Source organism: Schistocerca gregaria, unplaced genomic scaffold (assembly GCF_023897955.1).
Source record: "Schistocerca gregaria isolate iqSchGreg1 unplaced genomic scaffold, iqSchGreg1.2 ptg000131l, whole genome shotgun sequence".
Classification (NCBI taxonomy): Eukaryota; Metazoa; Arthropoda; class Insecta; order Orthoptera; family Acrididae; genus Schistocerca; species Schistocerca gregaria.
Genome location: NW_026061717.1, coordinates 8,665,452 through 8,737,540, shown reverse-complemented (window position 1 = coordinate 8,737,540; position 72,089 = coordinate 8,665,452). Strand labels below are relative to the sequence as shown.

The following is a 72,089-nucleotide window of genomic DNA, read 5'->3' as shown; positions in this document are numbered from 1 at the left end:
AGGCGAATGGCGCAGATACAGCATTTGCCAAAGCGGAACAGCATAAGGTGGGACGAGGCAGTCTGAATTACATTTTATAGATGTATTTCTCACTTATCTCAGAGCCTCTCGCGATCTTCGTCGTCGTCGTCGTCGTCGTCGCCGCCGCCGCTTCTGCAGAAGTAGCAAATGGCCATCGTAGCAAATGCGGCGAGGGACGCCCTGCCTTCGATTCCGAATGCACAAAGTGTGTGGTCTTGTTTCTCAGTCTATATTTGGTCGGTCTCGTCAGAGGTTGAATGTAACGAATGGGTGGGAAAGAGCAAGGGGCAGCGGCTGTGTAGAACGAAAACACAAATCCTCAGGGGTGTGAGCGTTTCGAGATGAGTCGTATACATGTAAATGTAGGTCGTCAGTGACCGTGTGGCCTAATGGATAAGGCGCCGGCTTCGGATCTGAAGATTACAGGTTCGAATGCTGTCACGCTTGAGTTTTTCCAGTTCTGAAAAAGAAACATACCGTTTTAATGTAGCAATTGAGCAGTACGAAACCGTCTGAATGTTGCTGTTGACCATTTTTTGCTTGGAGATGCTCTTGAGCTTGAAACACACACAACAAGACCGGTGTTAACTAGCGAAATGGTCGGCAGAGTGCTGACACAGCGAGTTTTCACTATCACTTGCACATCTAAAACAACGTCGGAAAGTAACTCGTTCGGCTTTTGAGTCACATAAAGTATGTGTGTTAATTTTGACGCCACTAGCTCTGCTTGTTGTCATGCAATTTCTTTGCCTCTCAGAAATGATTATGACATAAAAGTGAAGTACGTGACGAGTGTGACGTTAGGAAAACATTAGGCAGCATGGAGATATTCTGTATGTGACCACCCAACCCAAACGAGTACTGTGTGACGTGCTACCCGGCAAGTATTCACTGAGGTACCCGGCTAGCTCAGTCGGTAGAGCGTCAGACTCTTAATCCCAGGGTCGTGGGTTCGAGCCAGACGCTGGGCGGAACGGAATTTTGTTCCGCTGCAGGTGTAAATTACCGTTTTTCTGATTAACGAGATTTAATGGAAATAGCAACATTAAACTTTGCCTATGTCTCTGTCAGTCACAAGAAAACTGTATTTGAAGGTGAAGGTGATTTTGTAGACATGTGTGAAAGACATGTTCTGAAATGCAAGTGTTGTTCTTTGGAGAGCACATTGGTTACGTGTCAGATGTGTAGCTAAGCAGTAATGGGTCGTCATAGCTGCAAATATTAGCCGGTAATATGAAGTGTTGTCAGCTGAAGTCGGATGATGCAGACGACCGTAAGAACGAAGCACCCAAAAGCACCGCTAGGCCGCGCCTCTTTAGCTCAGCGGTAGAGCAGTGTACTAATAAACCAGGAGTCGTAAGTTCCATCCTAACAGGAGAAAGATGAATTTTGGAAATCAGTTGCGCGTCGTGGCCGTATAGCAAACAGTACCTGTGATGACGAACAATTAGCGACAGGCGTTTTTTTAAGAATTACTCTCAGATGTGATTAAGGCGAATGGCGCAGATAAAGCATTTACCAAAGCGGTACAGCATAAGGTGGGACGAGGCAGTCTGAATTACATTTTATAGATGTATTTCTCACATATCTCAGAGCCTCTCGCGGTCGTCGTCGGCGGCGGCGGCGGCGGCGGCGGCGCCGCCGCCGCCGCTTCTGCAGAAGTAGCAAATGGCCAGCGTAGCAAATCCGGCGAGGGACGCCCTGCCTTCGATTCCGAATGCACAAAGTGTGTGGTCTTGTTTTTCAGTCTATATTTGGTCGGTCTCGTAAGAGGTTGAATGTACCGAGTGGGTGGGTAAGAGCAAGCGGCAGCGGCTGTGTAGAACGAAAACACAAATCCTCAGGGGTGTGTGCGTTTCGAGATGAGTCGTATACATGTTTTAGTTGGTCGTCAGTGACCGTGTGGCCTAATGGATAAGGCGTCGGACTTCGGATCTGAGGATTACAGGTTCGAATGCTGTCACGCTCGTGTTTTTCCACTTCTGAAAAAGAAACATACCGTTTTAATGTAGGAATTGAGCACTACGAAACCGTCTGAATGTTGCTGTTGACCATTTTTTGCTTGGAGATGCTCTTGAGCTTGAAACACACACAACAAGACCGGTGTTAACTAGTGAAATGGTCGGCAGAGTGCCGACACCGCGAGTTTTGACTGGCACTTACACATCTGAAACAACGTCGGAAAGTAACTCGTTCGGCTTTTGAGTCACATAAAGTATGTGTGTTAATTTTGACGCAACTAGCTCTGCATGTTGTCATGCAATTTCCTTACCTCTCAGAAATGATTATGACATAAAAGTGAAGTACGTGACGAGTGTGACGTTAGGAAAACATTAGGCAGCATGGAGAGATTCTGTATGGGACCACCCAACCCAAACGAGTACTGTGTGACGTGCTACCCGGCAGATATTCGCCAAGGTAGCCGGCTAGCGCAGTCGGTAGAGCGTCAGACTCTTAATCCCAGGGTCGTGGGTGCGAGCCACACACTGGGAGGAACGGAATTTTGTTCCGCTGCAGATGTAAATTACCGTTTTTCTGATTAACGAGATGTAATGGAAAAAGCAACTTTAAACTTTGCCTATGTCTCTGTCAGTCACAAGAAAACTGTATTTGAAGGTGAAGGTGATTTTGTAGACATGTGTGAAAGACATGTTCTGAAATGCAAGTGTTGTTGTTTGGAGAGAACATTGGTTACGTGTCAGATGTGTAGCTAAGCAGTAATGGGTCGTCATAGCTGCAAATATTAGCCGGTAGTATGAAGTGTTGTCAGCTGAAGTCGGATGATGCAGACGACCGTAAGGACAAAGTACCCAAGAGTACCGCTAGGCCGCGCCTCTTTAGCTCAGCGGTAGAGCAGTGTTCTAATAAACCAGGAGTCGTAAGTTCTATCCTAACAGGAGAAAGATGAATTTTGGAAATCAGTTGCGCGTCGTGCTCGTATAGCAAACAGTATCTGTGATGACGAACAATTAGCGACAGGCGTTTTCTTAAGAATTACTCTCAGATGTGATTAAGGCGAATGGCGCAGATAAAGCATTTACCAAAGCGGTACAGCATAAGGTGGGACGAGGCAGTCTGAATTACATTTTATAGATGTATTTCTCACATATCTCAGAGCCTCTCGCGGTCGTCGTCGTCGGCATCGCCGCCGCCGCTTCTGCAGAAGTAGCAAATGGCCATCGTAGCAAATCCGGCGAGGGACGCCCTGCCTTCGATTCCGAATGCACAAAGTGTGTGGTCTTATTTCTCAGTCTATATTTGGTCGGTCTCGTAAGAGGTTGAATGTACCGAGTGGGTGGGAAAGAGCAAGCGGCAGCGGCTGTGTAGAACGAAAACACAAATCCTCAGGGGTGTGAGCGTTTCGAGATGAGTCGTATACATGTTATAGTTGGTCGTCAGTGACCGTGTGGCCTAATGGATAAGGCGTCGGACTTCGGATCTGAAGATTACAGGTTCGAATGCAGTCACGCTCGTGTTTTTCCAGTTCTGAAAAAGAAACTTACCGTTTTATTGTAGCAATTGAGCACTACGAAACCGTCTGAATGTTGCTGTTGACCATTTTTTGCTTGGAGATGCTCTTGAGCTTGAAACACACACAACAAGACCGGTGTTAACTAGCGAAATGGTCGGCAGAGTGCCGACACCGCGAGTTTTGACTGGCACTTACACATCTAAAACAACGTCGGAAAGTAACTCGTTCGGCTTTTGAGTCACATAAAGTATGTGTGTTAATTTTGACGCCACTAGCTCTGCATGTTGTCATGCAATTTCTTTACCTCTCAGAAATGATTATGACATTAAAGTGAAGTATGTGACGAGTGTGATGTTAGGAAAACATTAGGCAGCATGGAGAGATTCTGTATGGGACCACCCAACCCAAACGAGTACTGTGTGACGTGCTACCCGGCAGGTATTCGGCGAGGTAGCCGGCTAGCGCAGTCGGTAGAGCGTCAGACTCTTAATCCCAGGGTCGTGGGTTCGAGCCACACGCTGGGAGGAACGGAATTTTGTTCCGCTGCAGATGTAAATTACCGTTTTTCTGATTAACGAGATGTAATGGAAATAGCAATTTTAAACTTTGCCTATGTCTCTGTCAGTCCCAAGGAAACTGTATTTCAAGGTGAAGGTGATTTTGTAGACATGTGTGAAAGACATGTTCTGAAATGCAAGTGTTGTTGTTTGGAGAGCACATCTGTTACGTGTCAGATGTGTAGCCAAACAGTAATGGGTCGTCATAGCTGCAAATATTAGCCGGTAATATGAAGTGTTGTCAGCTGAAGTCGGATGATGCAGACGACCGTAAGGACGAAGTACCCAAGAGCACCTTCCCGTCTAATATTGGATGAACGTTTGCTTGCTGACTGAACGCTGCGTCTCTTAAAATCTTTTAACTGCTGCTCTGTCAAGACTACCTGCTGATTATTACGACGAAGCATAAAATGTGTTGTCGCCGTGGCCCTCAGTCGTTACCTGAAATTATTAAGACTGATTCTTACCTTTAATTATTTATACTGGATCGCCATCTGACTGCTACAGCAAACTGTGGAATGAATATACTTACTTCTCTTTAACATAATTATAAGCTGCTGGTGGAGTTTCATAATACTTTGTGACTGGAATTCTTTAAGTTGAAGTTAATTTAGATTTGATAAAAGCTGAAGCTCAGTTTAGACTTTTCTTCTAAGATAACAATAAATTCCGTAAAGCATTTACGTGAATGATTTTGGGATAGAAAGTTCTTAATGCATTTAATCTGGTAGAAGTTAACTATATTCTGAGAACGATCTTGACAAACAATTACAAGGGGTATAGTTCTTTACAAAAATTCTTAAAAAGTAGCGTTGCGCTACATACCTAATTTTCCATCAAAATTACATAACTATATTCTGAGAACGATCTTGACAAACAATTACAAGGGGCATAGTTCTTTACAAAAATTCTTAAAAACTAGCATTGCGCTACATATAGCGAGTGGCTGGCGAGCACACCGCTTCTTTCAAAGTGTTAATTCATACCTCGCTTACAGCGACCTCCTCTCATGTCTCGCTAGCTACGACTGCCTCGTCTCACATCTTACTCGCAACTGCTCGCTTCCAACGCTCAATGCTACAAAAGTGCGGTCTCGCCGCCAACAATGGTTTTTGGTGCAGACAATTCCTGCTATCATTACAGATGTATTACTGCGCGCTGTTTCCCGCTCTTTCTCAATAATACACAATGCAATTTAATTAACAAAACAATTTAAATAAGAAACAGTTCAGATAATTACATGCTAAAACAGTTTAAATACGCCTATTACATAATTACATATGCCGCTACTTGGCTTTCTTAAAATTTTACTACGTTGTTGAGTCATATGGACTCAACATAAGTATAAAATTTGATTATAGAAAATAGTTTGAACAAAGTGTATACACAAATGCTGTCATACGAAATGATTTGTCTATCTCTAATAAAGAGAATATGTAAATAGAAAGGGTTTTAGTAGGAATTGTACATCAAGTAAAATTTGGTTCCCTTAAATTTAACAACAAGAATAAGAGTAAATGTGAAAATCAATATACAGATCATATGAAGCAATTGAAAGTTTACATTATGAAACATTTAATTCAAATTGGCATCTCTTAGTACCACAATTAAGGAAGGTACAAAAGTAATTGGATAGCATGGTCAAAGCACTGGCAACTGTCTGTGAATGCACTCAAAAGTCTGTTCCTTTCCCTCACATAGCACAACACCAGGTTTCGCCATGTGGTTCCATCATCGCCTTGCTCCATAATTTTAGTGTACCCAAACACTAAGTACGTCGTCGAATAGCCTGAGTTGCCGCAGCCACATCAGGATTAAGTTTCATCTCCAATGGTCCATTAAGGTTGGTGGTGTGCATCTTGGTATACAAACACCTATTGTCGTACATCATACTGTGGTGTGTATCTAGGTATGCTGGCACCAATTGACATACATCGGGCTGTGGTGTGCATCTAGGTATGCAAACACCTCGTCGAGAACATCATTGGTTGAAGTCACGTGTTTCACAATTCACTGATTCTGTGCTCAATAACCATGGGGACGCACAGGAATTAAGGTACGGGTAAAATTGTTTTGGCAATGGGTTCACGGACATTGTTGGTACCATAATTTGACTACCAAATAATTTTCCCTATGACAAAATATGTTGTGTCGTAATTTGTAACAATATGTAATTTTAATTTAAGAATTCTTCCAGAAAATTATTCCCATATATAAAAGACATAAAAGTTCCTACTTATTCAGTATTTGATAGTATACAGATTTGTTATAGACAAGTACATTATTACTTATTCTGTATTTACATATCTTAGTTTCTTACATCATTAATTATAAATTTTGTTGACAATGCATTTCTTGACTTCCTGTCCTAAAATTTTATCTTCCATTCAGGGGTGTAGTCGTCAGTTATGAGTCGTCAAATGTCAGGTCATAATATACAATAAAATTACTGTCATAAAATTATTTAAAGTATTCTTTTGCAGCTGAAAATTAAGGTAAACATTATTCTGGTTAGACATTGTAATGTGTGGTCCCCATCCATAGTGTTGCAATGTGTCACATGCTAGCAAAATTATTTCTTAACATTATACATTTCTTATATACTAACATAACATACACATTCTTCTTCTGCATCTGTGTCAACTCTCTGCATAACCTGTTATAAACATTCAGCATTAATTAACGTCAGCGCACGGCATGACTTATTATAAAACATTCAGTATTAATTATCGTCAGTGCACGGCATGACTTCAATAAACATCTTCTGGTACTTCTCGTCCGCTCCTGGCATGACCTATAAAACACTTTATCATAATATTAACTGCTGCAAAATCACGTCAGCTCCCGGCATGACCTATAAAATTTCTGTAATGACAATTAGCGTCAGCTATCTGCGTGACCTAAAGATTCACATCCTTATTCTAACTAAAACTACGTTTCATTTTGATGATGTGTGACAACAATGCTGCATTCTGGAATAAAGAGTACATGTTAATGTTACCACTAAAGTAATTGATTAATGAACGATCTATATTATCAGTTTAGCTATTGCAAAAATCGACATTTTCTTAAGTAATTATGTCACGTTATAAAAAAAAATTTCTTTCATTTATGAGCTCTCAGTGCACAAATTCATACGTCGTGTCGTTGTCTGCATGTTCTCTTTAAGTTAGGAAATGTTTCTCGTGTTTTTATTTGTCTTGGCTGGCGTAGCATCATTAAGTACTGCTGTGTTCTTTAAGGTACGGTGAAATATTAGCGGCCCGCTGCGTGTCGCGGCTTTGTTTGTTACTGAAGCGCGCTGAAACTACCATTGTTGCATACTTACGTGTCACGCCGTCCTTTCGTCAGCTGAAATGCAAAATTTAAGCCAAGAAATGTTTCACGTTGGATACATGATGATTCCCTAATGATTTCTTCTTACGTAGCGTTTCCACATGCACTACATTAGCGTGTGGAATATTACGAACTCTGTAAGGGCCTGCATACAGAAGTTCGAATTTACGGCATCTGTGCTTACCTTTGTTGGAAAGAAAATGAGTGCGAATCAGTACTTTGTCGCCAATCTCGTACTTCTGTAGTCGACTTACCTGCTTCTGTTGTTTCTTCCGCCGATCTGCAGCTCTTTTAGTGTTTGCTAATGCTGTGTCTATTATTTCACAATGTCGAAGCCTACGCGTCTTAGGAAAAGTAATTAGTTCGGTAATTTTGTTCGGTGGGTCTTTATTTGTCAGTATTACGGTTGGTGATAGCATCGTAGATTCATTGGGTATTGCATTTATCACTTCTTGAAACTGTAAAATATATTTATCCCATGTTGTATGTCTTTTATGACAATAAATTCTGCATAACTTCCCGATCTCTTTCATTATTCTTTCTGATGGGTTGGAAGAACTGTGATATCTTGATATGTAAATAGGTGTTATGTTCTTACTTTCTAACATTTTCTTCCATACGTCTGACCTAAACTGCGGACCGTTATCCGAAATAACCTTCTGTACACGTCCTACTACTGATAGAAAATCTCTTACAAACGCTCTTGATACTGTTCTTGCTGTTGCTTTCCTTAGTGGAGAAAATGTTACAAATTTGGATGTTAGTTCTACAGCTACAAAAATATAACTATAACCATTATTTGTTCTGGGGATTGGACCGAAAAGATCCACTGCTGCCATGTGTCTTAACTTAACCGGTATGATGGGATACAATGGTGGAATGTGTGAAACTGTTGATGATTTAGCTTTTTGACATATCTTGCATGATGCTATTACTTTTCTTATGTGTTTTTCCATGTTATTAAAGTGGCAATTTTGTCGCAGAATCGGAAGCATTTCCTCGCTCCGTAGTGTCCATTACTTAGATGTGTATTCCATATCAGTTTATTTACGATCCCTTCCGGAATGCATAAAAGCCAATTATTACCGTCTCGGTATGATCGAATAAAGAGTATATTTTGATGTACAGTGTAATGAAGTCTGACTTTAGCGTTACTTCTGTCTTTCAAAAGCGTTACAATCTCTTTCAGTGTTTCATCTTTCTGCTGTTCTCTCTCTATATCCTGTAATGCTGCTGATATAAAGTTTTCGAAAGTTACTTGTTTAATATACATAATACTATGGTTGTTGTAGCAAAAGGTATTTTCTTTCTCCATGCGTTTATTGTGAATGGACCTCGACAATGCGTCGGCAACAGTATTCTGCGTGCCTGGAATGTGAATAATGGTAAAATCAAACTCTTGTAAGTATAATTTCCAGCGGCTTAATCTATCGTGCGTAAGTTTTGCTGACAATAAAAACTGGATTTCTCGGTGATCGGTATATATTGTTGTATGTCGGCCATATAGAAAATGACGGAATCGCTTAAAAGCGTAAATTACACATAGTGTCTCTAATTCTGTTACAGAATAATTGCGCTCTGCTGGAGAAAGTATCCTGCTTGCAAAAGCAATGTGTTTCACGACTGTCTTATCTTCTTCCTTTATTTCTTGGAAAATATGTACTCCTAGTGCTATGGTTGAACTATCTGTTGCAACGGAAAAGTTTTGTGTTGGGTCAGGGTGTGATAACAAAGGTGCTTTTAATAATGCTTCTATCAAGTTCTCGAATTCAGCTTCAACGTCTTCATTCCATGACCAAAGTGTGTTTTTACTTGTAAGCTGGTATAGCAAGGGCGTGTCTAATGCTTTGTAGTGGATAAATTTTCTAAAATAATTGATAAGACCTAAAAAGCTTCGAAGTTCCTTTTTGTTTGTTGGCACGTCGATGTCTTTCAGTGCTTGCAATTTGTCAGGGTCTGGTGCGATACCTGTTTGTGAGATAATGTGCCCTAGAAATTTTATTGACGCTTTACCAAATTCAGATTTACACAAGTTTATAGTTATACCATTCTGCTCGAATGTATTCAGTAATTGTTGAAGAGTATGATTGTGTTGTTCCCAGTTTTCTGCTGCAATTAAAATGTCATCGACATATGTAGTAATTTTGTTTTTCAGATCTTGTGGTAGAATAGTATTCATGCCTCGTATAAAGGCGGCAGACGAAATCGTTAGTCCAAACGGAAGTTTACAAAATTGATAGCATTCCCCAAAGCAAAGGAATGCCGTATATTTTCGGCAATTTGGGTGTAGTTGGATTTGCCAAAACCCTGATTTGAGGTCGAGTGTAGTATAAATGGAGGTGCCATGAAATTTTTGCAGTAACTCTTCTAACGTCTGTGGTCGGTCGGTTTCTGTAATGATTATTTTATTAACTTGACGTGAATCTAAAACTAAACGTAGTGATCCATGCTTCTTTTCAACAATGTGTAGTGGATTTATATATTGGCTGGCTGCTGGTCCTATTATTCCTTGATCGATCATTGCTCGTAATTCTTTCTTAACTGCTTCTGTGTGTATGTGTGGGATTGGATAATGCTTTGCTTTGAAAGTCTCGTGTGGTTTCACCTGAAATTCGTACATAAATCCTGTCATTGTTCCTGGAACATTGGCAAAAACTGCTTTGTGTTGTACCAGAATATTTTCAAGTTCTGTGCGTTCTGCGTCGCATTTTGCTACACTATTGTCTACCTTGCGTGTAATTGTCTCGAACATATTGTACTCCTGTTCCTCTACCAAGTCATTATTAAGTGTGTTCGTGTATAGTGCGATATAACAATCGTTATCTTGAGAATCAGTAATAATCTCGATCCTGTGCATATTTTGTTCTTCGGAGGATACTGTGTTTTGAAATCTTACGATCACTTCCCTGTTTTCCTTTTGTAGTGTGAGGTATGACGATTTGAAGTCAATCTTCGCATTGTACTGAACAAAAAAATTTATTCCTAATATCATGTCTGTTGTTAAATTCGGAACTATCCAACAATCACTGTGGAACGTTTCCCCTGCAAAAACAAATGTTAATTGTGTCTGTCTTTTAACTTCAATGCCTTTTCCTGCAAAAGCTCCCTTGACCTTCGTTCTGTTTAAAGGAAATACTGGGTAATCATTATTGCTATTGCATCTGTTAAATGTGTCTTCGTTAATTACGCACATAGGTGAACCTGAATCAATTATCGCTAAAATATTGTGCGACTGTAAATTTATCTCTATTATTGGGTGATATATTGTTTTCTGTAGGATTGGTTTTTCCTGTAACAATGTGTCTCTCACGTCGTCAAATGTAATGGCATTTTCGGTCGTTATGTTTTCTCTGTGTGATTTCATAGTATCGACATTAAGAGATTCATTGCAGGTTTTCTCTAGTCATAATTCTTCCGATATGTGATTTTCAGCTTGGGAGTTTGGTATGTGTTCTATCAACTGTACAGTTCTGCCGTTTTGATTATTAGCAGTGTCTGGTGGATGAAATCTGGTGTCTGGTACATTCATACGGTAACGCAGCTGTTGGGCTCTGTTGTAGTTTCCGTTAAAATTGTCATTGTGGAACGTCCTCGGCGGTCTGTGTTCGTTTTCTTTTCTCCTGTCGTTATAACTGTGACTGTACGGCAGCCCACCTGCACCCCGTAGAAACGTTTGTTTTTGTTCATTTTGCGGTCGACCCGCTTAATGGCCTTCCCCGGTCGCATTATCTGAGCGATGATTCATATGGAAATTTGACCTATTCGGTTGCGTGTTAAGTCTCAGATTCTGTTGCTGTCCTGAATATAAATTTACCGTGTCAGTATAATGTTTTTCATTACTCCTGTTTTCGTTGTCATTTTCGCTGTGAAAGCGTTTACTCGGATTGTTATTACCAAATCGTGTTTGTTCAAAAGTAGCTGAGTTTGTTTGTTTTCCGTTCTGTCGTGAAAAATTTTTGTTAACAAATGCGTAGTCTGCCTGGTGTGCTTCTAATAGTTGTTGCCATGTCAGTAATGACACTTTCAAAGCTCTGGGCAGTTTTGAAATGCAAAGCTGTATTAATGCCGATTGACTGTATGGCTCGTTGAGGTACTGGTTCTGTTCCACCATGTACTCGAAAAATTGTGTGATTGTTGGAAAGGTAGAATTTTCAAAGTTTGGCAAACTAAGTAGCCGATCTTTGATGCTGTTTTGTGTAGTGTCAGACCAATATGCTGATAAAAATGCTTCCTCAAATGCTTCTACGGAAAAACATTGTCTAGCAATTGGTCGCATTCGTCGTGCTGGTTCTCCTTCAAGAAAACTGACAATAAATTGTAACTTATGTTGTACTGGCCATGATGGTGGAAGTGCTCCCCTGAACTGTTGGATAAAATCCAACGGATGTATTTGCGCCCTGTCGTTTTTAAATGTTTTAAACTTTCTAACTGAAAGAAAATGTTTGTGATCAAAACTGTCATGTCTGTGTGTGTAAGTGTTGTCGTATTGTCTTGAATATGGATTCGGGTGTCTTTCTTCCTGGGTAAAATCTCTTACTCTCTGAAGTCTACCAACATTATATGTATTATGGATCTGAGGCATTTCGTAACGGTGTGTGTTCTGTTGAAAATGATTATGTGCGGCGGTTTCTTGTGCGTCCGCTATCTCTTGCTGTAGAGAATTTATTTGCTGATGCAATGAATCATTACGCGATTTTAGATCTGTGATAGTTTGTTGTATATTTGTCAATGGCGTGTTATTACTATTAGAGTTCTGTTGCACTGGGACTGGTGCAGTGTCGTCTGATCTCTCGTCATTGTTAGTATCTAAAAGATCTATTCTTGTAGTGAGTTCATTGATCTTTTCTGTCAGTTCGTTTCGTAATTATGGTTGCTTTTGGTGACTTTCTTAAAATCTGCCTTTAAATTTTCTGTGTCATGGTTAATTTCTATGTGTTCTATTTTGTCAGTTAGTGTCTGAACGTCCTCTGTTAATTTATCTTGAACATTCTGGATTTCAGTGTCTGTAGAAGTTTTCACATCGATTGTCTGTGTTTGGATTTCTGTAAGCCTGTCTTGTATTTGATTATTTGTTTCTTTGACCGTTTCGATTTCTTCCGAGATCGACTGTATGTGATTGTCTACATATGTTTTGCCCTGGGCAAACACTTTCTTTTTGTCGTCCTGACGCTGTTTAGTGATTGTTTGTAGTAATTCTTTTCGTTCTTTATCCTGCGATCGCACCAGTTTACGGTGACGTATCAAACAGTTTTCTGTGTGATTGTTAAAACGTTCATCAATCTGAGCGTTTTGTTTAGCAAAGTTTTCTGTCATTGTTTCCCGTATACTAACTGTAAATGTTGCTTGGTTATCGGATATTTCTTGAATTTTGTTGCGTAATTCTTGTGTTGATTGTGAACATTTTTCAGCGACTGTTTGAATTTCTACTTTGATTTCGTGTGTTTTAGATTTTGGTACATGTTGTCTAATTTCTGATCTGTGTGTGCGTGTTCTGCCTTAATTTCGTTTTTTAGATCTTGTGACCTTTTTTCTAATTCTTGTGACCCTCTGTTAAAGTTTTGATTCATGTCTTGTCTCATTTGTAGCAAAAATGCCATTATTGGATCCGTTTCGGATTGACTTCTGTGTGTATTTGTATTCGTTGTTAAAGGCTGTAGATCTGTGTTCATTTGAACATCCTCAGATGATTGTGACTGCGTCACGTTTTCCGCAATTTCGGAATTTTGGTCATGAGAACTGTTGGATCGGCTACGCAGGTTGTGTAGCTGTGTACCGTTTGAATCTAAATCAGTGCTTAATGGAGTCTCTCTGTCTGACTGCATTGTAGTGGTTTCGTTACTGAAACTGTTATGTCTACTATGCGGAATTTGTGACTGTGTACCGTCTGTTGCATTTAATGCCAAATTATTTTGCACTACCGTTTCATTGTCTGTGGGCATTTCTGAAGTTACTTGTTCGTTAAACGCTTCCATATTGTTACAGTTATTAAATGTCTGTTCACCTAACGTTTCAGAATCAGGGTTTTCACACGTATTATTACTGCCTATTCCAGAAAAGAATCTCTCGTCAGTAATTTGTACAGTTTTATCAGTTTGAGAACGAGTAATTATTCTGCGGGACATTGTCTATAATCATCACACGCAACAAAAAGTTTTATCAGTTTGAGAACGAGTAATTATTCTGCGGGACATTGTCTATAATCATCACACGCAACAAAATATATCACTGTTCAAAGCGGATTCAACACTGAACAAACACTTTTCCACGCCGAATCAATAAAGCAAACAGAATTGCCGATGACCTGTGAATAAAAGTTATACACTTTAGTATATGCGTTGCGCCACTTAACAGTAACTTATTCACACTATTATCAAAGTCAGTATATTCATATCCACAGTAGATTCACAAAAATGTCGTACTGAATGGATATCGCCAAGTGAAACCTTCCCGTCTAATATTTGATGAACGTTTGCTTGCTGACTGAACGCTGCGTCTCTTAAAATCTTTTAACTGCTGCTCTGTCAAGACTACCTGCTGATTATTACGACGAAACATAAAATGTGTTGTCGCCGTGGCCCTCAGTCGTTACCTGAAATTATTAAGACTGATTCTTACCTTTAATTATTTATACTGGATCGCCATCTGACTGCTACAGCAAACTGTGGAATGAATATACTTACTTCTCTTTAACATAATTATAAGCTGCTGGTGGAGTTTCATAATACTTTGTGACTGGAATTCTTTAAGTTGAAGTTAATTTAGATTTGATAAAAGCTGAAGCTCAGTTTAGACTTTTCTTTTAAGATAACAATAAATTCCGTAAAGCATTTACGTGAATGATTTTGGGATAGAAAATTCTTAATGCATTTAATCTGGTAGAAGTTAACTATATTCTGAGAACGATCTTGACAAACAATTACAAGGGGTATAGTTCTTTACAAAAATTCTTAAAAGGTAGCGTTGCGCTACATACCTAATTTTCCATCAAAATTACATAACTATATTCTGAGAACGATCTTGACAAACAATTACAAGGGGCATAGTTCTTTACAAAAATTCTTAAAAACTAGCATTGCGCTACATATAGCGAGTGGCTGGCGAGCACACCGCTTCTATCAAAGTGTTAATTCATACCTCGCTTACAGCGACCTCCTCTCATGTCTCGCTAGCTACGACTGCCTCGTCTCACATCTTACTCGCAACTGCTCGCTTCCAACGCTCAATGCTACAAAAGTGCGGTCTCGCCGCCAACAATGGTTTTTGGTGCAGACAATCCCTGCTATCATTACAGATGTATTACTGCGCGCTGTTTCCCGCTCTTTCTCATTAATACACAATGCAATTTAATTAACAAAACAATTTAAATAAGAAACAGTTCAGATAATTACATGCTAAAACAGTTTAAATACGCCTATTACATAATTACAACCGCTACGCCGCGCCTCTTTAGCTCAGCGGTAGAGCAGTGTTCTAATAAACCAGGAGTCGTAAGTTCCATCCTAACAGGAGAAAGATGAACTTTGGAAATCAGTTGCGCGTCGTGGCCGTATAGCAAACAGTATCTGTGATGACGAACAATTAGCGACAGGCGTTTTTTTAAGAATTACTCTCAGATGTGATTAAGGCGAATGGCGCAGATAAAGCATTTACCAAAGCGGTACAGCATAAGGTGGGACGAGGCAGTCTGAATTACATTTTATAGATGTATTTCTCACATATCTCAGAGCCTCTTGCGGTCGTCGTCGTCGTCGTCGTCGTCGTCGTCGTCGTCGTCGGCGCTTCTGCAGAAGTAGCATATGACCAGCGTAGCAAATCTGGCGAGGGACGCCCTGCCTTCGATTCCGAATGCACAAAGTGTGTGGTCTTGTTTCTCAGTCTATATTTGGTCGGTCTCGTAAGAGGTTGAATGTAACGAGTGGGTGGCAAAGAGCAAGCGGCAGCGGCTGTGTAGAACGAAAACACAAATCCTCAGGGGTGTGAGCGTTTCGAGATGAGTCGTATACATGTTATAGATGGTCGTCAGTGACCGTGTGGCCTAATGGATATGGCGTCGGACTTCGGATCTGAAGATTACAGGTTCGAATGCTGTCACGCTCGTGTTTTTCCAGTTCTGAAAAAGAAACATACCGTTTTAATGTAGCAATTGAGCACTACGAAACCGTCTGAATGTTGCTGTTGACCATTTTTTGCTTGGAGATGCTCTTGAGCTTGAAACACACACAACAAGACCGGTGTTAACTAGCGAAATGGTCGGCAGAGTGCCGACACCGCGAGTTTTGACTGGCACTTACACATCTAAAACAACGTCGGAAAGTAACTCGTTCGGCTTTTGAGTCACATAAAGTATGTGTGTTAATTTTGACGCCACTAGCTCTGCATGTTGTCATGCAATTTCTTTACCTCTCAGAAATGATTATGACATAAAAGTGAAGTACGTGACGTGTGTGACGTTAGGAAAACATTAGGCAGCATGGAGAGATTCTGTATGGGACCACCCAACCCAAACGAGTACTGTGTGACGTGCTACCCGGCAGGTATTCGCCGAGGTAGCCGGCTAGCGCAGTCGGTAGAGCGTCAGACTCTTAATCCTAGGATCGTGGGTTCGAGCCACACGCTGGGAGGCACGGAATTTTGTTCCTCTGCAGATGTAAATTACCGTTTTTCTGATTAACGAGATATAATGGAAATAGCAACTTTAAACTTTGCCTATGTCTCTGTCAGTCACAAGGAAACTGTATTTGAAGGTGTAGGTGATTTAGTAGACATGTGTGAAAGACATGTTCTGAAATGCAAGTGTTGTTGTTTGGAGAGCATATCTGTTACGTGTCAGATGTGTATCCAAACAGTAATGGGTCGTCATAGCTGCAAATATTAGCTGGTAATATGAAGTGGTGTCAGCTGAAGTCGGATTATGCAGACGACCGTAAGGACGAAGTACCCAACAGTATCGCTAGGCCGCGCCTCTTTACCTCAGCGGTAGAGCAGTGTTCTAATAAACCAGGAGTCGTAAGTTCCATCCTAACAGGAGAAAGATGATCTTTGGAAATCAGTTGCTCGTCGTGGCCGTATAGCAAACAGTATCTGTGATGACGAACAATTAGCGACAGGCGTTTTTTTAAGAATTACTCTCAGATGTGATTAAGGCGAATGGCGCAGATAAAGCATTTACCAAAGCGGTACAGCATAAGGTGGGACGAGGCAGTCTGAATTACATTTTATAGATGTATTTCTCACATATCTCAGAGCCTCTCGCGGTCGTCGTCGTCGTCGTCGGCGGCGGCGGCGTCGCCACCGCCGCTTCTGCAGAAGTAGCAAATGACCAGCGTAGCAAATCCGGCGAGGAACGCCCTGCCTTCGATTCCGAATGCACAAAGTGTGTGGTCTTGTTTCTCAGTCTATATTTGGTCGGTCTCGTAAGAGGTTGAATGTAACGAGTGGGTGGGAAAGAGCTAGCGGCAGCGGCTGTGTAGAACGAAAACACAAATCCTCAGGGGTGTGAGCGTTTCGAGATGAGTCGTATACATGTTATAGTTGGTCGTCAGTGACCGTGTGGGCTAATGGATATGGCGTCGGACTTCGGATTTGAAGATTACAGGTTCGAATGCTGTCACGCTCGTGTTTTTCCAGTTCTGAAAAAGAAACATACCGTTTTAATGTAGCAACTGAGCACTACGAAACCGTCTGAATGTTGCTGTTGACCATTTTTTGCTTGGAGATGCTCTTGAGCTTGAAACACACACAACAAGACCAGTGTTAACTAGCGAAATGGTCGGCAGAGTGCCGACACCGCGAGTTTTGACTGGCACTTACACATCTAAAACAACGTCGGAAAGTAACTCGTTCGGCTTTTGAGTCACATAAAGTATGTGTGTTAATTTTGACGCCACTAGCTCTGCATGTTGTCATGCAATTTCTTTACCTCTCAGAAATGATTATGACATAAAAGTGAAGTACGTGACGTGTGTGACGTTAGGAAAACATTAGGCAGCATGGAGAGATTCTGTGTGGGACCACGCAACCCAAACGAGTACTGTGTGACGTGCTACCCGGCAGGTATTCGCCGAGGTAGCCGGCTAGCGCAGTCGGTAGTGCGTCAGACTCTTAATCCCAGGGTCGTGGGTTCGAGCCACACGCTGGGAGGCACGGAATTTTGTTCCACTGCAGATGTAAATTATCGTTTTTCTGATTAACGAGATGTAATGGAAATAGCAACTTTAAACTTTGCCTATGTCTCTGTCAGTCATAAGGAAACTGTATTTGAAGGTGTAGGTGATTTAGTACACATGTGTGAAAGACATGTTCTGAAATGCAAGTGTTGTTGTTTGGAGAGCATATCTGTTACGTGTCAGATGTGTAGCCAAACAGTAATGGGTCGTCATAGCTGCAAATATTAGCTGGTAATATGAAGTGTGGTCAGCTGAAGTCGGATGATGCAGACGACCGTAAGGACGAAGTACCCAAGAGTACGGCTAGGCCTCGCCTCTTTAGCTCAGCGTTAGAGCAGTGTTCTACTAAACCAGGAGTCGTAAGTTCCATCCTAACAGGACAGAGATGAACTTTGGAAATCAGTTGCGCGTCGTGGCCGTATAGCAAACAGTATCTGTGATGACGAACAATTGGCGACAGGCGTTTTTTTAAGAATTACTCTCAGATGTGATTAAGGCGAATGGCGCAGATAAAGCATTTACCAAAGCGGTACAGCATAAGGTGGGACGAGGCAGTGTGAATTACATTTTATAGATGTATTTCTCACATATCTCAGAGCCTCTCGCGGTCGTCGTCGTCGTCGTCGTCGTCGTCGTCGTCGGCGCTGCCGCCGCCGCTTCTGCAGAAGTAGCAAATGGCCATCGTAGCAAATCCGGCGAGGGACGCCCTGCCTTCGATTCCGAATGCACAAAGTGTTTGGTCTTGTTTCTCAGTCTATATTTGGTCGGTCTCCTAAGAGGTTGAATGTACCGAGTGGGTGGGAAAGAGCAAGCGGCAGCGGCTGTGTAGAACGAAAACACAAATCCTCAGGGGTGTGAGCGTTTCGAGATGAGTCGTATATATGTTATAATTGGTCGTCAGTGACCGTGTGGCCTAATGGATAAGGCGTCGGACTTCGGATCTGAAGATTACAGGTTCGAATGCTGTCACGCTCGTGTTTTTCCAGTTCTGAAAAGGAAACATACCGTTTTAATGTAGCAACTGAGCACTACGAAACCGTCTGAATGTTGCTGTTGACCATTTTTTGCTTGGAGATGCTCTTGAGCTTGAAACACACACAACAAGACCGGTGTTAACTAGCGAAATGGTCGGCAGAGTGCCGACACCGCGAGTTTTAACTGGCACTTACACATCTAAAACAACGTCGGAAAGTAACTCGTTCGGCTTTTGAGTCACGTAAGGAATGTGTGTTAATTTTGACGCCACTAGCTCTGCATGTTGTCATGCAATTTCTTTACCTCTCAGAAATGATTATGACATAAAAGTGAAGTACGTGACGAGTGTGACGTTAGGAAAACATTAGGCAGCATGGAGAGATTCTGTATGGGACCACCCAACCCAAACGAGTAATGTGTGACGTGCTAACCGGCAGGTATTCGCCGTGGTAGCTTGCTAGCGCAGTCGGTAAAGCGTCAGACTCTTAATCCCAGGGTCGTGGGTTCAAGCCAGACGCTGGGAGGAACGGAATTTTGTTCCGCTGCAGATGTAAATTACCGTTTTTCTGATTAACGAGATGTAATGGAAATAGCAACTTTAAACTTTGCCTATATCTCTGTCAGTCACAAGGAAACTGTATTTGAAGGTGAAGCTGATTTTGTAGACATGTGTGAAAGACATGTTCTGAAATGCAAGTGTTGTTGCTTGGAGAGCACATCTGTTACGTGTCAGATGTGTAGCCAAACAGTAATGGGACGTCATAGCTGCAAATATTAGCTGGTAATATGAAGTGTTGTCAGCTGAAGTCGGATGATGCAGACGACCGTAAGGACGAAGTACCCAAGAGTACGGCTAGGCCGCGCCTCTTTAGCTCAGCGGTAGAGCAGTTTTCTAATAAACCAGGAGTCGTAAGTTCCATCCTAACAGGAGAAAGATGAATTTTGGAAATCAGTTGCGCGTCGTGGCCGTATAGCAAACAGTATCTGTGATGACGAACAATTGGCGACAGGCGTTTTTTTAAGAATTACTCTCAGATGTGATTAAGGCGAATGGCGCAGATAAAGCATTTACCAAAGCGGTACAGCATAAGGTGGGACGAGGCAGTCTGAATTACATTTTATAGATGTATTTCTCACATATCTCAGAGCCTCTCGCGGTCGTCGTCGGCGGCGGCGCCGCCACCGCCGCTTCTGCAGAAGTAGCAAATCCGGCGAGGGACGCCCTGCCTTCGATTCCGAATGCACAAAGTGTGTGGTCTTGTTTCTCAGTCTATATTTGGTCGGTCTCGTAAGAGGTTGAATGTAACGAGTGGGTGGGAAAGAGCAAGCGGCAGCGGCTGTGTAGAACGAAAACACAAATCCTCAGGGGTGTGAGCGTTTCGAGATGAGTCGTATACAAGTTATAGTTGGTCGTCAGTGACCGTGTAATAATGCATCAGACGTCGGACTTCGGATCTGAAGATTACAGGTTCGAATGCTATCACGATCCTGTTTTTCCAGTTCTGAAAAAGAAACATACCGTTTTAATGTAACAACTGAGCACTACGAAACCGTCTGAATGTTGCTGTAGACCATTTTTTGCTTGGAGATGCTCTTGAGCTTGAAACACACACAACAAGACCGGTGTTAACTAGCGAAATGGTCGGCAGAGTGCCGACACCGCGAGTTTGACTGGCACTTACACATCTAAAACAACGTCGGAAAGTAACTCGTTCGGCTTTTGAGTCACATAAAGTATGTGTGTTAATTTTGACGCCACTAGCTCTGCATGTTGTCAAGCAATATCTTTACCTCTCAGAAATGATTATGACATAAAAGTGAAGTACGTGACGAGTGTGACGTTAGGAAAACATTAGGCAGCATGGAGAGATTCTGTATGGGACCACCCAACCCAAATGAGTACTGTGTGACGTGCTACCCGGCAGGTATTCATCGAGGTAGCCGGCTAGCGCAGTCGGTAGAGCGTCAGACTCTTAATCCCAGGGTCGTGGGTTCGAGCCACACGCTGGGAGGAACGGAATTCTCTTCCGCTGCAGAAGTAAATTACCGTTTTTCTTATTAACGAGATGTATTGGAAATAGCAACTTTAAACTTTGCCTATGTCTCTGTCAGTCACAAGGAAACTGTATTTGAAGGTGAAGGTGATTTTGTAGACATGTGTGAAAGACATGTTCTGAAATGCAAGTGTTGTTGTTTGGAGAGCACATCTGTTACGTGTCAGATGTGTAGCCAAACAGTAATGGGTCGTCATAGCTGCAAATATTAGCCGGTAATATGAAGTGTTGTCAGCTGAAGTCGGATGATGCAGACGACCGTAACAACGAAGTAGCAAGAGCACCACTAGGCCGCGCCTCTTTAGCTCAGCGGTAGAGCAGTGTTCTAATAAACCAGGAGTCGTAAGTTCCATCCTAAAAGGAGAAAGATGAATTTTGGAAATCAGTTGCGCGTCGTGGCCGTATAGCAAACAGTATCTGTGATGACGAACAATTAGCGACAGGCGTTTTTTTAAGAATTACTCTCAGATGTGATTAAGGCGAATGGCGCAGATAAAGCATTTACCAAAGCGGTACAGCATAAGGTGGGACGAGGCAGTCTGAATTACATTTTATAGATGTATTTCTCACATATCTCAGGGCCTCTCGCGATCTTCGTCGTCGTCGTCGTCATCGTCGTCGTCGTCGTCGTCGTCGGCGCTGCCGCCGCCGCTTCTGCAGAAGTAGCAAATGACCATCGTAGCAAATCCGGCGAGGGACGCCCTGCCTTCGATTCCGAATGCACAAAGTGTGTGGTCTTGTTTCTCAGTCTATATTTGGTCGGTCTCCTAAGAGGTTGAATGTACCGAGTGGGTGGGAAAGAGCAAGCGGCAGCGGCTGTGTAGAACGAAAACACAAATCCTCAGGGGTGTGAGCGTTTCGAGATGAGTCGTATATATGTTATAATTGGTCGTCAGTGACCGTGTGGCCTAATGGATAAGGCGTCGGACTTCGGATCTGAAGATTACAGGTTCGAATGCTGTCACGCTCGTGTTTTTCCAGTTCTGAAAAAGAAACATACCGTTTTAATGTAGCAACTGAGCACTACGAAACCGTCTGAATGTTGCTGTTGACCATTTTTTGCTTGGAGATGCTCTTGAGCTTGAAACACACACAACAAGACCGGTGTTAACTAGCGAAATGGTCGGCAGAGTGCCGACACCGCGAGTTTTGACTGGCACTTACACATCTAAAACAACGTCGGAAAGTAACTCGTTCGGCTTTTGAGTCACATAAAGTATGTGTGTTAATTTTGACGCCACTAGCTCTGCATGTTGTCATGCAATTTCTTTACCTCTCAGAAATGATTATGACATAAAAGTGAAGTACGTGACGAGTGTGACGTTAGGAAAACATTAGGCAGCATGGAGAGATTCTGTATGGGACCACCCAACCCAAATGATTACTGTGTGACGTGCTACCCGGCAGGTACAAGCCGAGGTAGCCGGCTAGCGCAGTCGGTAGAGCGTCAGACTCTTAATCCCAGGGTCGTGGGTTCGAGCCACACGCTGGGAGGAACGGAATTTTCTTCCGCTGCAGAAGTAAATTACCGTTTTTCTTATTAACGAGATGTATTGGAAATAGCAACTTTAAACTTTGCCTATGTCTCTGTCAGTCACAAGGAAACTGTATTTGAAGGTGAAGGTGATTTTGTAGACATGTGTGAAAGACATGTTCTGAAATGCAAGTGTTGTTGTTTGGAGAGCACATCTGTTACGTGTCAGATGTGTAGCCAAACAGTAATGGGTCCTCATAGCTGCAAATATTAGCCGGTAATATGAAGTGTTGTCAGCTGAAGTCGGATGATGCAGACGACCGTAACAACGAAGTAGCAAGAGCACCGCTAGGCCGCGTCTCTTTAGCTCAGCGGTAGAGCAGTGTTCTAATAAACCAGGAGTCGTAAGTTCCATCCTAAAAGGAGAAAGATGAATTTTGGAAATCAGTTGCGCGTCGTGGCCGTATAGCAAACAGTATCTGGAGATGACGAACAATTAGCGACAGGCGTTTTTTTAAGAATTACTCTCAGATGTGAATAAGGCGAATGGCGCAGATAAAGCATTTACCAAAGCGGTACAGCATAAGGTGGGACGAGGCAGTCTGAATTACATTTTATAGATGTATTTCTCACATATCTCAGAGCCTCTCGCGGTCGTCGTCGGCGGCGGCGCCGCCGCCGCTTCTGCAGAAGTAGCAAATGGCCAGCGTAGCAAATCCGGCGGGGGACGCCCTGCCTTCGATTCCGAATGCACAAAGTTTGTGGTCTTGTTTCCCAGTCTATATTTGGTCGGTCTCGTAAGAGGTTGAATGTAACGAATGGGTGGGAAAGAGCAAGGGGCAGCGGCGGTGCAGAACGAAAACACAATTCCTCAGGTGTGTGAGCGTTTCGAGATGAGTCGTATACAAGTTATAGTTGGTCGTCAGTGACTGTGTCCTAATGGATCAGACGTCGGACTTCGGATCTGAAGATTACAGGTTCGAATGCTGTCACGCTCGTGTTTTTCCAGTTCTGAAAAAGAAACATACCGTTTTAATGTAGCAACTGAGCACTACGAAACCGTCTGAATGTTGCTGTTGACCTTTTTTTGCTTGGAGATGCTCTTGAGCTTGAAACACACACAACAAGACCGGTGTTAACTAGCGAAATGGTCGGCAGAATGCCGACACCGCGAGTTTTGACTGGCACTTACACATCTAAAACAACGTCGGAAAGTAACTCGTTCGGCTTTTGAGTCACATAAAGTATGTGTGTTAATTTTGACGCCACTAGCTCTGCATGTTGTCATGCAATTTCTTTACCTCTCAGAAATGATTATGACATAAAAGTGAAGTACGTGACGAGTGTGACGTTAGGAAAACATTAGGCAGCATGGAGAGATTCTGTATGGGACCACCCAACCCAAACGAGTACTGTGTGACGTGCTACCCGGCAGGTACTCGCCTAGGTAGCCGCCTAGCGCAGTCGGTAGAGCGTCAGACTCTTAATCCCAGGGTCGTGGGTTCGAGCCACACGCTGGGAGGAACGGAATTTTGTTCCGCTGCAGAAGTAAATTACCGTTTTTCTTATTAACGAGATGTATTGGAAATAGGAACTTTAAACTTTGCCTATGTCTCTGTCAGTCACAAGGAAACTGTATTTGAAGGTGAAGGTGATTTTGTAGACATGTGTGAAAGACATGTTCTGAAATGCAAGTGTTGTTGTTTGGAGAGCACATCTGTTACGTGTCAGATGTGTAGCCAAACAGTAATGGGTCGTCATAGCTGCAAATATTAGCCGGTAATATGAAGTGTTGTCAGCTGAAGTCGGATGATGCAGACGACCGAAACAACGAAGTAGCAAGAGCACCGCTAGGCCGCGCCTCTTTAGCTCAGCGGTAGAGCAGTGTTCTAATAAACCAGTAGTCGTAAGTTCCATCCTAACAGGAGAAAGATGAATTTTGGAAATCAGTTGCGCGTCGTGGCCGTATAGCAAACAGTATCTGTGATGACGAACAATTAGCGACAGGCGTTTTTTTTAAGAATTACTCTCAGATGTGATTAAGGCGAATGGCGCAGATAAAGCATTTACCAAAGCGGTACAGCGTAGCGGTGGACGTCCTCGACCCTATTGGCAGTGACCATCTCCCTGTCCTTCTTACCATATCAGACGGTCGTCGCCCCCGTCCCGATCCTCGCCTTGACCCTCCCCCCAAGTATGTCCATGATTACTCCCGTGCCGACTGGAATGCATACCGGGATACCCTTACTACCCGAGTCGATAGCCACCCCCTCACCTACCACCGCCCACATGACATAACCCATGCCGCATCCTTTCTCCAGCAGACCTTGTCTGAGGCCGTGGAGGCCCACATCCCTACCGTCGCCATCCACCCGCACCGTCCCACTTTACCCCCACAGGCCGTCCTCCTCCTTCGAGAATCCCGTCGTCTCTACCGTGCCTTCCTCCACATGCGTGACCGGGACACACTACAACGCCACCGGCAACTCCAGAGACACATCCGGAACTTGCTCGCGGCTAAGAAACGCCGGGACTGGCGACAGACATGCACCCGTCTTAATGCTACCCTACCTATTAACTCGTCCAAATACTGGTCAGCCTTCCGCCGCCTTACTGGATCAAACCCCCCCCCCCCCCCCCCCCTTACTATCCTCTCCTTCATAATGACAATCCATTTCCTGACAACCTTAGTAAGGCCAACCATTTTGCCTCCTACCTCACCGATGTCTTTACCATCCCTGACGATCCCCAGTTCGATTATTCCCTCTTCCCCGATGTCCGCGATCGAACTGACACCTCTATCCCTCCACTAGCTTCTGGCTTCCAGTACTTGGACAACATTACACACACTGAACTCAATAACCCTATAACTACTCAAGACATCATCGATATACTGCGCACCAAACGCAACACTGCTCCTGGTCACGACCGTGTTACTTACCGTCACCTCCGTGAAGCTCCCGCCCCCTTCCTCTCCACCCTGCCCAGGCTGTACAATGTGGTCTTGTCCGCCGGCTTCTACCCCGACCTGTGGAAAACCTCCCGGATCCTGATGTTCCTCAAACCCAATAAACCACCTTCCGCTGTCTCCTCCTACCGTCCTATAAGCCTTACCTCGGTCTTCAGCAAGGTCCTGGAATCCATTCTAACCCGCCGCATCCACCAGCATCTCCACCGGCACCGCTTCCTTCCCTCCACCCAATGTGGCTTTCGACCATCCTTCTCTGCCGATGACCTTCTCCTTCACCTCACTCAACTCCTCTCCGAACAACTCAACTCCCGTCGCTCCGCCATATTCCTCTCCCTTGACCTTGAACGCGCCTATGACCGAGTGTGGCATTCTGGTCTCCTCTTCAAGCTCCAAACCTTTGCTCTTCCTATTAACTACGTCCGTCTGATCGCCTCCTTCATTTCCCACCGCCCTTCCTATGTCACTATCCACAACACTGATTCCTACACCTTCTACCCCTCTGCTGGTGTGCCCCAAGGTTCCGTCCTTTCCCCTCTTCTTTACCTTCTTTATACGGCGGACATGCCTCCACCTGCACCCCCCCTTCACCTTCTCCAGTACGCCGATGACACCGCCTTCCTTGCCCTTGCCCCCACCCTGCAACGCTCCCAACACCTTCTCCAATCCCATCTTGACCGGTTCACCTCTTGGTGTAACCAGTGGTTGCTCAAGGTCAATCCTTCCAAGACCCAGGCAATCATCGTAGGCAAAACCACCCCTTCCTTCCGTCTCCTTGATTTCTATCTTACCATTTATGGCCGTCCTATTAACCTCACACCCACCCTCAAGTACCTTGGCGTCACCCTTGACCGTCGCCTCTCCTGGACCCCTCATCTCCGGACAATCCAAGCCAAGGCACGCTCCCGACTCCGCCTCCTGAAGCTCCTTTCTGGCCGCACATGGGGTCTGGACCCCTCCACCGTCCTCCACACCTATAAATCTCTCATCCGCCCTATCCTCTGTTATGCCCATCCCGCCTGGATCTCTGCCCCGCCTACCTTTTACAAATCCCTTCAAATCCTTGAACGGCATGCACTCCGCCTCGCCTATCGCATCCGCCTCCCTTCCCCCACGCGGCTCCTCTATGACCTCATCCCCTTCCCACACCTCCTCCTCTTCCTCCAACGGATACGGATCCTCTACACCTCCCGCAAGCTTGATCCTCCCCACCCGCTTGTCTCTTCCATCCTCTCCCACCCCAACCCACTGCCGCGCCTGTACTCCTGTATCCCACCTGCTCTCCATCTTCACACTCTCCACACCCTCTCCCAAGGTGGCTTCCGCCGACTCCCCCTCCCGGATGATGCCCTCCTCCCCTCCATCTACCCCTCCTACCAACTTTGAGCCTTGCCTTCCCCTCTCCTCTCATTTTCCTGTGGGCACCCTCTCTCCCTTCTCTCCCTCCCTCTCTCCCTCCTTCCATCCTTACCTCCCCTCCCACTCTCCCTGGGCTTCCACCCCCCTCTTTTCGTTTTCTCCCCCCCTCCTCCCTGGCATCCTATCTCCCCCTCCCACCTTCCCTCCCCCTGTTTTTTCCCTTGGCAGGCCCCCAGCTTTTCGGTGTGGACAGTGCCCCTGCAAGAGCCGAAGCCCATCTCCGCAGTGTCCGTGTCTTTCGTCCTCGTCTGTGCCTCGAGTGTTTCTTCGTTTTCTGCTCCACCGTTCACCTGTGCTAGTGTTCTCTGTTCCGTGCTGTGTGGCCGTTTTTTTTAAAACTGAAACAGTGCTGCGTCGGTGAACGACTTCAATTCTTTTTATTCTCTGTTGTCTTCTGATTTTTGTCCTCCATGTCTGTGTTTTGAGATTATGTCTTCCTGTTTTTATCTCTTGTATGTTTCTTGTGGCCGAAGAGCGGCATATTAGGCCGCTGCCAGCGTACCTTTGTAGGTATAAAATGACAATAAAGGAAAAAAAAAAACAAACGGTACAGCATAAGGTGGGACGAGGCAGTCTGAATTACATTTTATAGATGTATTCCTCACATATCTCAGAGCCTCTAGCGGTCGTCGTAGTCGTCGTCGTCGTCGTCGGCGGCGCCGCCGCCGCCGCCGCCGCCGCCGCTTCTGCAGAAGTAGCAAATGGCCATCGTAGCAAATCCGGCGAGGGACGCCCTGCCTTCGATTCCGAATGCACAAAGTGTGTGGTCTTGTTTCTCAGTCTATAATTGGTCGGTCTCGTAAGAGGTTGAATGTACCGAGTGGGTGGGAAAGAGCAAGCGGCAGCGGCTGTGTAGAACGAAAACACAAATCCTCAGGGGTGTGAGCGTTTTGAGATGAGTCGTATCCATGTTATAGTTGGTCGTCAGTGACCGTGTGGCTTAATGGGTAAGGCGTCGGACTTCGGATCTGAAGATTACAGGTTCGAATGCTGTCACGCTCGTGTTTTTCCAGTTATGAAAAAGAAACATACCGTTTTAATGTAGCAATTGAGCACTACGAAACCGTCTGAATGTTGCTGTTGACCATTTTTTGCTTGGAGATGCTCTTGAGCTTGAAACACACACAACAAGACCGGTGTTAACTAGCGAAATGGTCGGCAGAGTGCCGACACCGCGAGTTTTGACTGGCACTTACACATCTAAAACAACGTCGGAAAGTAACTCGTTCGGCTTTTGAGTCACATAAAGTATGTGTGTTAATTTTGACGCCACTAGCTCTGCATGTTGTCATGTAATTTCTTTACCTCTCAGAAATGATTATGACATAAAAGTGAAGTAGGTGACGAGAGTGACGTTAGGAAAACGTTAAGGAGCATGGAGAGATTCTGTATGGGACCACCCAACCCAAACGAGTACTGTGTGACGTGCTACCCGGCAGCTACTCACCGAAGTAGCAGGCTAGCTCAGTCGGTAGAGCGTCAGACTTTTAATCCCAGGGTCGTGGGTTCGAGCCATACGCTAGGAGGAACGGAATTTTGTTCCGCTGCAGATGTAAATTACCGTTTTTCTGATTAACGAGATGTAATGGAAATAGCAACTTTAAACTTTGCCTATGTCTCTGTCAGTCACAAGGAAACTGTATTTGAAGGTGAAGGTGATTTTGTAGACATGTGTGAAAGACATGTTCTGAAATGCAAGTGTTGTTGTTTGGAGAGCACATCTGTTACGTGTCAGATGTGTAGCCAAACAGTAATGGGTCGTCATAGCTGCAAATATTAGCCGGTAATATGAAGTGTTGTCAGCTGAAGTCGGATGATGCAGACGACCGTAAGGACGAAGTACCCAAGAGTACCTCTAGGCCGCGCCTCTTTAGCTCAGCGGTATAGCAGTGTTCTAATAGACCAGGAGTCGTAAGTTTCATCCTAACAGGAGAAAGATGAATTTTCGAAATCAGTTGCGCGTCGTGCCCGTATAGCAAACAGTATCTGTGATGACGAACAATTAGCGAGAAGCGTTTTTTTTAAAATTACTCTCAGATGTGATTAAGGCGAATGGCGCAGATAAAGCATTTACCAAAGCGGTACAGCATAAGGTGGGACGAGGCAGTCTAAATTACATTTTATAGATGTATTTCTCACATATCTCAGAGCCTCTCGCGGTCGTCGTCGTCGTCGTCGTGGTCGTCGTCGGCGCCGCTTCTGCAGAAGTAGCAAATGGCCATCGTAGCAAATCCGGCGAGGGACGCACTGCCTTCGATTCCGAATGCACAAAGTGTGTGGTCTTGTTTCTCAGTCTATATTTGGCCGGTTTTGTAAGAGGTTGAATGTAACGAGTGGGTGGGAAAGAGCAAGCGGCAGCGGCTGTGTAGAACGAAAACACAAATCCTCAGGGGTGTGAGCGTTTCGAGAAAAGTCGCATACATGTTATAGTTGGTCATCAGTGACCATGTGGCCTAATGGATAAGGCGTCGGACTTCGGTTCTGAAGATTACAGGTTCGAATGCTGTCACGCTCGTGTTTTTCCAGTTCTGAAAAAGAAACATACCGTTTTAATGTAGCAATTGAGCACTACGAAACCGTCTGAATGTTGCTGTTGACCATTTATTGCTTGGAGATGCTCTTGAGCTTGAAACACACACAACAAGACCGGTGTTAACTAGCGAAATGGTCGGCAGAGTGCCGACATCGCGAGTATTGACTGGCACTTACACATCTAAAACAACGTCGGAAAGTAACTCGTTCAGCTTTTGAGTCACATAAAGTATGTGTGTTAATTTTGACGCCACTAGCTCTGCTTGTTGTCATGCAATTTCTTTGCCTCTCAGAAATGATTATGACATAAAAGTGAAGTACGTGACGAGTGTGGCGTTAGGAAAACATTAGGCAGCATGGAGAGATTCTGTATGGTACCACCCAACCCAAACGAGTACTATGTGACGTGCGACCCGGCAAGTATTCACCGAGGTAGCCGCCTAGCTCAGTCGGTATAGCGTCAGACTCTTAATCCCAGTGTCGTGGGTTAGAGCCACACGCTGGTAGGATCGGAATTTTGTTCCGCTGCAGATGTAAATTACCGTTTTTCTGATTAACGAGATGTAATGGAAATAGCAACTTTAAACTTTGCCTATGTCTCTGTCAGTCACAAGGAAACTGTATTTGAAGGTGCAGGTGATTTTGTAGACATGTGTGAAAGACGTGTTCTGAAAAGCAAGTGTTGTTGTTTGGAGAGCACATCTGTTACGTGTCAGATGTGTAGCCAAACAGTAATGGGTCGTCATAGCTGCAAATATTAGCTGGTAATATGAAGTGTTGTCAGCTGAAGTCGGATGATGCAGACGACCGTAAGGACGAAGTACCCAAGACTACCTCTAGGCCGCGCCTCTTTAGCTCAGCGTTAGAGCAGTGTTCTAATAAACCAGGAGTCGTAAGTTTCATCCTAACAGGAGAAAGATGAATTTTGGAAATCAGTTGCGCGTCGTGCCCGTATAGCAAACAGTATCTGTGATGACGAACAATTAGCGACAAGCGTTTTTTTAAGAATTACTCTCAGATGTGATTAAGGCGAATGGCGCAGATAAAGCATTTACCAAAGCGGTACAGCATAAGGTGGGACGAGGCAGTCTGAATTACGTTTTATAGATGTATTTCTCACATATCTCAGAGCCTCTCGCGGTCGTCGTCGTCGTCGTCGGCGCCGCTTCTGCAGAAGTAGCAAATGGACATCGTAGCAAATCCGGCGAGGCACGCCCTGCCTTCGATTCCGAATGCACAAAGTGTGTGGTCTTGTTTCTCAGTCTATATTTGGTCGGTTTTGTAAGAGGTTGAATGTAACGAGTGGGTGGGAAAGAGCAAGCGGCAGCGGCTGTGTAGAACGAAAACACAAATCCTCAGGGGTGTGAGCGTTTCGAGAAAAGTCGCATACATGTTATAGTTGGTTATCAGTGACCATGTGGCCTAATGGATAAGGCGTCGGACTTCGGATCTGAAGATTACAGGTTCGAATGCTGTCACGCTCGTGTTTTTCCAGTTCTGAAAAAGAAACATACCGTTTTAATGTAGCAATTGAGCACTACGAAACCGTCTGAATGTTGCTGTTGACCACTTTTTGCTTGGAGACGCTCTTGAGCTTGAAACACACACAACAAGACCGGTGTTAACTAGCGAAATGGTCGGCAGAGTGCCGACACCGCGAGTATTGACTGGCACTTACACATCTAAAACAACGTCGGAAAGTAACTCGTTCAGCTTTTGAGTCACATAAAGTATGTGTGTTAATTTTGACGCCACTAGCTCTGCTTGTTGTCATGCAATTTCTTTGCCTCTCAGAAATGATTATGACATAAAAGTGAAGTACGTGACGAGTGTGGCGTTAGGAAAACATTAGGCAGCATGGAGAGATTCTGTATGGTACCACCCAACCCAAACGAGTACTATGTGACGTGCTACCCGGCAAGTATTCGCCGAGGTAGCCGGCTAGCTCAGTCGGTATAGCGTCAGACTCTTAATCCCAGTGTCGTGGGTTAGAGCCACACGCTGGTAGGATCGGAATTTTGTTCCGCTGCAGATGTAAATTACCGTTTTTCTGATTAACGAGATGTAATGGAAATAGCAACTTTAAACTTTGCCTATGTCTCTGTCAGCCCCCATGAAACTGTATTTGAAGGTGAAGGTGATTTTGTAGACATGTGTGAAAGACGTGTTCTGAAAAGCAAGTGTTGTTGTTTGGAGAGCACATCTGTTACGTGTCAGATGTGTAGCCAAACAGTAATGGGTCGTCATAGCTGCAAATATTAGCCGGTAATATGAAGTGTTGTCAGCTGAAGTCGGATGATGCAGACGACCGTAAGGACGAAGTACCCAAGAGTACCGCTACGCCGCGCCTCTTTAGCTCAGCGGTAGAGCAGTGTTCTAATAAACCAGGAGTCGTAAGTTCCATCCTAACAGGAGAAAGATGAATTTTGGAAATCAGTTGCGCGTCGTGACCGTATAGCAAACAGTATCTGTGATGACGAACAATTAGCGACAGGCGTTTTTTTAAGAATTACTCTCAGATGTGATTAAGGCGAATGGCGCAGATAAAGCATTTACCAAAGCGGTACAGCACAAGGTGGGACGAGATAGTCTGTATTACATTTTATAGATGTATTTCTCACAAATCTCAGAGCCTCTCGTGGTCGTCGTCGTCGTCGTCGTCGTCGTCGTCGTCGTCGTCGTCGTCGTCGTCGTCGTCGTCGTCGCCGCCGCCGCTTCTGCTGAAGTAGCAAACGGCCATCGTAGCAAATCCGGCGAGGGACGCCCTGCCTTCGATTCCGAATGCACAAAGTGTGTGGTCTTGTTTCTCAGTCTATATTTGGTCGGTCTCGTAAGAGGTTGAATGTACCGAGTGGGTGGGAAAGAGCAAGCGGCAGCGGCTGTGTAGAACGAAAACACAAAACCTCAGGGGTGTGAGCGTTTCGAGATGAGTCGTATACATGTTATAATTGGTCGTCAGTGACCGTGTGGCCTAATGGATAAGGCGTCGGACTTCGGAGCTGAAGATTACAGATCCGAATGCTGTAACGCTCGTGTTTTTCCAGTTCTGAAAAAGAAACATACCGTTTTAATGTATCAATTGAGCACTACGAAACCGTCTGAATGTTGCTGTGGACCATTCTTTGCTTGGAGATGCTCTTGAGCTTGAAACACACACAACAAGACCGGTGTTAACTAGCGAAATGGTCGGCAGAGTGCCGACACCGCGAGTTTTGACTGGCACTTACACATCTAAAACAACGTCGGAATGTAACTCGTTCGGCTTTTGAGTCACATAAAGTATGTGTTAATTTTGACGCCACTAGCTCTGCATGTTGTCATGCAATTTCTTTACCTCTCAGAAATGATTATGACATAAAAGTGAAGTACGTGACGAGTGTGACGTTAGGAAAACAATAGGCAGCATGGAGAGATTCTGTATGGGACCACCCAACCCAAACGAGTACTGTGTGACGTGCTACACGGCAGGTATTCGGCGAGGTAGCCGGCTAGCGCTGTCGGTAGAGCGTCAGACTCTTAATCCCAGGGTCGTGGGTTCGAGCCACACGCTGGGAGGAACGGAATTTTGTTCCGCTGCAGGTGTAAATTACCGTTTTTCTGATTAACGAGATGAAATGGAAATAGCAACTTTAAACTTTGCCTAAGTCTCTGTCAGTCGCAAGGAAACTGTATTTGAAGGTGAAGGTGAATTTGTAGACATGTGTGAAAGACATGTTCTGAAATGCAAGTGTTGTTGTTTGGAGAGCACATCGGTTACGTGTCAGATGTGTAACCAAGCAGTAATGGGTCGCCATAGCTGAGATTATTAGCCGGTAATATGAAGTGTTGTCAGCTGAAGTCGGATGATGCAGACGACCGTAAGGACGAAGTACCCAAGAGTACCGCTAAGCCGCGCCTTTTTAGCTCAGCCGTAGAGCAGTGGTCTAATAAACCAGGGGTCGTAAGTTCCATCCTAACAGGAGAAAGAAGAAATTTGGAAATCAGTTGCTCGTCGTGGCCGTATAGCAAACAGTATCTGTGATGACGAACAATTAGTGACAGGCGTTTTTTTAAGAATTACTCTCAGATATGATTAAGGCGAATGGCGCAGATAAAGCATTTACCAAAGCGGTACAGCATAAGGTGGGACGAGGATGTCTGAATTACATTTTATAGATGTATTTCTCACATATCTCAGAGCCTCTCGCGGTCGTCGTCGTCGTCGTCGTCGCCGCCGCCGCCGCTTCTGCAGAAGTAGCAAATTGCCATCGTAGCAAATCCGGCGAGGGACGCCCTGCCATCGATTCTGAATGCACAAAGTGTGTGGTCTTGTTTCTCAGTCTATATTTGGTCGGTCTTGTAAGAGGTTGAATGTAACGAATGGGTGGGAAAGAGCAAGGGGCAGCGGCTGTGTAGAACGAAAACACAAATCCTCAGGGTGTGAGCGTTTCGAGATGAGTCGTATACATGTTGTAGTTGGTCGTCAGTGACCGTGTGGCCTAATGGATGGCAGTCTGCCTGCGGCAGCGGTGGTGAGCGGACCTCCAGGGCCAGCGCGCTGCGGCAGGAAGTGTTTACGTCAGGCGGTGAGTCGCGTGCTTACAGCGTCTGCTTATTATTATTCGATCCGTTCTGTAGGATCTGATATGGAATTATGAATCCGACTAACAGGAAAGATACCTTGAAGTTTACCTTTGATAGGAACTTTTCGAAACCAAATTCGATTGAAGTTGAAGCATGGTTAGAGGAAACAGCTAAGATTACTTTTGATGACATTGTAGGGATAAATTTCTCTATCGTGACTAGTGTTGTTTATGTGAAATTAACGTCCTCTGAAATGTGTGATAGAATTGTGGAGTCCAGTGGAGGTGTACTGAAGTTTAAACATAGAGATGGTACCGTCAGTGACGTCAGCATTACGCATGCTGGACTGGGCATCCGAACGGCACGTATTTTCGAACTCCCGTTTGAAATATCAGCCGTGCAAATAAATTCTGCATTAACACCTTACGGGATGGTCATTAACAATTTTGCGGAGCGTTGGTCCAAAGCCCACAAATTTCCGGTGCTTAACGGCGTCAGGCAGGTTAAGATCGATCTACAGAAGCACATACCTTCATATATTTACGTAGGTGGACATCGCGGAATTGTCATATATGATGGGCAGCCAAAAACGTGTGCCGGCTGTGGTGCGCCCGGCCACGTGCGCTCTGAATGTATACAAAGACGCGTGACGTAGATACCTGTCGGTGAAGCCGCTAGCCCCCCTGTGACGACGGCACTGCCACTGACATACGCTGTCGCGGCTTCTGGTCTACCACCCGCGACCCCGCCTGTAGATGCCCCTCGTTTGAATGATGTTTTGGCCGATAACGTCAAAGAACCGAGTGCTGACGCGGCACCGCCGCTACCACACTCAGAGATGGAGGTAACGACGGATGACTCCCCAGTGGTTAATGCCACTGGTACTGAGGATGAAGCAGACGCTGTGTTCCCGGCGGATCAACCCCAGAGTCAACAGTCCACTTCGGATGTTGATGATACTGCGAACCCTAAGAGGAAGCCTTCCAAAAAGAAGCGGAGACTTGCACATCAAGGAATGGTCGAATGGACATTGATCCTGTAGTGTCTCCCCCTGTGAATCCACGACGGGTGGAAGATAGTGATACCTCGAGTAGAGTCGTTTTGCCGGATACCCACCCTCAAGGAAACGCAGGATCGCTTTTGTCAGAGGCCACTCTCACTCGGAATTGGGCACAGGAAATGGAAGTATTGGATGCGAGCAATGATGCGGCTGTCATGCGGACCATTGAGACGGAATCTTCGGCACCCCCCACAGAGCAGCATACACCAACCGTACCGGGAACTACAGGAACTCCGACTGACGCGCTTGGCCTCAATTTCGTTAGCCATCCTTCTAAGACTGTTTAATTAATAGTACGTGCCTTCTCCCATGAACGAGCCCCAAGCCTATAAAATTGCCACGTTAAACATCAATAAGATACAGTCGTACTGGCGGCTCCGTAATTTACAAGATTTTGTATACGCAGCGGATATCGATATTCTGTTACTTCAAGAAGTCGCTGCGATTGAACTTGACCGAATAACTGGTTATACTACTCTCTCCAATTCCGGGAGCGGTGCGAATTTAGGGACAGCGATTCTGTTAAAAGAAGGGATTGTAGCGACCGACGCAGAAAAACTGCCTGATCATAGAGGGATCGCTGTCACTTTCCATCGGACACGCATAATCAATGTTTACGCCCCGTCCGGCAGTAGCAATAGGCGTGCTAGGGCTGAGTTCTTCACAAGCGCCATAGTCCCACTTTTTAGGGGAACCTACGATCGTATAATTTTTGCGGGTGACTTCAGTTGTGTCTTAAGTCCAAAAGACCAGACGCCTAATTTTAACAAATCTGGAGAACTAGAACGTATCGTCCAAGAAATGAACCTCATTGACACATGGGAGCATACGCACGGAACGGCACCTGGGTTCACTCATGTCACGAACCACTCTGCAAGCCGGCTAGACAGAATCTATGTATCGGCGTGTATGAAGACTCAAGTCCTCCAATCCGAAGTTTGGCCCACAATTTTTTCCTATCATGCCGCATATATTTGTACTGTTAACATGGTCAAGCAAGGCACATTTCGCGGCAGAGGTTTCTGGAACTTAACAATGCTCTCCTTAACGCTGTTGACTGTCATCGTGTCTTTAACGAAACATGGGAGGCATGTGAACGACGGGTTGCACAGTATGCCTCCGTTACTGAATGGTGGATAACACATGCCAAACCAACTTTATCAAAAATGTTTAAACGCTAGGCTCGGGACAAATCCTGGTGGCAACGGCAAACGTCTGAGTTTTATTTTACTTGTCTCAGGGAGCTCTACCAGTCCGATGTGACTGTACCTGAAAATTTTATGCAGATTAAAAAAATTAAGGCAAAATTATTAAAACTTCAGCGGCAGCAGGCAGAAGGCTTTCAAATAAGGTCCAGGCCCCAGAATGTGATAGACGACGAAATGACATCCATGTTTCACGTCATTCGTGAAAATAAGAGGGGGCGGCGGAGATTAATAACTCGTCTTCAGTTGAGTGAAGGCGTTGCGCTCACGCGGCAACAAGACATACGGAACGCACTTCACAATCACCTGGCAGATCTGCTGGCAACGACACATACCGACGATGGAACTCACGATGAATTACTCAATAACTTGCAAAGGACTTTGGGTGCTGCTGAAGTCGAAACTCTCATGCGAGAAATTGATGAAGACGAATTGGATTCTGCGCTATCACGAAGTCCGAAAAATAAATCGCCGGCACCCGATGGTCTCACTGCCGAATTTTATCTTACTTTCTGCGACAAATTAAAGCCCAAGTTGTTGAGTATGTTTAATGAAATTTTACGGCCTGATTTTAATGTTCCTCAGGCTCTCGTGGAAGGCATCGTGGTTTTAATCCCTAAACGCCCAATGTGCAGTTCTGTTGACGATTTTCGGCCGCTTACTTTACTGAACAGTGACTACAAAATTTTAGCACGTATTATTTCTAATAGATTGAAAATGTTGATGAATACTGTCATTGGTCAGTACCAGACCAGTGTGGGTGTCGGTAGGACGATCTTCCAAAATTTGTCTCAATACAGGGACGTCATAGCCATTGCAGATGCGTGCAAGATACGGTGTGCGCTAGTTTCCCTTGACTTTTCAAAGGCATTCGACAGAGTAAACCATCAGTTTCTCATCCGGACGATGCATGCCATGGGATTTCCACTACGTTTTATCAATCTTATACATGAGCTCCTTCGTAAAGGAGTAACTCGACTCATGGTGAATGGCCAGCTGAGCGCATCGATTAATATTACTAATTCAGTGCGACAGGGATGCCCTATGTCAATGGCCTTGTTTGCCATTGCCATTGAGCCTTTGCTTGTCACCTTGACATAGCGTCTACAAGGATTAACCATCCACGGCATTAAGATTGTTTGTACTGCATATGCGGATGACGTCGGATTTTTGGTCATGGACAAAGGTGAAGTCGAGGACGCCCTTCAGATCGTCAAAAACTACGAACTTGTTGCGGGTGCGAAGTTGAATGCCAGGAAATCTGGCATTATGAACATAGGACGCGGCATCTCGCTGCACCATCACGGTCAGTTGCAACTACTTTCTAAAATGAAATGCCTTGGTATTGAGTACAGGAGCAACATAAAGCACACAATTGCGGTGAACTATAGGCATCTCCTGGCAAGTATGCGTGCTTGCATGCAGACCCACTACCTAAGGAGCCTTGATGAACTGCAGAAAGTCACCTTCGCTAATGTCTACCTCACCTCAAAGATTAACTACGTTGCACAAGTACTGCCCATGCCACAGGAGACAGCGAAGCGTATGATGTCCGCTATCGGCCATTTTGTCACACGTGGACACATTTTTAAAGTCAAGTATGATACACTCACTCTCTCCACGACCGATGGAGGCTTAAATTTAACAGATGTTCGTTCCAAGTCACGAGCTTTGTACGTATGCACCATCTACAAACGGTGGAGGTCGTTACCGAACAGTCTAACGGCTCACTTGTTAACCGAAATAGCGCCGGCCTGCCTGCAGCCTCCCGTCTCTGTTAAACATATTCCGCCTGCGCTGACTCACTTTAAGAGCATTTTCATTGAGTTCAGTTACTTACGGTCAACTCTCCCAGAAAATGAGCTTTCCGTGGTGAAGTTAGTTTATAATAAACTACTGGCAACCAAGAACAGGAACAACATCGAACACAAATACCCCAATCATCGCTGGCCAGTGATATGGAAAAACATACATAGCCGTGATTTACCAACGTCAGTGAAAGCCTCTTGGTACAGGGTCGTGAACCGTAAAATAAGTACCAATTCACGACTTCATGCTCTACATTTGGCTGACTCACCTTTGTGCCTTACGTGCAACTTGCCTGATACTGATGAACATCGTTTTCTGTGCACCACTGTCCAAGCAGTTTGGCCATGCATTCGCCGAAAACTGGCTACGGTTATGAGGACTTCCCAGCTTTGTATTAAACCTGAAGATTTCCTGTATCCGGATTCAGTGCCGTACCCGAACACCAAACGGAACTCTGTCAATTGGTTGAAGGGTCATTATGTTCATTATTTACAGACGCAAGAACCCAAGAGTGAAGCGGCGTTCTGTCTTTACCTGGCATTACAGTTTCACATACTTTCACAGACGAGACATTACAGGAAACGATATGCGAATTTTTTAGAAGTCGTTCTTCGATGAAAGAAGTATTTTTTTTTCTTTCCTTCATTCTACATTGCTTTGTTTTTTTTCTTTTCTTCTTCAAATGTCACAGTGACGTATACTGAACAGTGTTACGACAAACACTATTTTATTTTCTTCTATTTTTCTAGCGGACCAGAGTTCCTTTTTTCATTTTCTATTTAAAAAACAAAATAAAATAAAATAAAAAAATAAATAAATAAATAAATTATAATAAAAAATAAACAATTATAAAAGTTGATAAAAAAACCAACAACACAACGAAAGCACTAGAAAGAACAACAAACAACAGAAAGAGTGTTGCAGACCAGAAGCAGGGGATTGCTGCATGGGGTGAAGTACGGTGGGGACTTCGTGGGCCCTCCCGCCGCTACGGTAGCCGTGAAGGCCCAGGACAAATCTCTGAAAATGGAATACAACACACGCACAAAAAAAAAAAAAAAAAAAAAAAAAAAATTCTACTTTGTCACCAATGCGGGACTATGCATTAGGTTTAGAAGTATCTTTGGTTTGGAAATTGGAATAGTAAAAAAAAAAAAAAAAAAAATTGGATAAGGCGTCGGACTTCGGATCTGAAGATTACAGGTTCGAATGCTGTCACGCTCGTGTTTTTCCAGTTCTGAAAAAGAAACATACCGTTTCAATGTAGCAATTGAGCAGTACGAAACCGTCTGAATGTTGCTGTTGACCATTTTTTGCTTGGAGTTGCTCTTGAGCTTGAAACACACACAACAAGACCGGTGTTAACTAGCGAAGTGGTCGGCAGGGTGCCGTCACCGCGAGTTTTGACTGGCACTTGCACATCTAAAACAACGTCGGAAAGTAAATCGTTCGGCTTTTGAGTCACATAAAGTATGTGTGTTAATTTTGACGCCACTAGCTCTGCATGTTGTCATGCAATTCCTTTACCTCTCAGAAATGATTATGAAATAAGAGTGAAGTACGTGACGAGTGTGACGTTAGGAAAAGATTAGGCAGCATGGAGAGCTTCTGTATGGGACCACCCAACCCAAACGAGTACTGTGTGACTTGCTACCCGGCAGGTATTAACCGAGGCAGCCGGCTAGCAAAGTCGGCAGAGCGTGAGACTCTTAATCCCAGGGTTGTGGGTTCGAGCCCCACGCAGGGCGGAACGGAAATTTGTTCCACTTCAGATGTAAATTACCGTTTTTCTGATTAACGTGATATAACATAAATAGCAACTTTAACCTTTGCCTACGTCTCTGTCAGTCGCAAGGAAACTGTATTTGAAGGTGAAGGTGATTTTGTAGACATGTGTGAAAGACATGTTCTGAAATGCAAGTGTTGTTGTTTGGAGAGCACATCGGTTACGTGTCAGATGTGTAGCCAAGCAGTAATGGGTCGCCATACCTGCAAATATTAGCCGGTAATATGGAGTGTTGTCAGCTGAAGTCTGATGATGCAGACGACCGTAAGGACGAAGTACCCAAGAGTATCGCTAGGCCGCGCCTCTTTATCTCAGTGGTAGAGCACTGCTCTAATAAACCAGGCGTCGTAAGTTCCATCCTCACAGGAGAAAGTTGAATTCAAGTCTGCCTGCAGCGGCCGTGGCGTGCGGTTGTCTGTGCTCAGCGCTGTGGCTGGCTTGTTTACTTCTACGGCGTAAGTCGCTCGCTAGCAGCGGTTATTCTTGCGTGTGAGGAATGATGTTGATGAATCAGTGATGACACAAGCTATGAGGATAGATACTTTGAAGTTAACTTTCGATAATTCATTTGCTCGACCAACCTCTTTCGAAATCGAGGATTTCCTCGAAGACGTGTTGAAAATTATAATCGATAAGATTATTGGTATACATTTGTCGATATTGTCTAGCATAGTTTATATCAAGATGAGAGATGCCGATTTTTGTGACAAAATAGTTGACTCCTTCAGTTCCGGTTTGAAGTTTTGCATAGTGATGGCAATGTTGGTGTAGTTACTGTTTCCCACGCAGGGCTTGGACTTCGAACAATTCGCATTTTTGAACTACCCTTTAAGGTACCAGCCGATCAGATAAATGTTGCGATATCGCCATATGGCAAAGTTTTGAGTAACTTTGCTGAACGTTGGTCTCCGGCTCATAAATATCCGGTGTTGAATGGCGTCAGGCAGCTTAAAGTAGACTTGCAACGACACATTCCGTCGTACGTCACGGTTTGTGGGTACCGTGCAGTCGTAATGTATGATGGCCAACCTAGGACATGTGCTAGATGTAACTCGACGGGACATGTGCGTGCGAAATGTTTACAGCGTCGTGTAATTCAACTTCCAACCGGAGAGAGTGTTCGCCCTCCCGCAATGTCAACATTACCGACAACGTACGTGTCGGTTGCTCGCGGTGAGCCGGCAATACAACCGATTCGTGATCCACCTGCCGGACCCAGTCTCGCAGTTAATGTAGCATCACCGGACACTCCAGTCACGTCCGGGATGGCTGTTTCTGAAATCCATGACACTAACAGGACCAGTGATATGGTGGTAGAACAACCCATACAGGGTGCTGAGTTAACGGAGGTGTCCCTGGCTCCTGCTACCATGTCCGAACAAGTGACTGAAACGATGCCGAACTCTGACGCAGTAATACGCGGTAATAGATCTCCAAAGAAAAATAAAAAACGGAGGATGGCTCATCAAGATACGGAAGATACAGCACCGAGCTTGCGGGGAAAGGCAAAATTAATCGGCCAGAATTTAAAAGAAGGACCAGCTGACGCTGTCGCCTCGACTTCGCGCTCACGTAACACACCACGATCTGACAACACCGTGTCGGAGCCGCCCGCGACGTCCGACAGCAGACAAGACGAGATGCCGATTCAGCACACTGAGCCCCACCGTTTCCTGAACCAGTAGGCACCCTTTCCTCTCCTAATTGGGCAGACGAGTGTTAAACGAATGAAGATGATGTAGAGAAGCAGGAGGATTCAACACCCGCGACTGGCTCCTTGCCCCCTCTCTCAGCGGTTGATGGAAGCAAAGTCCACGTGGCCATGGCTACTCAAACGACCGAAACTGTCAGCGCCTCCAATTGACAGCTAGCTGACGTATCCTAACGTCTACTCCTTTCGTACGGAACATCAATGACCACCTTGCAGGCCTACAAGATCCTGACTCTCAATATCAATAAGATACGTAGCGATTTGAATCTGAAAAATTTACAAGACTTGTTATACGCAGCTGACATAGATATAGCAATGCTTCAGGAAGTAAGTGATATCGAGTTAGACCACATAGCCGGGTATAACGCGTTCATAAACCCTGGCAACGGTTTCGAACTTGGAACAGCATTACTCTTAAAAGAAGGGATCATTGCCAATTGTGAGGCAAAACTTGTGACCGGCAGAGGGATAGCAGTAACTGTCACTAACATCAGACTGATTAATATTTACGCACCTTCTGGGTCCAGTAATAGGCAACGCCGTGCAGAATTTTTCCGCCACGAGATCCTTCCCCTCTTCGGGACCAACTACACTGATGTCATTTTTGGCGGAGATTTAAATTGTGTGCTTAGTCAAATAGATCAAACTCCGCACTTTAATCGGTGTGTTGAATTAGAACAGATCATTCAAGAACTCCCCTTAACTGACACCTGGACGTCCACGCACGGAATGGCAGTGGGTTTTACACATTTTACCAGTCATTCGGCAAGTAGGTTAGATAGAATTTACATATCGTGTAATATAAAGCAACACCTGCTACAGACCAAAATATGGCCTACTGTATTTTCCGACCATGCTGCCTATATCTGTACCGTCAACATGAAACAACAGGAAACCTACCGGAGTCGAGGGTTATGGAAGTTCAAAATTGCACATTTGCAAGATACTGCATGTCGAGAAGCCTTCCTGTCCACTTGGACGGTATGTGGACGTAAATTCAATTCCTACAACTCCGCGATCGAGTGGTGGCTCCAATGCGCCAAACCTCAACTTAGGAAAACTTTAATGATTTACTCCCGTCAGAAAAATCAGTGGCACAAACGGACGATGGAATTTTACTTTCAGTGTCTTCGGGAGTTACATAAATTTGACGCGACCGATATCGGCAATTTTGCACAGATCAAAAGAATTCAGGCAAAAATTTTAACGCTGCAACGGAAACAGTTGGAAGGTTTTCAAGTTCGGGCGCGAGTTCCTACGACGGTGCAAGAAGAAGAGGCTGCTATGTATCACATGTTACGTGAAAGTCGACGAGGCCGTCGGAAAATCCTTACACAGATCCGAACCAGCACCGGTGCCATAGTTACTAAACAAAGTGCAATCTTGAGTGCGATTGAAGAGTACTATCGAGAACCTGATGTCCAATAAAATAACAGATGATACCGTGTTTGCGGATTTTACGACAAATTTATCACGGAGACTCGGCCACACAGAGGCAAATGAGCTTATTACAGAGGTGACAGAAGATGAATTAACAGACATTATCCTACGGACTCCGAAAAATAAATCTCCAGGTTCGGACGGTCTACCTGCAGAAGTATATCAAACCTCCTGGCCGCAGATGAAATCGAAACTACTTGCAATTTGTAACGAACTCATGAACTCATGTAACGTTATTCCGCAGGAATTTCGACAGGGAATTGTTGTTTTACTGCCCAAGACCCCTTGCAGTGACAACCCAACAAACTTGAGACCTCTCACGTTGTTAAATAGTGATTATAAACTATTCGCCCGTGTCCTCAGCCAACGGCTCAAAAATGTATGTCCACAATCACAGGACAGTATCAAACGAGTGTTGGTAGAAATAGATCTATTTACCACACGCTCACGGATTACAGAGATGTGATAGCCGTAGCGGAGGCCTGCAAATTAAAATGCGCCCTCTTAATGATAGACTTTGAAAAAGCATTCGACAGAGTGAGCCACCGATTCCATTTCCACGACATGCGGGAATTGGGATTTCCGCACCAGTTCACGCAAGTAATCGACAATATGATCCGTAATAGTACTTCGCGAATCCAAATTAATGGTCGCCTCAGTGGTGCGATTGATATCGCGTGTTCGGTGAGGCAAGGCTGTCCGATGTCGATGGCTCTTTTTGCCATCGCCATAGAACCTCTGCTTGCTACGCTAACTGAACGTTTGCAGGGATTGGAAATCAATAGACAGAAGATTGTGTGCCGTGCGTACGCAGATGATGTCGGCTTTCTTGTCGTGAACGCGCAAGAAGTGAGGTCCTCACTTGAAATACTTCAACGATATGCGGCGGCATCAGGGGCGAAGGTGAACTGGCAAAAATCTGGAATTATGAATATCGGACGGGGAATACATTTCCCCAACCATACCCGATTACGGGAACTTACCAGTATAAAGTGCTTAGGTCTTGAGTTTCGCCGGAAGATACAGAATACCATTGCTGTAAATTATAGGGATTTACTTCACAAGGTAAGGGCATGTGTACAACAGCATAGTATGAGGCAACTGAATGCTCTCCAAAAAGTTGAACTGGTCAACACCTATATCGTCTCGAAGATCAACTATGTAGCCAAAGTGTTGCCTCTTCCCAGTGGCATTGCGAATAGAATGCTGTCCGCTCTTGGCCATTTCGTGACCAGAGGCAATATCTTCAAAGTTAAATTTGTTACGTTGACGCTCCCTACTCGGAAGGGCGGATTAAACCTCACTGATGTTTATAAGAAGGCACAGGCGCTCTATCTAAGCAGTATGTATAAGCTGTGGACAAAATCTCCACATTGCCTCACTGCTTACCTGCTCAACGAAATATCACCGGCGGACCTCAACCCCCCGATTGATGTACATCATATTCCACACGACCTTTACCATTTAAAATACTTCCTTTTGGAATATAGTTATGCTCGACAAAGAATTCCGGAGAAGGAAATAACGGTGGTGAAGCAATTGTATAAGACTTTGATCGAGTTCACATCCCGGAATAACATCGAAGAGAAATATCCAGCTCACAATTGGCGGGTCATTTGGGATAATATTCATTCACGCCATTTACCGTCTCACGTGCGAGCGTCTTGGTATCTAACGGTGAACCGTAAAACAGCAACCAATGCCAGGCTCCATTCCATTTATCTGGCCGATTCACCCTTATGCAACATATGCCGGGTACAAGATAGCGAGGAACACAGATTTGTCTGCGAAACAGTGCGAGATGTTTGGACGGTCATAAGACAGTTGTTGGCAAGCATCACTAGAACATGCCCTGCCACCATAACGCCAGCCGACTTCCTCACTCCGGAGGTGGTGCCTTACTCGCAGACCAAACGAAATTCAGTAAACTGGCTTAATGGCCACACAGTTTACTATTTTTTCAATGTGAACGAAACGAGTAAAGAAGACTTTCTTTTGTATTTAATGATACTGCACCACCGACTGCAGAAGACTAAAAGCTATAAAGCTAATTTTGCAAACTTTTTAAGCCACACAATCATTTCACAGCCAATATAGGATGGAGTGCACACAGCCATTTTCCGACATGTTGGATTCCACTCTCCTATCGGCCGCCCAGAGTGAAGACAAAAGACGTTAGTGCGGGGACGACTTTACTAGTGTGTCATCTTGATAATTCGTCGGATTCAGAAAATAACAGCTCGTTTGATGTAGCGCGTTACGTCTCATTGGCGGATGCCTTTCACAGAACTGCATTTCCTAGTTTTTTTTTATTATAACAGAAGATACGATAGAGAGAACAACGGTAGAAGAATTTTAATTTATTTTGTTCATCAATTATTAACATTGATTGAGGAGCGAGGTGCAATCATGCGGTGCAAAATGCACGGATTTCCCTATTCTCCTGCATAAAAATGAAATGGACATAATTAATTTACACTGCGTTTGGAAGCACCATTTCGTCTTCGGATTATTTTCTGTTTTTCTGTTACCGGCGGCGGAGTCAAGCCGCAGTTTTTTCTTTATTTCGCAGAAGAGGTAGGGTGACATGGTGACAGTTACGGTGGGAGACATTGTGGCCAGGCCTCGGATTGCACGACCCCTGCCCACTTTGCCTCTCCCTGATTGTTTACCGCATTTTACAAAACAGAAGAAAAAAATGGATCAGAAAAAAAATAAAAAAAAAAAGTGGCTACGATACCTGGCTCTCACCCAAAAAACAAAGAAAAGAAAAAGAAAGTGGTAGAGCACTGGTCTAGTAAACCAAGGGTCGTGAGTTCCATCCTCAAAGGAGGAAGTCGAATATTGGAAATCAGTTGCGCGTCGTGGCCGTATAGCAAACAGTATCTGTGATGCAGAACAATTAGCGACACGCGTTTTTTTAAGAATTACTCTCAGATGTGATTAAGGCGAATGGCGCAGATAAAGCATTTGCCAAAGCGTTACAGCACAAGGAGGGACGAGTCAGTCTGAATTACATTTTATAGATGTATTTCTCACATATCTCAGAGCCTCTCGCGGTCGTCGTCGTCGTCGTCGTCGTCGTCGTCGTCGTCGCCGCCGCTTCTGCAGATGTAGCAAATGGCCATCGTAGCAAATGCGGCGAGGGACGCCCTGCCTTCGATTCCGAATGCACAAAGTGTGTGGTCTTGTTTCTCAGTCTACATTTGGTCGGTCTCGTAAGAGGTTGAATGTAACGAATGGGTGGGAAAGAGCAAGGGCCAGCGGCTGTGTAGAACGAAAACACAAATCCTCAGGGGTGTGAGCGTTTCGAGATGAGTCGTATACATGTCATAGTTGGTCGTCAGTGACCGTGTGGCCTAATGGATAAGGCGTCGGACTTTGGATCTGAAGATTACAGGTTCGAATGCTGTCACGCTCGTGTTTTTCCAGTTCTGAAAAAGAAACATACCGTTTTAATGTAGCAATTGAGCAGTACGAAACCGTCTCAATGTTGCTGTTGACCATTTTTTGCTTGGAGATGCTCTTGAGCTTGAATAACACACACAACAAGACTGGTGTTAACTAGCGAAATGGTCGGCAGAGTGCCGACACCGCGAGTTTTGACTGGCACTTGCACATCTAAAACACCGTCGGAAAGTAACTCGTTCGGCTTTTGAGTCACATAAAGTATGTGTGTTAATTTTGACGCCACTAGCTCTGCATGTTGTCATGCAATTTCTTTACCTCTCAGAAATCATTATGACATAAAAGTGAAGTACGTGACGAGTGTAACGTCAGGAAAACATTAGGCAGCATGGAGAGATTCTGTATGGGACCACCCAACCCAAACGAGTACTGTGTGACGTGCTACCCGGCAGGTATTGACCGAGGTAGCCGGCTAGCTCAGTCGGTGCCGGCCGTGGTGGTCTCGCGGTTCTAGGCGCGCAGTGCGGAACCGTGCGACTGCTACGGTCGCAGGTTCGAATCCTGCCTCGGGCATGGATGTGTGTGATGTCTTTAGAAAACCGTCAGTCGAGGCGCGGCCGTCGTGCAGGTCGGACGTGCCTGGAGCGTTGTTTACGTGCTCAGCTGCGGCTTGCGGTGCGGCACGTGGTGAGTCGAGGGCCGTTGCGGCGCGCAAACATCTTGTTTGTAACGAATAGAACCTAACATGGATCACCCAGAGCGGAAAGATACTTTGAAGTTTATGTTTGATGGAAGTTTTTCTCGACCGAAATATTACGAAGTCGAACGATTTCTCGATGAAGACGTAAAATTGCGTCCCACCGATATCATTGGTATCCATTTGTCTATTGTCAGTAGCACAGTTTATATCAAATTTCGTGACCCAGAATTGTGCGACAAAATCATCGATTCATGTGGCGGTACCTATAAATTTCGACACAGTGACGGGAATGTTGGTGAGGTGACTGTTGTCCACGCTGGTCTTGGTATTCGTACCGTCAGGATTTTCGAGTTGCCTTTTGAAATCTTGGCTGAACAAATAAATGCTTCTATTAAGTCCTACGGCAAAATTATCAGTAACATTGCCGAAAAGTTGGCCCCGTTCCATAAGTACCCTGTTTTGAACGGTGTGCGGCAAATTAAGATCGAATTGCAACGGCATATTCCGTCCTACCTAACGATTTGTGGATATAGGGCGATAATCATATATGAGGGACAGCCTCGTACATGTTCAGGCTGTAATTCCACGGGACACGCCCGGGCACAGTGCATCCAACGACGTGTAACGCAGCTGCCTGCGGGTGAACTGGGCCCTCCCCCGCAACCGACAATATTACCGACTACTTATGTAGCGGCGGTCCGTGCAAATACACCCACTGCGTCGGCTGCGGAATTCGGACTTAGTGTGGCCGATGTTACGAATGACGGAGATGTACCTATGGAAATCTCTACCGCTCAGGAAGCCTTGCCGGTCGCTGGCTTGCTAGCCGCGGTGCCCCGTGACGCCTCACGTGAGGAAGCCAGGGTTGACGTTGTGGAGGCGGCCACTACCGCCACTGACAGCCAGCAAGAGACAGAGACTCTTCCTCTTCCTTTAAAGAATGCGGAAGCCTCTGTCAGTGGGTCCTCCCCGAAAAAGCACAAGAAACGTCGGATCGCTCGTCCGGCGGCAGCTCAATCGGCACCTCCCTTGCGTGAAAAGGCCAAACACGCGGGCCGCATGATCTGCGATGACACTTCGGGGACCGAAGATTGTCTTCCGTCGTTGGCCTCACCCATGAATATTGACGATGATGTATCCAACCTTGACACGGGGAGGGCACATATTAGTGCACCACCGCGGACGGCCCAAGTTGCAGATTTGCAGGGTGACGGCCCGCAATGCGGTTCCGGAACTGCTGCAGCAGGCGCGACGACGGCTGTGTCTGTCGATAATTGGGCGGATGATATTGAAGATATGACTGGCAATCCCAAGCGTGAAGAACCGATGGCAACTGGTGATACGCTGCTTACGTCTCGGCGCAATGCAGCGTCCACGGACGGCGACGTCTAGACTTATACGACCTCCGAAGCGGACGACTGTTGAAGGGATAAAAATCGTACCTGTTTTCATCTGCAGATGACCACTCATCCCACATCGCTCCGTTCACGACAATCCTATAAGATTTCTACCATAAATGTTAACCGCATTATCTCTCAAGCAAAAATCCACAGCCTTCGACATTATTTACGGGCCGCTGATATAGATATTCTGTTCGTACAGGAAGCACTGACTCCACTCCTAGCCGACGTCCCCGGTTATGACGCCATTGTCAATATAGGGACGGAGGCAGGTACGATCATTCTGTATCGGGAAGGCATTGAATGTTCTTGTTTGTCCATGTTACCTACCGGACGAGGCATTGCCGCACAGTTCCTTGATGTACTCCTTCTTAATGTGTACGCTCCTTCCGGTTCCAACGCGCGAGCGGCGAGGAGGGAGTTTTACACGGGTGAGATAGCGAATCTAATCACCGACTTGCGTCTGCGTATTATTATGGGTGGTGACGTTAACTGCGTATTGCGCCGCACCGATCAAACGCCGAACTTTAACTTCAGCCAGGAACTGCTAACACTGGTTACAGAATTGCAGTCAGTCGACACGTGGGCGACCTTACACCCAGATGAAGTTGCCTTTACTCACTTTACGCAGACATCTTCCAGCAGGTTAGATCGCATATATGTGCAACGCGGTCTTTTAGCCGACGTGGGAACTTGCGAATATTGGCCCGTTAATTTCAGTGACCATATCGCTTACCACATCGTCTTTAATCACACACCGCAGAAAGTTTATAGAGGCTTCGGACGATGGCAACTCAACTGTCGCCTCTTACAAGACGCCACTTTAGAGCGTGAGATCCGGTCAGTTTGGCACTCCGTAACATCAAGCAGGCCCACGTATTCCACGTGGATTGATTGGTGGACGCTTCATGCAAAGGGGAAACTCATTACTTGCATCAAGCACCACGCCCGGATTCGTGCTCGCGGTGAGAAGGAAATCACTGAATTCTATTTCTGTGCCCTGCGAGAATTGTACCGGGATTATCATCAGGTGCCTAATAACATCACGCACGTACGCAGACTCCAAGCCAAGATTACATCCTTGACGGGCTGCACCGCCGTCGGCCACCAGATTCGAGCACGTGACTCCACAAACTTGACGCAACAGCAGACGTCAGTCCATCATATCGTCCAACAGTTACGTGCAGCGCGTAGGAAACTTATTCATAAGTTGCAGGATGCAGACGGTGCTTGTTATACCCTACAGCGAGACATCAAAAACCATGTTACCAACCACTTTGCTGCACTTTACACCTGTGCTGGTGTACCACATGAGAGAGTGCGGGAATGGTATCATTATGGACCCCCGCCGTACCGCTTTACCGACGACCTCAATCGGGACCTGCTTGCTCCCTTTACCAAAGAAGAACTGAAGGATGCCCTGCTTGCTGCGCCACGAAATAAATCTCCGGGCACGGACGGGCTCTCTGTCGAGTTTTACGTCAAATATTGGCCTATATTAGGGGACGAACTCACAGAGATGTACAATGAAGTACTACGTGGGATTGCTGTACCCCCAGCCTTCACAGAGGGGTTAACTGTTTTAATACCTAAGACGCCGACGCCGACCACCACCAAAGATCTGCGGCCCATTACTCTGCTCAATGCCGACTTTAAGCTTCTGACGCGCGCCCTCAATGCCCGATTACGGCAGCTGTTACCCTATCTTCTGGGACCATACCAAATGAGTGCGATCCGTGGTCGGTCGCTGTCCACCATTTTGGCGCTATATCGGGATCTCGTCTCCCTCACCTGGGCCACCCGCACTCCTATGGCCATAGCATTTCTTGACTTCGATAAGGCTTACGATCGAGCTGACTATCACTATCTCAGCGGCGTGATGGGATCAATGGGCTTCAGTCTTAATTTTATCCACATCAACAACTGTATCAGTGGTACCCGTACACGCTTCCTGATCAATAATACATTGACGGAGTACGTCCAGCTCTCACGGGGTATCAAGAAAGGCTGTCCTCTTTCAACGACGCTCTATGCGATCCTCATGGAACCCTTGTTGCGCCATCTACATCATAGCCTCCCTGGATTCCAGTTTTATAGTATCAAGTCTGTGGTCCAAGCTTACGCAGACGATGTCAGCGTGCTTCTTAACGACGTTCGCGATGTCACCGCAGCGAAACGCATTCTTGAGGAATTCCAAAGAGATAGTGGTGCCATGTTAAACGTCAATAAATCCGCCGCCTTAACGCTTGGTCAAGAACGATCTATCACAGGCGACGCTTGGCTGCCCTGTGTACAGACTAGAAAACACCTTGGTCTCTACGTTACGGCCCGGCCTCTGGACATGTCTCACAAAAATTGGATACCCAAAATTCAGGCGATAAAAGCACTCCTGCGCGACCAGAACATGCGACACCTCGATCGTCTGCAGCGAGCCTTTTTCGTCAACTCTTATGCCCTCTCCAAATTACAATTTGTTGCCGCCGTCCTACCTATGCCGCCCACAGTAGCAAGATCACTCCTAGCGGCGGCCGCCTGGTACGTCTGGAAGCTCAATATTTTTAAGGTTTCCTTCACCACGACAGCACTGCCATGCGATATGGGAGGCCTTGGCTTGAAAAACCCCGGCATTCATGCCCTAGCCCTGTATCTGAAACGCTCATGGCAGATACTCACCGCCAGCGAGGACACCTTCACGAAGCGGCTCTATCAACTGTCCCGCCCCCGCAACTTATCTCCGCCTGTGGACATTGGCCACGTCGGCCCGCACTTTCAGCATATAGCACTGTATTACCTTGAAAGTAGCTATCTCGACGACGAGCTTTTCAAGAAGCCGACGGTAAAACTGTACCGCCACTTAATTCGGCCGTCACTGCCTGGCCCCTTGGAAAAGAAGTATCCGGCTTGCAATTGGTCCCTCGTTTGGGCTAACATCCATAATCCAACGCTTACGACAGATGTCCGCTCCAAATGGTATGACGTGGTCGCTGAAACTATTCCGACGAAAGAAAAGCGGCACAGGATTAATCTTGCACCCAGTCCCTACTGCGACTTGTGCCACATGGTTGAGACTATTACACATCTGTTTGTCTGCAAGGATCAAGTGCACATCTGGAATTGGACGCGCAAAAAACTCGCTGTGCTCAACCGGACTGCGCCTCATGCGATTCAGATCCACGACATTCTGCGCCCGGACTACCGACTCTTCCCTGCAGCCAAACATAACAGCTACCTATGGCTCATGGGACATTTTATCCACTTTATTCTGTCCGGCAGTGCGCCTAATAATGTCTTAGATTTTCAAGTATATCTCTCACACCGACACTGGCGCACAACCAACAAATAATGGCACCGGTATCAGTCAACATTTCAAAATTTTCTTCACATCGTCCTTGAGATGAAGTAGGACGTGGATAACATGAATATCTGTTATAACAATTCGTTTTTCCTGTACTATAGTCAAGGTTATACTCACTGCAAAGACTTCCATTTGTCTCATTGTGATTCTGAATAAAGCAACTTATGAGATCAAGAATATGTCCTTCCCAGGAGCAGTTATTTCTACGACATATTAAATTTGGTGTATTTTGAATGAAACAAAAGCGCAAAACAGACAGCAGAAACGAGCAAAGAAGATGGATAGAAAACAAACGAATATACAAATTACAATGAACAAAAAAAATGCAAATTTAAAAAAAAGCAAAAAAAAGAAAAAAAGTGGTAGAGCGCTGGTCTGATAAACCAGGGGTTGTAAGTTCCATCCTCACAGGAGATAAAAAAAAAAAAAATTCGGTAGAGCGTCAGACTCTCAACCCAGGATCGTGGGTTCGAGCCACACGCTGGGAGGAACGGAATTTTGTTCCGCTGCAGATGTAAATTACCCCTTTTCAGATTAACGAGATGTAATGGAAATAGCAACTTTAAACTTTGCCTACGTCTCTGTCAGTCGCAAGGAAACTGTATCTGAAGGTGAAGGTGATTTTGTAGACATGTGTGAAAGACATGTTCTGAAATGCAAGTGTTGTTGTTTGGAGAGCACATCGGTTACGTTTCAGATGTGTAGCCAAGCAGTAATGGGTCGCCATAGCTGCAAATATTAGCCGGTAATATGAAGTGTTGTCAGCTGAAGTCTGATGATGCAGACGACGGTAAGGACGAAGTACCCAAGAGTACCGCTGGGCCGCGCCTCTTTAGCTCAGTGGTAGAGCACTGCTCTATTAAACCAGCTGTCGTAACTTCCATCCTCAAAGGAGAAAGACGAAATTTGAAAATCAGTTGCGCGTCGTGGCCGTATAGCAGACAGCATCTGTGATGACGAACAATTAGCGGCAGGCGTTTTTTTAAGAATTACTCTCAGATGTGATTAAGGTGAATGGCGCAGATAAAGCATTTGCCAAAGCGGTTCAGCATAAGGTGGGACGAGGCAGTTTGAATTACATTTTATAGATGTATTTCTCACATATCTCAGAGCCTCTCGTCGTCGTCGTCGTCGTCGCCGCCGCTTCTGCAGAAGTAGCAAATGCGGCGAGGAACGCCCTGCCTTCGATTCCGAATGCACAAAGTGTGTGGTCTTGTTTCTCAGTCTATATTTGGTCGGTCTCGTAAGAGGTTGAATGTAACGAATGGGTGGGAAAGAGCAAGGGGCAGCGGCTGTGTAGAACGAAAACACAAATCCTCAGGGGTGTGAGCGTTTCGAGATGAGTCGTATACATGTTATAGTTGGTCGTCAGTGACCGTGTGGCCTAATGGATAAGACGTCGCACTTCGGATCTGAAGATTACAGGTTCGAATGCTGTCACGCTCGTGTTTTTCCAGTTCTGAAAAAGAAACATACCGTTTTAATGTAGCAATTGAGCAGTACGAAACCGTCTGCATGTTGCTGTTGACCATTTTTAGCTTGGAGATGCTCTTGAGCTTGAAACACACACTACAAGACCGGTGTTAACTAGCGAAATGGTCGGCAGAGTGCCGACACCGCGAGTTTTGACTGGCACTAGCACATCTAAAACAACGTCGGAAAGTAACTCGTTCGGCTTTTGAGTCACATAAAGTATGTGTGTTAATTTTGACGACACTAGCTCTGAATGTTGTCATGCAATTTCTTTACCTCTCAGAAATGATTATGACATAAAAGTGAAGTACGTGACGAGTGTGACGTTAGGAAAACATTAGGCAGCATGGAGAGATTCTGTATGGGACCACCCAACCCAAACGATTACTGTGTGACGTGCTACCCGGCATGTATTCACCGAGGTAGCCGGCTAGCTCAGTCGGTAGAGTGTCAGACTCTTGTTCCCACGGTCGTCGGTTCGAGCCACACGCTGGGCGGAACGGAATTTTGTTCCGCTGCAGATCTAATTTACCGTTTTTCTGATTAACGAGATGTAATGGAAATAGCAACTTTAAACTCTGCCTACGTCTTTGTCCGTCGCAAGGAAACTGTATTTGAAGGTGAAGGTGATTTTGTAGACATGTGTGAAAGACATGTTCTGAAATGCAAGTGTTGTTGTTTGGAGAGCACATCGGTTACGTGTCAGATGTGTAGCCAAGCAGTAATGGGTCGCCATAGCTGCAAATATTAGCCGGTAATATGAAGTGTTGTCAGCTGAAGCCTGATGATGCAGACGACCGTAAGGACGAAGTACGCAAGAATACCGCTGCTCCGCGCCTCTTTAGCTCAGTGGTAGAGCACTGCTCTAATAAACCAGGGGTCGTAAGATCCATTCTCACAGGAGAAAGATGAATTTTGGAAATCAATTGCGCGTCGTGGCCGTATAGCAAACAGTGTCTGTGATGACGAACAGTTAGTGACAGGCATCTTATTAAGAATTACTCTCAGATGTGATTAAGGCGAATGGCGCAGATAAAGCATTTGCCAAAGCGGTACAGCATAAGGTGGGACGAGTCAGTCTGAAGTACATTTTATAGATGTATTTCTCACATATCTCAGAGCCTCTCGCGATCGTCGTCGTCGTCGTCGTCGTCGTCGTCGTCGTCGTCGTCGTCGTCGCCGCCGCCACCGCTTCTGCAGAAGTAGCAAATGGCCATCGTAGCAAATGCGGCAGGGACGCCCTGCCTTCGATTCCGAATGCACAATGTGTGTGGTCTTGTTTCTCAGTCTATATTTGGTCGGTCTCGTAAGAGGTTGTATGTAACGAATGGGTGGGAAAGAGCAACGGGAAGCGGCTGTGTAGAACGAAAACACAAATCCTCAGGGGTTTGAGCGTTTCGAGATGAGTCGTATACATGTTATAGTTGGTCGTCAGTGGCCTTGTTGCCTAATGATAAGGCGTCGAACTTCGGATCTGAAGATCACAGGTTCGAATGCTGTCACGCCCGTGTTTTTCCAGTTATGAAAAAGAAACATACCGTTATAATGTAGCAATTGAGCAGTACGAAACCGTGTGAATGTTGCTGTTGACCATTTTTTGCTTGGAGATGCTCTTGAGCTTGAAACACACACAACAAGACCGGTGTTAACTAGCGAAATGGTCGGCAGAGTGCCGACACCGCGAGTTTTGACTGGCACTTGCACATCTAAAACAACGTCGGAAAGTAACTCGTTCGGCTTTTGCGTCACATAAAGTATGTGTGTTAATTTTGACGCCACTAGCTCTGCATGTTGGCATGCAATTTCTTTACCTCTCAGGAATGATTGTGACATAAAAGTGAAGTAGGTGACGAGTGTGACGTTAGGAAAACATTAGGCAGCATGGAGACATTCTGTATGGGACCACCCAAACCAAACGAGTACTGTGTGACGTGCTACCCGGCAGGTATTCACCGACGTAGCCGGCTAGCTCAGTCGGTAGAGCGTCAGACTCTTATTCTTAGGGTCGTGGGTTCGAGCCACACGCTGGGCGGAATTCAATTTTGTTCCGCTGCAGATGTAAATTACCGTTTTTTTGATTAACGAGATGTAATGGAAATAGCAACTTTAAACTCTGCCTACGTCTCTGTCAGTCGCAAGGAAACTGTATTTGAAGGTGAAGGTGATTTTGTAGACATGTGTGAAAGACATGTTCTGAAATGCAAGTGTTGTTGTTTGGACGTAGTTCCGCTTCAGACGCCGTGCAGTGTGGACGTGCCTAGTCTTCCGCTCCGCCGTAGCGTTACGTATAGTGGGATATCGTTTGTTTACGTGTAGTGTTGTACCTTCTGTAAGTTTTTCTCCGTCGTTGTTTCGTTCCTTGTGTTACTTTCTGTGTGTATTTCAGTGTTTTTTGTGTAGCGGTTTAGACCGCGTAATTTTTGAAAATGTCGTCTCAGGTTATTCCTCGTCAGGCTACAGTTAGTTTTGCTTTCGACAAGTCCACCCGCGATGTGCAACCTAGTTCCCTTGAGATTCATGATTGGTTAGTAGATAGCCTTGTCATTAATTGGGATCAGGTGCACACTGCATATTTTGATACAGAACTCTATGTTTTCTTTGTTAAATTTATGGACCCCCTTCAGGTTGATAAAATTATTTCCAAATTTGGTCATCAGGTTCTCTTTCGGCATCGGGATGATTCTGCCAGTACCGTACTGCTTTCAAACGCTTCCATTACCTACACCAGTGTTCGTGTTTACAACCTTTTGCCGGAGGTGGATAATGTGTATCTTAAGGAAGGTTTACTCAAGTATGGTGATGTTAAGAGTATTCGACTTGAACGCTGGTCCAGCCAACATCGCCTGCAGTGTTACAGTGGCATTCGTTCCGTCGAAATGCACGTGAAGCAGAATATTCCCTCGCACCTGCAGATCGGTGGATATCGTGTCCATGTAACATATAGTGGTCAGGTTGGCACCTGTTTTTTTTTTTTTTTGTAATGAGAGTGGCCACGTGCGTACCAACTGTCCGCGGAGGGTTTTTGTGTTAAAAAATTCTCTCGAACAGCGTCGCAAGTTAACGGTCGCTGACCTCGTTGCAGGTGGTTCTGCTCTTGGTGTCGAACAGTCCAGTGGTAGTAGCGCCAAGCCGCAGGTTGTGCACGCCCCTGACACAGAATTTCCTCCTTTACGTGCCAAATCTGATGTTGTTCAGTCGGTTCCTCAGGTGGGTGAGCCGCTTTTGATTAATAAACGGCGTCGCGCACAAGATGGAAATAGTACGGATGAGGATCTCCCCGAGATGCCCCAATCCGAGAGACCGACATCCTCCGAGCCACAGAGTAGTGTAGATGCTCCCTGTTCCCCAGAAGTAGCTGTTCCGGTAGCGGCTGCTGACGCCCCTCCGGCTTCCGACACAGCTTCTCTCGAGTCGGCTCGTCGGTCGGGCCTGTTGGCGCAGCCTTCCGAACCGACTTCGTTGTCACAACAAGTTGAGTCGCAACAACTTCCTGCTTCGCTGCCCCGCACCTCTGCCAGCGGAACTGCTCCGCTTCCTTACAACTTAGCTGTTTCTGAGCTTCCTGCTCACGTTTCGCCTCCGTGTAGTCCATGTTTGCCGGAAGCTAATACTGGTGTAGACCAGTCCGTTTCGTCGGATGTTTCCCCCGCGACCCCGGACCCTGACTGTGGACCGGCGCGGGTGTTGTCAGATACAGAACTTGACCCTCCTACGTCATCGGCGGCTGCCGCTTCCTTGCCCGTCAGCCGACGCAAATTGCGCGTTCAGCCGAACGTCAATGCTGTTCGTAAAAAACCGAAACGTAAGGGATCCGCGGAAGGGGGTAGCAGTCCTCCTCCCTCGGATGCCTCCGTCTCCCCTGCTATGGACTGTGATGTTGATGCGTCGGTGTAGGTGATTTCTTCCCTCGCTTTTCTCTCCATGGTTCAAGCATACACCTTTCTTACCTTTAATGTTAGCCGTATTGAGTCCGACGTTCTCATTGCCTCTTTGCGGCAGTTTCTTTACGACTCCTGTTCGGACGTAGTATTTTTGCAGGAAGTATTGTTTTCTGATCTCTCTCTACCTGGATTTCAAACTGTTTTTAATGTCGCACCGGAGAATTCAACAGGAACTACTCTTTTCTTTCGAGAAGGTATTCCTATTACTGACATTGAATTCCTTGACTCTGGCCGTGGGATTGGTTGTCGTCTTTTTGATCTCCACCTAGTTGTTTTGTATGCCCCCTCTGGTTCGGGTCGCACTGTGGCTCGATCGCGCTTTTATAAGGAAGAGCTTATTTATCTTTTACGCAAGAGTCCTCGGAGTCTCCTGCTCGGAGGCGATTTTAATTGTGTTTTACGCCCTGAAGACCAGTCCCCCAATTTTAATTATTGCCGAGATTTACATGACTTGGTTCATACGATGCACCTGCGTGATGTTTGGGAACACAAATATCCAACCCTGGTGAAATTTACGTATTTTACCGCGTCCTCATGCAGTAGACTCGACAGATTCTACTTCTCTGATTTTTTATGTGATAACATTCTTTCTGTCGATGTTATTCCTACTAGTTTTTCTGACCATTGTGCTTTTACTGCAACTGTAAATCTTAGTCACCAACCAGCAAAACTTTATCGTTCCCAGTGGATGTTAAATGTTTCCCACCTTGCTGACAGTGCCATTGATGAAGTTGTAAGTGCCGTGTGGGAGCGATGTCTTCGCTCCGTCCCGCGTTACCCCTCCTTGTTCGTTTGGTGGACTGCGTTTGCCAAGCCCAAGATTCGTCAGACTTTGATTTTTTACTGTGCCGCAAGGGCGCGTGATTTTAAGAACACGTATGAATTTTACTACTCTGTCCTGCGTGAACTGTATGACGCGGCGGGTCCTTCTCCTCTGCGGATCCATGATGTTCGTCGTATTAAAGCCAAGCTCTTGACCCTCAAACGACGACAGTTGGATGGTCTGCGAGTAAAGTCGAAACCTCACTCTCTTGTTGAAGGTGGACTGACTTCTTTGTACCACCTGCTGCGGCATCAGACTCGACGTCGTCGCTCCTTCATCTCTTCTCTTATGGTGGATGATGGACGACAGCTTATTGCACAGGAGGAACTGACTCGTGCTCTTCATCAGTATTACGCTAGTCTCTATTCTGCCGAAGATTCTGGTGCGTCACTTTCTGATGATGTCCTTGAGGATCTTCCTGCGACAATCACGCCTGACGCGAACGGCGACTTTCTCCGGGAGTTGCAGGTAGATGATGTTTTTGATTTTATTGCTCACTCTCCGTCCGGTAAATCGCCGGGTCCAGACGGCCTGCCTAAAGAATTTTATCTCCGTTTTTGGCCTCTTTTGGGTGGCACTTTTACGCAGATTTTAAATGAGATTGTCAGGGGGATGGATGTGCCTGCCGATTTTAAAGTAGGGAAAATTGTTTTAATTCCGAAGTCCACTGGTCGTTTATCTACTGCCAATCTTCGTCCGCTCACATTGCTGAACTTTGATTACAAGACAGCTGCTAGAGCACTCAATAGTCGATTGTCTTCACTGCTTCGGGGTGTGATTGATGCACATCAATGTTGTTTTCCTGGTAGATCTATTCTGACCCCAGTAGCCGAATATCGGGATGTTGTCTCGGTTGCGGCGGTTACAAACGTTCATTGTGCCTTTGCTTTCCTCGATTTTTATAAGGCTTTTGACCACGTCAGTCATGTGTTTTTAGATCATGTTTTAGATACAATAGGTTTTAACGCTTCATCACGTGGTGTTCTTGGTAATTTGTATAGGGGAATAACTGCTCGGGTGTCAGTCAATGGGCAGCTGACGCCGCCCTTTGCTATCCGCCGAGGGGTACCTCAGGGTAGTCCGCTCTCTATGTCGCTATTCATATTGTCCCTGGAACCGCTGCTTCGGACTCTTGCTTTCAAGCTTCAGGGTATGACCCTCTCTGGTGGGAAGCTCACTGTTAAGGCGTACGCGGACGATGTCGTTGTTCTCCTCCGTCAACGTGATGATATCACATTGTTGAAAGGGGCATTCGATGCATACTGTTGTGTCTCTGGAGCGCGTCTTAATCAGGGTAAGTGTAAGTTCCTTGATATTCGAGGGCCACTTTTGTCGATCGCCATACGTCATTAGGGATTACCATTGATCGGTGTCCTATAAAAATGGCAGCTCTTAATTGGAAATCTGTCACCGAGAAGATACAGGGGGCTCTGATGGTCCATGAGCAGCGCTCTGCTACCATTTTACAAAAAATCAGAATTTTAGACACATACGTGTTATGTAAAGCCTATTATGTTGCTCAGCTGTTCCCCCTTCCCATTATGGTGGCGAAACGGTTGCGCCAATTGTCTAGCAGGTTTATATGGAAGGGTCATCTATTCAAGTTGCGTTACGAGGTTATGACGAAACCGCGTATCTCCGGAGCCTTGGGCCTCACTGACATTACTCGCAAGGCATCTGCCTTGTACGTCCGCCGTACGACTCTAATTGTTACGCAAGAAGTGACTTAAATTACATCCAGACTTTTTACTGCTGTGCGTCCGAAGAGCCTTGCTCCACCTGTCGACGTCGGTCGCCTCAATTTTAAGTTGAAACAAGTCCGGGAATTTTATATTGCGGTTAGTTACCTCGGTGACGTCTTCTTGCGACGACCGGTGCCAACGACCAAGAGCTTGATTGCCCGTTGGGAGGGGCTGGCCGGTCCCAATCCAATCGAACAGGCGTCTCCATCAGTGTCCTGGAACAACGTCTGGAAGAATGTTAGTCTGCCGATCCACACTATGGCTGTGGCGTCCACGTGGTGTAGGGTAGTTAATGGTTTGGTCCCCACCAACGTACGACTGCACCGTATTGGTCTTTCTGACACGGACAACTGCACTCGGTGTGGTCTCCTGGACACACTTGAGCATCGATTCACCTGCAGTGGGCACCTTGCTAATTGGATTTGGCTCAGGAAACAACTGGCTTTTGTCACTAGGACTGCCGAAACGGCTTATACCATTGACATCATCGTACGGCCCGATTCTTCCTTTTATCCGCGAACGAAGCTCAATACCGTTATGTGGTTGCTTGGACACTTCGTACATTTTGTTATTAGTTGTCATGAAGAGGATGAACACCTAACGTTTCGACAGTACATTCTTGCTGCTTACTGGAACCTATTGCGCATGCCAGGACTCCGTGAAGATTTTGGAAATATGCTTAGCCTGACATTTGAAAGGGAGGGTGTTGGCTAAGGTCGCCTGTGTTAGCCGATTTCCTATATACTGTTTCTGGATTTGCCACCTTTCTGTAAACTACTTTTCTAAACCTGGACTGAAGTTTTCGTGGATATTTAGGACGAACAAGAAAAACAAACGTGAGACCAAGAACAAAGACAGTAGGGGAAAGTACGACGCCGTAGTACAGGTGCCATTCGGAAGCAGGACGGTGGAGTCATCGTGGCCAGGCCTCGGGTTTCGACCCCTGCCCGCTTTGATTCAGCAGTCCTGAATCTGAGTGTCACCCCTAAATTTTAAACTATGGCATATCAAGTAATACAAAAAAAAAGAAAGGAAAAATAAAATGAAACAACAAGAAAAAGTTGGGAAAGGTGAAGAAAAATTTAAAAAAAATGGATAAGGCGTCGGACTTCGGATCTGAAAAAAAAAGTGGTAGAGCACTGGTCTAGTGAACCAAGGGTCGTGAGTTCCATCCTCAAAGGAGGAAGTCGAATTTTGGAAATCAGTTGCGCGTCGTGGCCGTATAGCAAACAGTATCTGTGATGACGAACAATTAGCGACAGGCGTTTTTTTAAGAATTACTCTCAGATGTGATTAAGGCGAATGGCGCAGATAAAGCATTTGCCAAAGCGGTACAGCATAAGGTGAGACGAGGCAGGCTGAATTACATTTTATAGATGTATTTCTCACATATCTCAGAGCCTATCGCGGTCGTCGTCGTCGTCGTCGTCGTCGCCGGCGCCGCCGCTTCTGCAGAAGTAGCAAATGGCCATCGTAGCAAATGCAGCGAGGGACGCCCTGCCTTCGATTCCGAATGCACAAAGTGTGTGGTCTTGTTTCTCAATCTATATTTGGTCGGTCTCGTAAGAGGTTGAATGTAACGAATGGGTGGGAGAGAGCAAGGGGCAGCGGCTGTGTAGAACGAAAACACAAATCCTCAGGGGTGTGTGTGTTTCGAGATGAGTCGTATACATGTTATAGTTGCTCGTTCGTGACCGTGTGGCCTAATGGATAAGACGTCGCACTTCGGATCTGAAGATTACAACTTCGAATGCTGTCACGCTCGTGTTTTTCCAGTTCTGAAAAAGAAACATACCGTTTTAATGTAGCGATTGAGCAGTACGAAACAGTCTGAATGTTGCTGTTGACCATTTTTTGCTTGGAGATGCTCTTGAACTTGAATAACACACACAACAAGACCGGTGGTAACTAGCGAAATGGTCGGCAGAGTGCCGAAACCGCGAGTTTTGACTGGCACTTGCACATCTAAAACAACGTCGGAAAGTAACTCGTTCGGCTATTGAGTCACATAAAGTATGTGTGTTAGTTTTGACGCCACTAGCTCTGAATGTTGTCATGCAATTTCTTTGCCTCTCAGAAATGATTATGACATAAAAGTGAAGTACGTGACGAGTGTGACGTTAGAAAAACATTAGGCAGCATGGAGAGATTCTGTATGGGACCACCCAACCCAAACGAGTACTGTGTGACGTGCTACCCGGCAAGTGTTCACCGAGGTAGCCGGCTAGCTCAGTCGGTAGAGCATCAGACTCTTAATCCCAGGGTCGTGGGTTCGAGCCAGACGCTGGGCGGAACGGAATTTTGTTCCGCTGCAGGTGTAAATTACCGTTTTTCTGATTAACGAGATGTAATGGAAATAGCAACTTTAAACTTTGCCTACGTCTCTGTCTGTCGCAAGGAAACTATATTTGATGGTGAAGGCGATTTTGTAGACATGTGTGAAAGACATGTTCTGAAATGCAAGTGTTGTTGTTTGGAGAGCACATCGGTTACGTGTCAGATGTGTAGCCAAGCAGTAACGCGTCGCCATAGCTGCAAATATTTGCCGGTAATATGAAGTGTTGTCAGCTGAAGTCTGATGATGCAGACGACAGTAAGGACGAAGTAACCAAGAGTACCGCTAGGACGCGCTACCTTAGCTCAGTGGTAGAGCACTCCTCTAATAAATCAGAGGTCGTAAGTTCCATCCTCACAGGAAAAAGATGAATTTTGGAAATCAGTTGCGCGTCGTGGCCGTATGGCAAACAGTCTCTGTGATGACGAACAATTAGCGACAGGCGTGTTTTTAAGAATTACTCTCAGATGTGATTAAGGCGAATGGCGCAGATAAAGCATTTTTTTTTTTTAAAAAAAAACCTTTATTAATAATACGACACAACATTAATTTAATTATACAACATCTTAATATATAACTAAGTATGATACAAAAGTCAAATACAAGAAACTATTCCCATACTATTAACCCACTACCTCAAATAATTAGTGGGTCCTTAATACAAACTACTAATTGGCAGTGTATTACTTGTACGGCACTAACTACGGGCATGATTAATAAGCTACTTGTTAGACTACCCTACATGACTAACTAGTGTGATCTGCAGTGTTACAGTATGTGCCAGAAGTTATGCATACAAACCTACTGTTATTTAGCCTGCCCACCGAGCTAACCCCAGTGGGCGTGCCCCTGGCACTGGGCTGGCTACGACTCTTACTTCACTGCAGTCCCTACCTTGTTTGTATGTTAGTATTTCTAGTTCTTACTTAAGCTACTTTCTACTCAAAAAATAGTTGTGCGATAATTCCAATTCCGGGTAATGCACCTGCCGTCCTTGTCCGAAGACGCGGCGGATTCCAGCCATGAAATGGCTGGCCAGATCCGCGCCTGGCGGTAGTGCAGGTGCAGCTTGGTCAAGTTCGGTTTGGTACTTGATTAATTTCTTGCCCTAATGAAGTCCCTCATGACTTTCATCGAGATCTCGTTTGCCAGACTGTTGAGGACTTTGAATGTGTCGGCACGCCGCAGCAAGGTATATGTATCTTGGCTAGGAAGTTGCGCTCTAAGTTCACTTGCCACTCCATCATACAACGTGCAGTTGTAGATGACGTGTTCGGGAGTTCCTTCCGGAGCACCACAGTCACACGCTGGTGTCGCCTGTTTACCAAATCGGCAAAGGTATGCCGGATATGGCCCAAGTCCTGTCAGGAAGTGCAGCAGACCCCTACTTGGCTGAAAGTATCCCATTTTTAACCTTTCTGCAACATCTGGAAGTAACTCAAAAACTCGTCTCCCTGTTCCTTCCCCTTCCCACTGACTTTGCCATAGTTCCTCCCCCCTTCTCTTGATTGCGTATTTGTCCCCTACTTGCACACCCATGATTTCCCTAGTCTTTTCAATTTTCCCCTTTGTTACCCAATACCACGCTGCCTGCTCCCTAATTTTTATATCAAGGGGACATAATCCCATAATAACTAGCAACGCCCCCCCAGGAGTAGTTCTATATGCCCCAGCAGACCTTAGTAGCATACTTCGCTGCACCCTCCTCACGGCCATGGCAGGCGCCACCCTCGTGAGCCTGTGTGCCCAGACCCCGCTGGCATACCCTACTAAGGAAGTCAGAATACTATTGTGATATAATTTTATAAGGTGGGGGGGTAAGTGAAATCTTTTATGTCCTATGTTTATTAAGTTATTAAGGATTTCTATCGCGCGCTGTGCAATCATTTCTATGTGCGTTGCGTAATTCCATTTTTCGTCTATTACTACTCCAAGATACCTAGCTTCGCGTCGCCGGAGAACTGGGGCTCCCGCAATCCTGACAGTTGGATTTCTTATCAGACTGCCTTTTAGTAGAAGGTATGTTGATTTGTGTGGTGCAATTTTCATTTTTGCCTCTCGGCACCATTCCTGGAGAATTTGCATTGACCTTTCCACTTTTGGCTCTAAGTCTTCTCGGCTACGGCCACCTACCAGCAGGAGGAGGTCGTCAGCGTAGGCTATCACGTCTAGCACATCTCTACATTGTTGTAATCTGACTAACAGGGGCTCTATGTTTACGTCCCAAAAGAGTGGCCCCAGGACCGATCCCTGGGGGCACCCCTTCGTACAGGTCTTACTTACTCTCCCGCTAGGCGATGATAGCCAGACCTCCCTGTCCATGCAATAGCTCCTCAGACAGCCATACAGGGGCGCTGGACACTCCATCTCACGCAAACGCGAGAAGAGCGAGGGCCACCAGAGGTTGTCAAAGGCGCCACTGATGTCCACCATGATGCCTACGACATACTTGTGCGTGGATGAGCCACAGACCTCAGCCGCCAGGGCGATTGCGTCAGACGCTGATCGCCCCGGCCTAAAGCCGAACTGCCTGTCACTCATTCCACGCAGCATCCTATGTGCGGTCAGTCTGTCCGCCAGCAGCCTCTCCAGCAGCTTCCCCATGATGTCTAACAGGCATATAGGTCTATAGGATTTGGGATCCATGGGGTCCTTGTCCTTTCCTTTTTGTATGATTACTACATTTGCTGTCTTCCATACTCTCGGAAATTTCCCTGCTGTGAGACACTCATTGAAGAGCCGCGTTAGAGGAGCCACCAGCTGTGGGGCGAGGAACTGTACCACCTCCGCTACAATGCCGTCCGGTCCTGGCGCCTTCCCCTTCTTTAATGATTTGATATGTGCTGCGACTTCTGCTTCAGAGAAAGGGTACACTCTAGTATCATTGGTATATTCTGGAGAATCCTCCCTGCGGATTTGCCTTTGAGAGTCATCATCATCATGTTCGTCATCGTCCGGTAGCAGAGTGCGCAGGAGAACTTCAGCAGTTTCCTTCCACGACTCTGTCACTCGGTCTCCATCTCGGATGGTCGAGAGAACCGCGGGGGATTTAACCTTTTCCCTTACGAGTTTGTAGGGTATTCCCCAGGGATCGGTATCGAGCTGATTTAGCACATACTTCTCCCAACTCCTTGTTCTTACTTCCTTTAATTCCCTTTGAAAATTTTCTTTCTCATCTCTGTAACGCTGCAGCCAGTATTGCTTCTCTTGCCAGACGGCACTTCGCTGGTAATACCTCCTCGCCCGTTTAACAGACCGACGCATACCTTCCAGTTCGGCAGTCCATGGTGATGGTGAGGCCGCCACGGCCCTCCTCCTGGTTGGCACGGCGACCTTTACCGCCCTAACGATGGAGCCTACCAGTTCTTCGGCGTACCTGTCGACATCCAGGCCACCCTCAGGCAACGGAGGAACGTCACACTCCTGAGCCAGGCATTCCCAATTTGTCTTGTGAAAGTTGTATTGAATCTCCCACCCCAGGTCCCAGCGGCACTCTTCATCTCCTATGCAAAAAGTAATCAAGTTGTGATCGCTTGTGGTAGCGTGCTCTATCACATTCCAGCTGTGGATGAGGTTTATAGCATTCGGTGTTGCTAACGTCACATCGATGTTGGTGCCTTGTCCCCCTCCTCCCGCATAGGTGGGGGGGTTCCCTGCTTTATTTACTACCACCAGCTGTGACGCCATTATTGCTTCCTCTGCCCTTTCACCATTTTCGTCCCTGGTGCCGCTGTGCCATAGGGGGGATTTCGCGTTCATGTCTGCTGTGACTATTACCTTACACCCACGTAACGCCATCATTACCCTAGAGAGATGTTCTATGAAATGTTCGAAATTTCCCCCGTACTGAAAGTACATATTAACAATATATAATATCCCGGCGGGTGACTGCAACTCGATGACGTTACAGTGGCAATCAGAGAGTTGCGCTATTTTTGTGGCTCTAAGGGCCTTATTTGTTATTACTATTAACGCCCTTGGCTCCTCTCCTGTAAAGATGGTTTGCCATGTTTTCGACATGAATGATATTTGCCCGGCCCAGTAGTATGGCTCCTGTAGACAGACTACATCTAGTCTCCTCTCCTCCACTACTTTTCGGAGTTCCTGCATGACCAGCCGACTATTATGAGTGTTTAGCTGCCCTACCGTGATTGAATTTAGGGTTGTCATTAAGGAAAATAAGTGTGAAAGTAACATTCAGGCCATGATTTGTTAAAGTCGAATGCAACTCTACCATTAGCTAGGACAGCCTGTGCGTAAATTTCGTCCAGCTTGAACTCTTCACCTCTTCTCTCAAATACTTTCTTCAGCAGGTCACGCAGGGCTCCGAAATCAGTGGGAAGATTCACTGACTTCAGCTGTATTCTATCTACAGCCTCCATCGCCGTGAAGGTGACCATTCTGCCATGTTCATGACTTACGCGTACGACGTGCCTCAACGCTGTAGTGAGGATCGCTGGTTGCTCCAGACGCGATAGCTGCATCGCGAACTCCAAGTTGGGATAGACCCGTCTTGGGTCCGCTCCTACAGCTGGTTTATCGTCTTGCAGCTGTGCCATACTTGTGCTCGTAGTGGTGCTTGTGACTGTGCTGTCTTGCAGGGCAAAAGTTGGAAGACTCCCTGGGACAGGAGCAGAGCTGTTCCTTCCGGGTAATGATTGAGGCTGTGAGCTTGGGTTAACTGCTTTTTCGTCATGCTCCTCATTTTCTTCTTCAGGTTCTGTTTGAATACAAAGATCAACCATTTTTACTTCCTGTGTCCCTTTTAATTCAAGCTTTGAGACGAACGTTTCAGCTTCAGGGTTTAATTTTGAGTGAGGAGCTGGAGATGTTGAGGGTGGAGACTCACTTGCAGCCCAGAAGTCGTCTACAATTACCTCAATTTCTTTTATTTCTTGCATTATTTCTCTTATCTCTTTGAATCTCGGATCAGAGTCAGTTTGTGTACTGAAGTCAATCATCGTTGCTTTTCGTTCTTGCATTTGTTTTAGAGACTTCAAAAATTTATTAAATCTTTCTGCCCTTTCAGCGTCCCTTTTTCTTTTGCTGGGAGACTTCCTTTTGATGTTCGACCTTCTTATGTTACCAGCATCAGCCATAGTCAATTCGAGATATGAGTCTCTGCTCTAGCAGTTTGTAGGTCGGGCAGTTTCTTCCTGCCATACCACAGGTTTTCTTTCCTCTCCGTGTGCATGGAATGCACACCACGGACTTTTTACATTCCTTCTTCATATGTTCCTTCTCTCCGCATCTGGAGCAAGCAGGTTTCCTACTACAGTATTTGTGTATGTGATCAATATCCCCACAGTTCTGACACCGGGGGACAACAAGGTAGTCCTTGACATTAACGGAGTGAAAACCTATGTATACCCTGCCCATAGCTGTCAATTTCCTCCATAGGGATCCTGTAACTTCTGCTACGTGGTGGACTGTATCTTTATCCTTAGGCCCAGTTTTAAACCTAAGTTTAAAGTCTTTTAGGAAAGTTTCCATGTTGCCTTCTGAGTCAAAGTTTTGCTCATAGATCGTCTTACACAGGTCCTCGTCCGTTATGGACTTTGGCACATCATAAAAAATGACCAAGGGGTTCTTCTTACGGGGGGGATAACATCAGACTGCCTTACATAGCTGTTGATTCGCCAAAAGCTTGTTTTTGTCCTCCTCAGTGGCAACATCGACAATCACTACATTCTTTGTTGCCTTAATCCTATTAATTTTAATTTTTTCCTTAACTGGGTTGACTGAAGTTGCGAATACTTCTTGGACCTTCTTTATGTTCTGGCCAGGCATTGGTCTCAAAAAGACCGCTGTTTCCGGCCGCTTGGACACCTTGACGATAGTTTCCCTAGTTGTGGGGGGCTTGGATGCATCTTGCGCCGCGACCCCGGCCCATGTCCTAGCAGGCTGTTTCCGGAGCCATTCATTCTCTCTTTCAAGCTCCTCTATTCGTCCTTCGAGTTTGGCGTTGGCTATTGCCCATGCCGCGAACTCGTTTTTCAGTGCCTGTACCGCAGTTTGACTAATTTTACCGTTCTTTACGTTATGGTCCAAGAACTGGCTTAATCTGAGATGCCTTTCCATGCTGCATTCTTCCATTGCCTGACCCTGGCCTTCCTGTGGCGAGGGATCAGCTAGCGTCGAAAGCCTCGCAGGCGCACTCAATTCGCTTATCTCGTTTGTAGCCATCATCCAGATAAAGCATTTGCCAAAGCCGTACAGCATAAGGTGGGACGAGGCAGTCTGAATTACATTTTATAGATGTATTTCTCACATATCTCAGAGCCTCTCGCGGTCGTCGTCGTCGTCGTCGTCGTCGTCGTCGTCGTCGCCACCGCCGCTTCTGCAGAAGTAGCAAATGGCCATCGTAGCAAATCCGGCGAGGGACGCCCTGCCTTCGATTCCGAATGCACAAAGTGTGTGGTCTTGTTTCTCAGTCTATATTTGGTCGGTCTCGTAAGAGGTTGAATGTAAGGAATGGGTGGGAAAGAGCAAGGGGCAGCGGCTGTGTAGAAAGAAAACACATATCCTCAGGGGGTGTGAGCGTTTCGAGATAAGTCGTATACGTGTTACAGTTGGTCGTCAGTGACCGTGTGGCCTAATGGATAAGGTGTCGGACTTCGGATCTGAAGATTACAGGTTCGAATGATGTCACGCTCGTGTTTTTCCAGTTCTGAAAAAGAAACATACCGTTTTAATGTAGCAATTGAGCAGTACGAAACCGTCTGAATGTTGCTGTTGACCATTTTTTGCTTGGAGTTGCTCCTGAGCTTGAAACACACTCAAGAAGACCGGTGTTAAGTAGCGAAATGGTCGGCACAGTGCCGACACCGCGAGTTTTGACTGGCACTTGCACATCTAAAACAATGTCGGAAAGTAACTCGTTCGGCTTTTGAGTCATATAAAGTATGTGTGTTAGTTTTGACGCCACTAGCTCTGAATGTTGTCATGCAATTTCTTTACTTCACAGAAATGATTATGACATAAAAGTCAAGAACGTGACGAGTGTGACGTTAGGAAAACATTAGGCAGCATGGAGAGATTCTGTATGGGACCACCCAACCCAAACGAGTACTGTGTGGCATGCTACCCGGCTGGTTGTCACAGAGGTAGCCGGCTACCTCAGTCGGTAGAGCGTCAGACTCTTAATCCCAGGGTCGTGGGTTCGAGCCCCACGCTGGGCGGAACGGAATTTTGTTCCGCTGCAGATGTAAATTACCGTTTTTCTGATTAACGAGATGTAATGGAAATAGCAACTATAAACTTTGCCTACGTCTCTGTCAGTCGCAAGGAAACTGTATTTGAAGGTGAAGGTGATTTTGTAGACATGTGTGAAAGACATGTTCTGAAATGCAAGTGTTGTTGTTTGGAGAGCACATCGGTTACGTGTCAGATGTGTAGCCAAGCAGTAATGGGTCGCCATAGCTGCAAATATTAGCCGGTAATATGAAGTGTTGTCAGCTGAAGTCTGATGATGCAAACGACCGTAAGGACGAAGTACCCAAGAGTACCGCTAGGCCGCGCCTCTTTAGCTCAGTGGTAGAGCAGTGGACTAATAAACCAGGCGTCGTAAGTTCCATCCTCACAGTAAAAAGCTGAGTTTTGGAAATCAGTTGCGCGTTGTGGCCGTATAGCAAACAGTATCAGTGAAGACGAACAATTAGCGACAGGCGTTTTTTTAAGAATTACTCTCAGATGTGATTAAGGCGAATGGCACAGATAAAGCATTTGCCAAAGCAGTACAGCATAAGGTGGGACGAGGCAGTCTGAATTACATTTTATAGATGTATTTCTCACATATCTCAGCGCCTCTCGCAGTCGTCGTCGTCGTCGTCGTCGTCGTCGTCGTCGCCGCCGCTTCTGCAGAAGTAGCAAATGGCCATCGTAGCAAGTGCGGCGAGGGACGCCCTGCCTTCGATTCCGAATGCACAAAGTGTGTGGTCTTGATTCTCAGTCTACATTTGGTCGGTCTCGTAAGAGGTTGAATGTAACGAATGGGTGGGAAAGAGCAAGGGGCAGCGGCTGTGTAGAACGAAAACACAAATCCCCAGGGGTGTGAGCGTTTCGATATGAGTCGTATACATGTTATACTTGGTCCTCAGTGACCGTGTGGCCTAATGGATAAGGCGTCGGACTTCGGATCTGAAGATTACAGGTTCGAATTATGTCACGCTCGTGTTTTTCCAGTTCTGAAAAAGAAACATACCGTTTTAATGTAGCAATTGAGCAGTACGAAACCGTCTGAATGTTGCTGTTGACCATTATTTGCTTGGAGTTGCTCCTGAGCTTGAAACACACACAACAAGACCGGTGTTAACTAGCGAAATGGTCGGGAGAGTGCCGACACCGCGAGTTTTGACTGGCACTTGCACATCTAAAACAACGTCGGAAAGTAACTCGTTCGGCTTTTGAGTCACATAAAGTATGTGTGTTAATTTTGATGCCACTAGCTCTGCATGTTCTCATGAAATTTCTTTACCTCTCAGAAATGATTATGACATAAAAGTGAAGTACGTGACGAGTGTGACGTTAGGAAAACATTAAGCAGCATGGAGAGATTCTTATGGGACCACCCAACCCAAACGAGTATTGTCTGACATGCTACCCGGCAGGTATTCACCGAGGTAGCCGGCTAGCTCAGTCGGTAGAGCGTCAGACTCTTAATCCCAGAGTCTTGGGTTCGAGTCACATGCTGGGCGAAACCGAATTTTGTTCCACTGCAGATGTAAATTACCGTTTTTCTGATTAACGAGATGTAATGGAAATAGCAACTTTAAACTTTGCCTACGTCTCTGTCAGTCGCAAGGAAACTGTATTTGAAAGTGAAGGTGATTTTGTAGACATGTGTGAAAGACATGTTCTGAAATACAAGTGTTGTTGTTTGGAGAGCACATCGGTTACGTGTCAGGTGTGTAGCCAAGCAGTAATGGGTCGCCATAGCTGCAAATATTAGCCGGTAATATGAAGTGTTGTCAGCTGAAATCTGATGATGCAGACGACCGTAAGGACGAAGTACCCAAGAGTACTGCTAGGACGCGCCTCTTTATCTTAGTGGTAGAGCACTGGTCTAATAAACCAGGCGTCGTATGTTCCGTCCTCACAGGAGAAAGCTGAATTTTGGAAATCAGTTGCGCGTTGTGGCCGTATAGCAAACTGTATCTGTGATGACGAACAATTAGCGACAGGCGTTTCTTTAATAATTACTCTTAGAAGTGATTAAGGCGAATGGCGCAGATAAAGCATTTGCCAAAGCGGTACAGCATAAGGTGGGACGAGGCAGTCTGAATTACATTTTATAGATGTATTTCTCACATATCTCAGAGCCTCTCGCGGTCGTCGTCGTCGTCGTCGTCGTCGTCGTCGTCGTCGTCGTCGTCGTCGCCGCTTCTGCAGAAGTAGCAAATGCGGCGAGGGACGCCCTGACTTCGATTCCGAATGCACAAAGTGTGTGGTCTTGTTTCTCAGTCTACATTTGGTCGGTCTCGTAAGAGGTTGAATGTAAGGAATGGGTGGGAAAGAGCAAGGGGCAGCGGCTGTGTAGATCGAAAACACAAATCCTCAGGGGTGTGAGTGTTTCGAGATGAGTCGTATACATGTTATAGTTAGTCGTCAGTGACTGTGTGTCCTAATGGATAAGGTGTCGGACTTCGGATCTGAAGATTACAGGTTCGAATGATGTCACGCTCGTGTTTTTCCAGTTCTGAAAAAGAAACATACCGTTTTAATGTAGCAATTGAGCAGTACGAAACCGTGTGAATGTTGCTGTTGACCATTTTTTGCTTGGAGATGCTCTTGAGCGTGAATAACACACACAACAAGACCGGTGTTAAATAGCGAAATGGTCGGCAGAGTGCCGAAACCGCGAGTTTTGACTGGCACTTGCACATCTAAAACAACGTCGGAAAGTAACTAGTTCGGCTTTTGAGTCACATAAAGTATGTGTGTTAATTTTGACGCCACTAGCTCTGCATGTTGTCATGCAATTTCTTTACATCTCAGAAATGATTATGACATAAAAGTGAAGTACGTGACGAGTGTGACGTTAGGAAAACATTAGGCAGCATGGAGAGATTCTGTATGGGACCACCCAACCCAAACGAGTACTGTGTGCCGTGCTACCCGGCAGGTATTCAACGAGGTAGCCGGCTAGCTCAGTCGGTAGAGCGTCAGACTCTTACTCCCAGGGTTGTGGGTTCGAGCCACATGCTGGGCGAAACGGAATTTTGTTCCACTGCAGATGTAAATTACGGTTTTTCTGATTAACGAGATGTAATGGAAATAGCAACTTTAAACTTTGCCTACGTCTCTGTCAGTCGCAAGGAAACTGTATTTGAAAGTGAAGGTGATTTTGTAGACATGTGTGAAAG

General features: G+C 45.6%; 1 non-coding gene across 1 annotated transcript; it reads left to right on the top strand.

Moving 5' to 3' along the window:
• Positions 1 to 54,843: 54,843 nt before the first annotated feature.
• Positions 54,844 to 54,916, top strand: Trnak-cuu (transfer RNA lysine (anticodon CUU)). Its single transcript has one exon. It is a non-coding gene; the product is annotated as a tRNA-Lys (tRNA).
• Positions 54,917 to 72,089: the final 17,173 nt, after the last annotated feature.